The following is a 53,340-nucleotide window of genomic DNA, read 5'->3' as shown; positions in this document are numbered from 1 at the left end:
TGAGATGAACCCAGTACCTCAGTTGAAAATGCAGAAATCACCGGTCTTCTGTGTCGCTCGCGCTGGGAGTTGGAGATTGGAGCTGTTCCTATTCGGCCATCTTGCTCCGCCCTCCCCAGGGACCACATTTTGAGAACCGTACTGCTATAGATCAGTTTGTGAAAAATTGACATCTTTTCAATCCATAAGCATACTGTATCCTTTTAGGTACCTAGGTCGTCTTTAATTTCTCTTGGTAATGTTTTGTAGTTTTCTGGGTAGAGGTGTTACACATTTCTCATTACATGTATTTCTAGGTACTTCATGTTTTTTGATGCTATTATGATTTTATTTTCCAATTGTGACTTAATATATGGAAATACTTTCATATATTTATCTTTATCTAAATACAGTTGACCCTTGAACAATGCGAGAGTTAGGGGCGCTAACCCCCTATGCAGTAAACAAAAAAATCTGTGCATAACTTTTGACTCCCCAGAAGCTTAACTACTAATAGCCTATTGTTGACCAGAAGTCTTACTGATAACATAAACAGTCAATTAACATATATTTTATGTTATATGTATTATATACTGTATTCTTACAATAACGTAAGGAAAAAGCAATGTTATTAAGAAAAAAATAAGGAAGATAAAATATATTTACTGTCTATTAAGTGCAAGTGGACTATCATAAAGGTCTATCCTTATTCAGTAGGCTAAGGAAGAGAAGGGGTTGGTCTTGCTGTCTCAGGTGGCAGAGGTGAAAGAAAATACATAGATAAGCAGGCTTGCACAGTTCAAACCTGTATTCGAGAGTCAACTGTACTTTGCTATATTCATCCATTAATTCTAATAGTACATCAGTAAATTAACTTGGATTTTCTGTGTATACAATCTTGTCATTTGTGAAAAAGGAGAGTTTTATCTCCTTCTAATCCTGTATCTTATATGGATGTATGTATGTATTTGCATTCACTGGGACCTCTTTCACAATTGTGAATAAAAGAAGTAATAGCAGACCTCTTTGTCTTATTCCCAATCTGAGTACTTCTCTATAAATATAAACATTCTTTGTCATTGAAGAAATGAAAATAACATTACACATCCATCAAAATTAATAAAATTGTTTCAAAAACCTTACTAAGTATTGGCAATATTGTGGAACAGTTGGAACTTTCATCCCTTGATGATGTAAGTATAAATTGGTACAACCACTTTGGAAAAATACTTGGCATGATCTACTAACATGAAGCATATGCATATTCTGTAACCCAACAATTCCATTCCTAGGTACACTTCTCTGAACTTGATTTTTTTTTTTTTTTGACATTTTAATTTCTTTTGAATTTAAGTCGTTTTTTGCAAACTAGGAAACAGAATCAACCTAAGGCATCTAGTCCTCGAGGGATCCAGGCTGAGTCTTACGATCTTCAGCAGAATGACATCATAATACAAGGTGCTAGAAATAGGGTGTAAATTTTAATAGTAACCACTTCCCTACATTTTTTATTAGGAAACAGCCAAAAGTCCAATTCTTAAAGGGATGATATACAAAACATCTTAATCTACAAAGGCCAGAATGACCCAGTTATATGCTGAACAACCTATTGGTGAAACAAATCAGAGCTGGCCAAGAATTGGTAAACAGAGAAGGTGTTTACATTTTGGACACTTGCTCTGTGGCTTAAAAAATTCCTGGTTGCTGTCAGTAAGAAAGAAAGTAAAAAATATTGCAGATGGACCCACACTGATACTTGATTTTACCAAGGTCTTCCACTGGAACATGAAGGTAGAGATAAGTGTAAAGTATAAGATAATTATCCCTTATCTCACTATGTTGCCCAGGCTGGTCTCAGACTCCTGGCCTCAAACAGTCCTCCTGCCTTGGCCTCCCAAAGTGTTGGAATTATAGGTGTCAGTCACTGAGACTGGCTGGGAGGGCTTTCCTTAGACTGAAGGTCAATGTAGCCATCATCTGTGCTGTAGAGCCTTGAGTATTTCTCTTTACTATTGGGGATTCTGGTAGCCAGGTTGCTACTGGATGCCATCATAACATGCTGACACAGCTACGGTTGGAGCACATACCATGCTGCCTGTGCACCAAGGGCTTGGCCATGGTTGGCCTGAGGCCCCATGACACAGGCCACCTAACAGCCACTCAGCCTACCCCAGCATGGACCAGTCCTCTCTGAGTTCTTTTGACTTGGAATATTAATGTGTTATATACGTTAAAAAATTAAATATACAGATATGAGGAAAAAAACATAAAATGGAATACAAACAGAAAATAAACCTAACTGTATTTTGAATGAATAATATAACCATATTTTCCAAAACTCACTAAAGAACTTTTATACTTAGTACTTTTAACTATATAATCCTAGATCTAAATACTTAAAAAACACACACACAAAGACTGTAAACAAATCTTTAACTTTTAGTAGTTTGGGTCCCCCCCCCCCCCTCAGGGGTATAGACAAAGAATTCTGAAATTACATTCTATGTATTGTTGAACTAAACAAACGAGTAAATATATCAATGTTGCTGGGAGTCAAGTTTCTCATTTTAGAAAAGGGAGATATAAATATGGGATGAGGGAGGCTGAAAACCATTCTTGGAATTGAATTAGAATTGGAGGCATTGTAATGATCTCATGGTTTTTAATAGATGTAGATACATGTAGTACATGCGAGTGTGTATGTTCTAGCCCTGTGCACTGAAAGGACCTACAGCAGTAACATCCCTTCGCTATACTGAGCACTTCACTTACTGATCTTGGTTTCTAAATACCATTTCATACTAAAAGAACCACAGCTCCCTAGAGAAATGGCTAATTCTAAGACCAAGGCAGGGAAAGTACAAAATGAACCTGGATCATCTAGTTTCTCACCATTAATTACAATGTTAGCTGTAGGGGTTTTTTTTAGATGTTCTTTATCAAGTTGAGGAAGTTCTCCTCTATTTCTTGTTCACTGATAATTTTTATCATGAATGGGTGTTGGATTTCATCAGCTGCTTCTTTTGCATCTGTTGCTATGATCACATGATTTTTCTTTTTTAGCTTGTTAATGTGATGAATTACATTAGTTGATTTTTGAGTGTTGAACCAGACTTGCATAACCTGAAATAAATCGCACTTGGTTGTGTTGTATAATTCTTTTTGTATATTTTTAGTTCAATTTGCTAATATTTTGTTGAGGAATTTTTTGCATTTATGTTCATAGCAGGTATTGGTCTATACTTTTCCTTTCTTGTAATATCTCTTTTGAGTATTAGGTTAATGCTGGCCTCATGGACTTAGTATTCTCTCTGCTTCTATTTTCTGGAAGAAATTGTAAAGAATTGGTATCATTTATTTCTTAAATATTTAGTAGAATGTACCGTTAAAGCCATCTGGGCCTGGTGCTTTCTGTTTTAGAAGGTTAACAATTATTGATTCGGTTCCTTTAATAGACACAGGCTTTTTCAGATTATATGTTTCTCCTTATATTAATTTTGGTAGATTTTTCAGGAACATATCTAGGTTATCAAATTTGTGAGCACAGAGTTGTTCATAATAGTCATAAATTATCCTTTTAATGTCTATAGAATCAGTGTGAGAATTATCTTTCATTTAGTAATTAGTGTTTTCTCACTTCCTTTTGTGATTAGTCTGGCTAGAGGCTTATCACTTTTATTGATCTCTTCCAAAAAATTAGCATTTGGTTGTGTTGATTTTCCCTGTTCCCTTTTTTAAGTTTCATTGACTTCTCTTCTAATTTTTTATCTTGTTTTCTGCTTACCTTGGATTTAATTTGCTCTTTTGTTTTAGTTTCTTAAGGTGGACACTTAAATGATTGATTTCAGATTTTTTGCTAATATATTCATTCAGTGCTGTACATTTCCCCCAATCACTGCTTTTGCTGTATCTCACAAATTTTGATAGGTTGTATTTTCATTTGTTTTACAAAGCTAAACATAGGCTTACCATATGATCCCTCACTTACACTCATATGTATTTACCCAAATGAGTTAACAATTTATGTTCACCCAAAAACCTGCACACAAATGGTTACAGCAGCCTTATTAATAATTACCAAAAATGTCCTTCCACAGGTGAAGGGATAAACTGTGGTACATTCCATGTCATGGAAATTATTCAGTGGTAAGAAGAAATGAGATACTAAGTCACAAAAAGACATGGAGAAACCTTAAATACATACTACTAATTGAAAGAAGCTAGTCTTAAAAGTCTATTAAGAATAACAGTAATGGAGATTTAGAGCCAAGATGGCCAACTAGATGCAGCCAGGAGGAACATCTGCCACGGAGAGACTGGACATCAGGAAGACTGGCACACTCCAAGCAGATCTTCAGAGAGAAGGCATTGAAATTGGACAGATGGAGGACACAGAAGCTGGGCTGAAGGGAGCTGGGAAGCCTGGGTGGGGCTACCAAGTAATGCGACTCATTCACGACCCCCAGCAACTCCTGTGGAAAGGGTGAGTTGAACAGGCAAGGAGTAGCCGCTCTTATCACGGACCTCTGGAATCCTGGCAACAGGAGATTCTATGACTCCCATGGACACTTGAGCTGGCAGGGTGAACTGCTATCACATGTAGGAGGGGTAGGACTCCACCCTGGGTGGTGCCCAGATGGTTTGGTATGAGAACATCTGTAGTGGAGCATGGCCAGGGATGCCCATCCCTCAAGGCACACCATGCTCCTCTAGGAGACTTTAGCCTTGAGATGACTGTCAGACCTGGACAGAGTAGGGTATTCTTGCCTGTGAGATGGTGCCAGACCAATCTCAGTGTCCCCCTGACAGCTAACCTCTCTCAAGGCCCCAGCTTGGCCACACTCACTTGCAGTGCACCCTCGATGCCCAACCAGGGTAATTCCTGGGGCATAGCTCCTTCACCAGCAGACCACTCCTGACCATCATAGGGTCCAGCAGAGTGGCCCCCGCCAACACATACCAGCCTACCTGCAACTTCCCCCCACCACAACCTCCCCTCCGCAGCTTTACCAGCATGCATTTGTCCACAGCCACATTCCCACTGCTTTGCCAAGGTTTGCGAGTGAGTGGACCTCACTTCTCCCCACCAGTGTGTGTGAGTACTCCACCATGCTACTGCTGCATGAGTACACGCTGCTGCCCCCACTGGCATGCGGGCACCCAGTCATTCCACCATTGCTGCTGCAAACATGCACACGGACACTAGCAACTTGCCCCCCCCCCACCACCCCCATGCTGCCACCAGTGCTGGTGCAAATGCATGTGCACAGAGTCCAGCATTCCTGCCCCCCACCAGCACCCCACACCTACCGCACCACCACTGCTGCCAGCTCAAGAGCATGGAGCAGTGCCACAAGTCCACTCCCACTAGTACCTTGCCTCAGCAGATGTGTGTGCATCCCACCACGTGGCTCTGAGTGGCTGCTGGCACCTGCAAGCGAGCATGGATCCAACTGCCACCACCCCAGTGAATTGTTTTGTCTGACACCACTTATCAGAATGTTATTGCCAGTGGACCAAGAAAACCTCAGCCCTTTTGGCACTGCAGGTTCCTAACCTAGAGGGGCCAGAGAACAAAGCCAGGGGCTCGGTACCAGCACACCCCAGAGTTAGAGCATGCAGCCCAGGAGTGCTGAGCTGAGCCTTGGCCCACTAAAATTTTCCAGAAACAGAGCCATTCAACTGAACCCACTTTATGCCACAATCAAACCCAGAAATGCATCAAAGAAGATAAAAGCAAAAAAAAAAAAAAAAAAAATCCCATTCAAAGGATAGCAGCTCCAGAAACTGAAGGAACGTCAACCCACTCAGATGAGAAAGAAACAGCACAAGAACTCTAGCAACTCAAAAAGGCAGTGTCTTCTCACCTCCAAATGACCACACTAGTTCCCCAGCAATGGTTCGTATGGCTGAAATGACAGAAGTAGAATTCAGAATGTGGACAGTAACAAAGATCATTGAGATTCAGGAGAAAGTAGAAGCCCAATATAAGGAATCTGAAGAATACAATAAAATAATACAGGAGATAAAAGATGAAATGACTGTTTTAAGAACCAAATTGATGTGACAGAGCTGAAAAATTCACTTCACAAATTTTACCCCATCTTTACAAAAAAAATGTTTTAAAGTTAGCTGGGTGTAGTAGTGCATGCTTATAGTCCCAGGTACTTGGGAGGCTTTAGTGGGAGGATCGCTTAAGCCCAGGAGTTCAAAACTGCAGTGAGCTATCATTGTGCCACCACACTGTAGCCTGAACAACAGAGTTAGACACTGTCTCAAAAAAAAAAAAAAGAAATCAGAGTACAGTTGCAAACATTAACAGCAGAATTGACCAAGCTAAAGAATTTCAGAGCTCAAAGACTGATTCTCCTAAATAGCTCAGTCAGACAAAAATAAAAAATAAAGAAGAATGAACAAAGGCTACAAGAAATATGGGATTATGTAAAGAGACCAAATCTACAACTCATTGACATCTTGGAAAGAGAGGGAGAAAAAGCAAGCAATTTGGAAAACACATTTGAGGATATCATCCATAAAAATTTCCCCAGTCTCACTAGAGAAGCCAACATTCAAATTCAGGACATTCAGAGAACCCCTGCAATATACAAGATGACCATCCCCAAGACACACAGTCCTCAGATTCTCCAAAGTCAAAATGAATGAAAAAATGTTAAAGGCAGCTCCAGAGAAAGAGCAGATCACCTCCAGTGGGAACCCTATCAGGCTAACAGCAGACCTTTGGGCGGAAACCCTACGAGACAGAAGAGATTGGGAGCCTATATTCAGCATTCTTAACAAAAAGATATTCCAACCAAAAATTTCATATACAGCCAAACAAAGCTTCATAATTGAAGGAGAAATAAGATACTTTTCTGATAAGTAAATGCTAAGGGAATTCGTTACCACCAAACCTGCCTTACGAGAGATCCTTAAGGGAGTGCTAAATATGGAAAGGAAAGACTGTTACCGGCCACCACAAAAACACACTTAAGCACATAAACCATTGACACTGTAAAGCAAGCACAAAATCAAGTCTGCATAATAACCAACTTAACAACATGATGAGAGGAATGTAAAAAGGCTAAATGCCTAATTAAAAGGCACAGAGTAGCAAGTTGGGTAAGAAGAAAGACCAAACTATATGCTGTCTTCAAGAGACCTATCTCACATACAATAACATCCATAGGCTCAAAGTAAAGCAACAGAGAAAGCTCTAGCAAGAACAATAGAAAAGAAAAAAGAGCAGCGATTGTTATTACAATTTCAGACAAAGCAGACTTTTAAACCAACAATAATCAAGACAAGAGCATTACATAATGGTATAGAGTTCAGTTCAACAAGAAGACTTAACTATCCCAATTATATATGTACCTAATACAGGAGCACCTAGATTTATAAAGGAACTTCTTAGAGATCTACAAAGAGACTTAGATAACCACACAATAATAGTGGGAGACTTCAACACCCCACTGACAATATTAGATAATTGAGGAAGAAACTAACAAAGACACATGGGACCTGAACTTATCATTTGACCAAATGGACCTAACAGGTATCTACAGAACTCTTCACCCCAAAACAACAGAATACACATTCTTCTGAACTTTACAGGACACATCCTTAAAGATTGACCACACAACCATAAAACAATTCTCAGCAAACTTTAAAAAAATGATTCATACCAACCACCATTGCACAATAAAAATAGAAATCCATACTGAGAAAACCACTCAAAAGCATACAATTATAAGGAAATTAAAACAGTGTGCTCCTGAATGACTTTTGGGTACGCAGTGAAATTAAAGCAGAAATCAAGAAATGTATTGAAACTAATGAGAACAAAGATACAACATACCAAAATCTCGGACCCAGCTAAAGCACTGTGAAAGGAAATTTTATAGATCTAAACGCCTACATCAAAATGTTAGAAAGATCTCAAATAAACATAATATCACACCTAGAAAATCTATAGAAACAAGCACAAACTGACCCCAAAACTAACACAAGACAACCAAAATCAGAGTTGAACTGAAGGAGTTCCATCCCAAGATGGAACCAGGAAGAAATGGAGACCCTGAACAGACCAATAATGAGCTCTAAAATTAATTCAGTAAGAAACAACTTACCAACCCCCCCGCAAAAAAAAGCCCAGAACCAAGTGGATTCACAGCTGAATTCTACCAGATGTACAAAGAGCTGGCACCATTTCTACTGAAACTATTCCAAAAAATTGAAGAGGAGGGACTCTTCCCTAACTCATTCTGTGAGGCCAGCATCATCTTGATATCTTTTGTGTGTGGCAGACACACACACACACACGTGCACACACACACACGAAGAAAACTTCAGGCCAATATCCTTGATAAACATTGATGTAAAAATCCTCAGGAAAATACTGGCAAACTGAATCTAAAAGCACATGAACAAGCTAATCCACCATGATCAAGTAAGCATTATCCCTAGCATGCAAGGTTGGTTCTTCCTACACATATCAATAAATGTGATTCATCACATAACAGAACTAAACACAAAAACCACATGATTATCTCAATAGATGCAGAAAAGGCTTTTGATAAAATTCAGCTTCCCTGCATGTTAAAAACCCTCAACAACTAGGCATTGAAGGAACATACCTCAAAATAATAGAAATCATCTGTGACAAACCCACAGCCAACGTCATACTGAATAAGCAAAAGCTACAAGTCTTCCTCTTGAGAACCAGCACAAGACAAGGATGCACACTCTCACCATTCCTATTCAACATAGTACTGGAAGTCCTAGCCAGAGCAGTTAGGCAAGAGAAAGAAATAGAAAGGCATCAAAATAGGAAGGGAGGAAGTCAAATGTTTGCAGATGCTATTATTCTATACCTAGAAAACCCCATACCCTCTGCCCAAAAGCTCCTAGATATGAAGAACAATTTCAGCAAAGTTTCTGAATACAAAATCAGTATACAAAAATCAGTAGCTTTTCTATACACCAACATCTAAGCTGAGAGCAAAATCAAGAACGCAGCTCCATTCACAATAGCCACAAAAAGTATAAAATACCTATGAGTATTGCTAACGAGTGAGGTAAAAGAGCATTAACAATGAGAATTACAAAACACTGCTCAAAGAAATTAGAGATGAACAAACAAATGGAAAAACATTCCATGCTCAAGGATAGGAAGAATAAGTATCGTTAAAGTGGCCATACTGCCCAAAGCAATTTACAGTTTCAGTGCTATTCCAATCAAACTACCATGGCATTCTTCACAGAATTTGGAAAGAAAACTGTTTTAAAATTCATATGAAACCAAAAAAGAGTTTGATTAGCCAAGGCAATCCTAAAAAAAGAGAACAGAACTGGAGGCATCACATTACCTGGCTTCAAACTATACTGCAAGCCACAGCAACCAAAACAACATGGTACTGGTTCAGAAACAGACATAGACCAATGAAACAGAATAGAGAGCCTAGAACTAATGACACACGCCTACAACCATCTGATCTTTGACAGAGTCCACAAAAGCAATAGGGAAAAGATTCCCTGTTCAATAAATAGTGCCGGCATAACTTGCTAGCTATATGTAAAAGATTGAAAGTGGACCCATTTCTTTCACCATATACAAAAATCAACTCAAGACAAAGTAGAGACTTTAATGTAAAAACTGAAAGTATAAAAAGCCTGGAAGATAACCTAGGAAATATTCTGGACATAGGCCCTAGCAAGGATTTCATGATAAAGATGCCAAAAGCAATTGCGACAAAAGCAATAATTGATTAATGTGACCTAATTAAACTGAAGAGCTTCTGCACAGCAAAAGAAACTATCAACACAGTAAGTAAACAACCTGCAGAATAGGAGAAAATATTTGCAAACTATGCATCCAACAGAGGTCTAATATCCAGAACTGAAATAAATTAATAAGCAAAAGCAAACAACTTCATTAAAAAGTAGGCAAAGGACATGAGCAGACACTTCAAAAGAAGACAAACATGAGTCCAACCAGCATATGAAGAAATGCTCAGCATTAGAGAATTGCAAACCAAACCCACAATGACATAACATCTCACACCAGTCAGAATGGCTGTTACAGATATTGAGATTATGAACAATGAGACTATCTAAAATATCTTTGATACCAAATAAATTTTTAGAAGTAGAGAAATCAATAGATTAAACAGCAGATTGGAGACTGCTGGAAAAAGAATTAGTAAACTGGAAGGTAGAAGTGAAGAAATTTCTCAGAGTAGAACTCAAAGGGAAAAAGAGATAAACTATAAAAATAATAAAGATATATAGAGGATGGAATAAGAAAGACTAAACTTCATTGTATTTTGAGTCTAAAAATTATGGCACAGAAAGAATGGGGGTATATTTAATACCTGGGAGTTTTCCATAACTGATGTAAGATGTGAATCCACGAATAGCAGGGGAAACACAGTATATACTAAGCAAGATAAAAGAAATGCAGACACAGTCGTGAAATTGGAACATTGTAATAAAGATACCTTATAAGTAATCAAAGGGAAAAGACAAGTCATTCATAAAGGAAAATTACTGGCTCCACAGCAATCCGGGAGCCAAAAACCTGAAGTGATATTTTCAAAATACTAAAAGAAAAGAATATAAACATTGATTGATGTAGCCAGAGAAACTGACTTTCAAGAATGAGGGTGACTTTAAGATATTTATAATGAACAAAAACTGCCTTTACCACCAACAGACATATACTTAAACTTTAAAAGATATATTTTAGAGAGAAGAGGTATCTGAGATATAAGAAAGAATGATGAAAAAGAAATTCATAAATACAGTTGACCCTTAAACATCATGGGTTTGAACTGCGTGAGTTCACTCATACACAGATTTTATTCTGCCTCTGCCATGTCTGAGACAGCAAGACCAACTCCTCCTCTTCAGCCTCCTCCTTAGCCTACTCAGTGTGAAAATAATGAGGATAAAGACCTTTATGATGATCTGCTTCTACTTAACAAATAGTAAATATATTTTCTCTTGTGATTTTCTTAATGACATTGTATTTTCTCTATTTTATCATAAGAATTCAGTGTGTAATACCTAATACATATAAAATATGTGTTAATAGACCATATTATTGATGAGGTTCTGATCAACAGTAGCTATTGATAGTTAAGTTTTGGGGGAGTCAAAAGTTACACATGGATTTTTCTACTGCATTGGGGATCAGCATTCCTAACTCTCATGTTGCTCAAGGGTCAACTGTATTTAAAATGCCTGCATAAAATTGATGTCTAATGTGTGTGATTAAGAAGAAAAAGCCAAAAGATGGGGAGAATAACAGCACATAAGTAGGGGAAGCTTATTGGAATTAAAAGTATTCTAAGATGCTCTAAAGAAAGAGTAGGATATTAACTTAGGCTTGTTAACTATTACTAATAAGAAGTTGAAAGTAACCTCTAAAACAGTGCAAATGGAACAAATAACTTTCTTAACTGGAGAGTAGGGAAATGGGAAAAAGAAGCATTAAAAAGTGAGTTAAACAGAAAACAAAAAGTAAGATTGCAGAAACAAGTCCAAATACAGGAATAAGTAATTGAACAATAAATATAAATGCACTAAACTCACTGGTTAGAAAAGACTATCACTTTGAATTTTTAAAAATTGTATTCCATGCTAAGCACACAAGATACCTAAAAAGATTGAAAGTAAGGGTATATAGAATATATACCAGACACCTTCTAACCCAAAGGAAGTTGAAATTATTGTTACTAACTTCAGAAGATACAGCCTTTAGGAAAGTAAATACTACAGATGATCAGATGAGAGAGAAATCCCTGGAGTTGGGAAGGTTATACAGAAGAGGTTGATTTTTTATTTGCAGCTTGGAAGGATTCAACCTAAGTATGCAAAGAGTTGAGCAGCTAGTCAGTGAGTATGTATTGTCTTGGCATTGGAGATACACTGTTAAACAAAAATGCATGTCATATAAAGCTCTAAGTAGCTTATATTCTAATTTCTATTGGGGGCAGGTTACAGATAGAAAATAAATGTGGAAACAAATGTGAAGAAATGTAATTTCAGATACTGACAAGTGCTTCGAGAAGATAGGGCAATGTAATAAGGAGTGATTAGTGGTTGCTTTTAGCTAGGAAGCTCAGGGAGGGCCTCTGCAAGGCAACAACTGAGGTCTTGATGGAAATAATTCAAACCATGAGAAAATCTGTGAGAGCAGCACACTAACAGAAGTGGCAGCTAATAAAAAGGCCCTGAGAAGGGAACATCACTGGCAAATTCAGAAATAAGGCTTATGAGACTAAAGCTTGGTGATTAGGGAGAAAGGAGAAGACTAGGTTGGTAAGAAATGAGACTGCATATGGCCATGTGAGTTTAGTTATATTGTAATGGAAAGTCATTGAGTGTTTTAAGCAGGGATCGTTTATAGTTAAGAAAGATCTCTCTAGATACTTAGCAGAAAATGGTCTGTAGTGTGTCAAGAGAAAGGAGTTAGGAAGGCATTGTAGTAGTTGAAGCAAAAGTTGATATTTGGATTAGCAATTTTGGCCATGAAAATAGAAATGTTCAGACTCATGTATTATGGAGTAGAGCTAGTAAAACTTCCAGTACATTGGATGTGGCACTCAAAGGCAAGAAAGACAGGAAACTGAGTGGATGCTGTTGCCATTTAATTAGATGGATAAGGCATTTGCAAAGGAGAGGTCAAAGTGTTTAAAGAAGAAAAGTAGTCTACCTTGTCAAATGTTACATTTTGTCTCAGAGAATTGACCATTATCTTTCATAAGCTATAGATAATTGATGACTTTAATAAGAGTCTAATAAGACTTTAATAAGCCTATTTGGAATGAGTTGACAGACAATGAGAAGAGATAGTACAGATGATTCTTGAGAACTTTCACTATGAAGGGAAGCAGAGAAATGAGGTGGTAGCTAGAAGATGGCCCAAACGAGATGTTTTAAATAAAGGCAATACATCAGTCAGGGTCCTGGTAGTAAACAGACAACACACTCAGATTGGTAAATTGGATTATTTACAAAGTTGTTGGCAGAGTAAGTGAGACCATAAGGAGAGCACAGTGCCCAGGGGAGAATCTAGAGATGAACTGTGGGTTAGAGGGCTGGTTTACAGGAGATGGGACTTTCACTCTAGGGACACAGCCGACCCATGACAACCATCCCATGGTGACCCTGCAGGTGGGGACCTGAGGGAACAAGTACCCCAACTTCACTCTGTCTTCTTTTCTGCTAGTGCTTTCTATTAACTGAACCCAGTCAGAAGGCAAAGGAGTCTAGTTGATATAGTCCTTCAGAATTGGCCTCTGAGGGCATAGAGCAAAGTGGAGAAGAATGGCAAATCAGTGCCAGTGATGTTAGTCTGTGTTGTTATACTGATAGGAATGTTTTAGTAGAGAGGGAGAAATGGATGATACAGGGGAGAGAAGAAAAAACTTTAATAACCATGTCCTTGACAAGGTTATGAGAGGGGATGGGATGTAGGACTCAAATGAAGGGGTTGGCCTTGGTCAAGTGTAGTTGCAGGCAAATTGGCAGAATTTACATTGGGACAGTGAATCTGTTATCTGGGTGCATCTGTTTTTTCACTGAAGTGTGTAGCAAGGTTATAGCTGGGAATTATGCTGCGAAGGAGGTGTTACAGATTTGAGGAATAAGGAGGTTTGAAATACAGTTGTCTTGAAGTGTAGAGAAGTAAGTGAACTATAGAAATGTTGTGGGACTGTCCGTGGTATTGAGTGTCCTTTTGAGATTTGTGGTCATAAACTTGAAGTATATCCAGTCAGCACATTTGTTTGATTTTTCTCCTGCAGCTTTTGTTGCTCAGGGGCAAACACTAAGTGGTTGAGCAGGGGTACTTTCTGGGTGTGCAGGGTTACTGTAAGCAGAGGAAGAGAAAGGAATGCTATATTAAATATATACATATATGTATATATGACGTAAGAGCTAGGCTGAATGAGTGCTGATAGACATGTCTTAGAAGTAATGGTTGTGGTTTTAAATAAAAGCATAATACATGCTTATTGACATTTGCCTCTTTCATATAACATGACACAAATTTTACTGATTATTTGAAGTTTCATGTTAATGAAGCTTCTATTCTGCTGTAAAGTATTATCTAGATGTATTTTATTTTCATTTATTCTTGGGATGTTTGATAGTAAATAAGATTTTTAGTATTTGGATTATTAAACTAGAATGGTAATATTGTATTAGTAAACGTGTTACTCTTGGATTCATGTTCATTAGTCTATCCTGTCAGGTCAAGGAAAGTGAAATTGTTTTCCAGTTATATAAAAATTCTGTTGGTCATCAGCCACCACCATATATGTTTGTGCATGTTACACTAGATGCATGGTACACTACACATACCAGGGATATTCTCATTGTAATCTTACGTCATTGATGTTCTCTAGAGTTCTTAAATGTAAAATCAGTACTACTGTAAGTGTCAGTCCTGAGTCATCAAGTCTGATTTTAACTATTGAAGCAGGTCTGTAAATATATTTAACATATAAACGTCACCTAAATAGGCAATCCTGATTACCTTACTGTTTTCTTTTGCCTACAGCCTCAAGACATTCAGAAGACAGTACTAAAGGGAATCATTAACAGCCTGTTACGAGAATGGAAAGGGTAAACTAATATTTTAAATGTTTAGCTAATCAGTATAGAAGTCTAACTTACACATTGTATGTCTTTAACATATGTGTATCTATTTTACTCTCAGAAAAGATTTTAGTTGAGTTATAATAACATAGATGAAAAAATAATTATAAGCCATTTACAACAAAGCTGTATAACTTGAGATTTGTGACCTCTCAGTAGGATCTACAGATGGGCATAAAAAGATCTGTGAATACTTTTAAATTGTATGTAAAGTTTTTTCTGTTCAGATATATATGCTTTACAAAAACGGAATGGGTACTTACATTGGTAACCTAACTGAAATAATTAGCATTAAATTTAGCCTTGGGCTTCCTGGTAGCCAGAGTGAAATTTTTCTTATTTCTAATATAGGGACACCTAAGGCCAGCTACTAAAATGTTTTTTTCTGTCAGAACTAAATATTAGATTCTTATACAAGGAATCATGGGCAATTTAGTTGATGATGTTTTGAACCATGAATATGCATAATATAAAAATGTAGTTTTAAAAATACATATTTAAATTTATATTAAAAGTATATTATTTAAATAAATTCTATTAAAGCCAAAGGAATGCCAAGTCTAGTTTAAAAGTAATACCTAAGTAGAATTCTTAAATGTAATGTTACATATACCCTATATATATTTTAATAATATTTTAATTGTTCTGATTTTGAAAGAAATTCATGCTTATTATAGAACATTTAGAGAAGGCAGAGAAGCATAAGGAAGAAAGTATTGGCCAGGTGCAGTGGCTCACGCCTGTAATCCCAGCACTTCGGGAGGCCAAGGCGGGCGGATCATAAGGTCAGGAGATCGAGACCATCCTGGCTAACACAGTGAAACCCCGTCTCTACTAAAAATGCAAAAAAACTAGCCGGGCACGGTGGTGGGCACCTGTAGTCTCAGCTACTCAGGAGGCTGAGGCAGGAGAATGGCGTGAACCCAGGAGGCGGAGCTTGCAGTGAGCCGAGATCGCGCCATTGCACTCCAGCCTGGGCGACAGAGTCTCAAAAAAAAAAAAAAAGGTATCAGTCTGGCCAACATGGTGAAACCCCATTTCTACTAAAAATACAAAAATTAGCCAGACATGGTTGCACAGTCCTGTAATCCCAGCTTACTCAGAAGGCTGAGGCCGGAGAATCGTTTGAATCCTGGAGGCAGAGGTTGCAGTAAGCCAAAATCATGCCACTGCACTCCAGCCTGTTGAGCTGTTGAGAATTTCTGTCTACTGCCTTCACTTTTTATATAGCACATTCCTATTATTGGTTTTTTATATATATCAAAGATGGTAACTGGATTTGCTTAGACACTACTATTTTAATGTATGTCTTTTTATTTTCTATTTGTAAATTCATAAATTTCAGAATCCATAGTGACACACTGTCTCAAAAAAAAAGAAGAAAGTAAAAAATGTTAACATTTTACAGTGTTTTTTTAGTCGTCTTTTAAAAACAATTAAAATCGTACTGTATAGTTTCATGTGACTTTAAACTTAATGGTCTTTTTCTTAGTTTATTACTCTAGTAATTTGTTTGCATTTTCCTTCTTAAACCACACTTTTAATGTCTGACTAATAACTTAGGAATGTACTGTAATTTACCTAACCATTCTCCAAGAATGGTTGTTTATGTGAATAATTCCACAGTGAACATTTTGTACAAAAATATTCTTTTCTGAGCACTTATATAAAAATTTTTTTGGAAATATAATTACTGTATCAGAGTATAAACATTTTAAGACACTTAATACATTTTGTCAGATTTCTTTACAAAGCATTTATGATAATGTACACTTCTAACAGCAGAGGGCCTGAGACTTCAGTGGTATCTCCTTATAACAAAACTTGGCCTAATTTAATAAATGAAAAGTGGATCTCATTTTTATATACTTTTCCTTAATACTAATAAGCTTAACATTTTATTATTTGTTTGCTATTTTTATTTATCCTTTTGTAAGTTTTCCACATACTTTTGCCATTTTTTATTGCAGATTTGCCTGTTTTTCTGTTAGAAACTCTTGCTTATTATAAGAAAATTGACCTTTTTGTATTATATTTTCCTATATCTCACGTTTCAGAAAATCAATTACTAGCCTCACAAAGAAGAAACCCCTGTTACATCTCAGTTAAGTGTCTGAGGACTGAAGGGTTAAGGCCAAACTGGGAGTTAGCTGCTTCCTGAATATTATAGTAAAAATATCATTTTTAAAAAATCTAAGAAATCAGACCTACTCATACAATTTATTGTGCATGCCTGATAATTTATGCACGCATAAATGACCTTGCCAAGATTATGAAGCTCTAGGTAGGACAGGAAAGGACTTGGAGGAATAGATGATATATACAAATAGATCTTGAGCAGGCAAGAAAGAAACACTCGTCAGCATGGAGAATAACAAAAGCTTTAATATCTGGGTTTTGTTTTTCAACCCAGGACCCAGTTAGGAATCATGAATTGCATCTGGTTGTCATAGAGGTGTACCATTTTCAATTCAAGAAGTTACTTCCAGATATCTGTGAGAATGTACCAAATAGATCTTGAGCCGGCAAGAAACACTCATTAGCCTTGAGAATAACAAAAGCTCTTGGTCAAATCTGATACTATGAGAATTCATATTAAGATGGAAAAAATTACTTACTTTTCATGATTCTTTCCGTTAGAAGCATACTGAATGCATTTAAAGTATGATTTGATTTACAGACATTTCTACATCACTTGAGGAATGAACCTAGAAACACAAGCTCATTTTCTTTCTTTAATACATAAATGTTCTTAAGATTATCCTTTATTAAAACAAAACATAAGTATTCTAAATTCTAAAATTGATGATTTTTTTATTACACTCCTAACTACTTCCAGAATTAATCATATTTACCTCACAAAATGTTATAGCCTAGTTAGCTCAGTCTTTAGTTATCTTCGGAACCAGCCTAGAAGAGGCACAGAAGCACCTGTATTTTCAGCATATTATGGACTGTCTCAATAATAATGCATATTAATTTTATCCTAGTTTTTGGCTTTTCTCAACTCAGTCTTCATGGAAACATTTATTGGTCTTTTTCATTAGATGCTATGAGATTAAACTTTCATCCATAATAAATTATTCTTGTTTCTTTTTCAGTCCACGAACAAAAGATGATCTTAGAGCATATTTTATACTTTTACAGGTAAGAGAGCTAGAACTTAGTTGAAGTTGTCTAAGTCAGATCTCAATCTCTACATGTGTATGTGAAATGATATTAAATATTAAATATCATTTTGGGCAACATTATTGATTCTTTTTAGAATTATAGTTACCTGTAACCAGAAGATTTTTTAAAAAGTAAGATTAGTAAGATTAAAAGATTAGTAGGATTTTAAAAAGTAAGAAAAATAAGATTAAAGCCATAACAAATAAGTAATGCGAAGCTAAATTACATGTGAGATTAAAATTTTGATATAGTTCCTGCCAGAGTATTCAGGAACAAACAGAATGGAAGCATTTCTTTCTCCTCCATTCAGACCTCTTTCTTGTAACTAGTTTTAACAGGCTTCAGGATTTTCTTTTATTTTCCCATCTAGTAGGTTTTTCAGTTTGCTATGTATTTTTCAATAATTTCAATTAGAATTCTTATGGAAAGATAAAAGGTTTTCTTTTAATTTGTTATAAAGCAAAGGTAATGAACTTTTTTCTCTCAATAGATACAGATTAATAAATTCAAAAAGAAATTAAGATCCAGACAAATGAAAAGCAATTTTTACTTTTTATTATTTTTTGAGGAAGAAATACATTATTACCATAGCTAGCATACTATGAATACATTGCATTATTCTTTACAATTTATAAAATTTGTCCATGTATATTATCTCATTTAAAAGTAAGGAAAACGATATTAAATAAGTATAGTGTTTAGTACAATATTATAATATCAATATGTCTAATGAAAGAACATGTACAGGGTAGGGATAGAGAAAGTGAGGAAAGATAAAGTCACCACAAACATGGAATTAATAAATGCAGAACCATTGCTTCAAGGGGAAATACAGGGTTAGGTTCACGTGAGCCTCTGATCACATTTTTGTCAGCCAATCAATATATAACTTTGCTTTATGAGTGTTTTTTTAAAGACATACTTCATTTAATAGAAGTCATTGATTCATTATCATTGAACTCATGGCTAGCAGTACTGTAACTCATGCCTGAATGAAGCTTTTCTAACATACATATATTTTCTCTATAGGGCACATCACAACCTTCTTGTTAGGAACACTAGACAGCATTTTAGCACTACACTTGGCCGTTTTGAAATAGCAAATCACCAACAAAAAGCACCAAAATGTGAAAAACGAAGCTAAATGGATTGCATAAAGGACACTTGCAAAGAGAGAGTATTGAGCTAAAACAAGGCAGGACATCACTTTGACCTCAACTGGGAATGTGCACGTCAGGAGACTTAACATTTTTCACATGTCCCCAAATGACCATGAAAACACAAGTATTGATTTGGGGATTAACAATTAAATTTTAGCAAGTAGGCAAATTTGGAAATACAGAATCTGTGAATAATGAAGACTGACTGAATATTGAAAGTCTTTAAAATGTTTGTTACTAACTTTTAGGGTAGAGATAGAGAAAGTGAGCAAAGAGGAAAAAGTGGGAAAGATGGGGGAAATGACCAAGAGGTAGTTAAGAAGAGAAATGTAAGGAGGGAAAATAGACAGGTAAGAGGAGAAAGAGCCAAAACTCAAGAGTAAATTTATGTAGAGATAGTAAAAGCTAGAAAGAAGACACGAAACTCAGATTTTAGGTGAGTATATGGGTCAGCTATAAGCTCTGCTCATATTTTGTTTTTCTCAAGAGCCATTATCAGATGAAGTTATCAACTGAGGTCAGTCCCAGATTTTGAGTTGTTCTGTCCGTAAGTCAGTTTTGAAAAACACATGGTACTCTCTTATTTTTCACAATTTCAGGAAGTTTTTTCCAATAATATTTATTTTTTCCGTGATGTGCTGAAATGCACATTGTGCTGGAATTTTAGATTTTGGAAACATAACTAAAGGTTTTTCTTAGTTTACAAGTATTCCTTCAGTGTCCCTTTATCATTTAAAAGTTGTCAGAAGCTGTATATGGTTCTCCCTTTGTTCTTTGGGATATATGAGGCTAACTCATTTTACAATGGCAAAAGTTTCACAACCAGCTTTAACTTCATTTTATTAGCTTTTAATCAAGGAAAACCCAGGTTTTTTGCTTTTAATTGGATGATAGTGATTGGTACCATTTATGAAGGCACTTTTGTGAAGGTGCTTTATATACATTTTCCTTTTCAATACTCAAAACAACCCTTAAGATAGAGAATATCATTCCCATTTTACAGATGAGGACATTGAGAATCAAAGTGTAAGGAACGTGCCTAAGGGCATATAGCTAGTAAGTGGTAGAATTAGCCGTCAGGCTCAGATCTGTCTTAACTCCAAAGCCTATGCTCTTTTCACTGTATAGCCGCAGCGTAAATGAAAGTCTCTGTTAATTAAATAACAAATAGGTTATTGTTACTTTATAATCTCAAATTCTGTTTCCTGAATTTACCACTTACTTATTAAGCTTAGTGTCTTTCCTTTGTGTGTTAACAGAATTTTAACACCATTATCTTTAATATCTTTTTCAGAATCCTCAGTTTAATAATACATCTACGTATGTCATCTATGCTCACTTGCTACGACAGATAGCTACCTTAGTGGAAGCTGACCATCATTTCCTAGTTCACTGGTTTAAAAAGTAAATCATTCTATGATATTAAGAACTTTTATAGTCTCACAGTTTTAAGTTTGGTATTAGTAATTTTACAATACAATATATTTAAATATTTTCAGGTCTTTAGAAATGGTGCTTATGTTCACAATGCTTCAAAAGCCAATTATAAAAATCTACTTTAGTACTACATAAAGGATAATTAAAAATCTGTTTTTAATGTAAGTAACCAATTTGTTTGCATAAGCTGTTGAGAATTTCTGTCTACTGCCTTCACTTTTTATATAGCACATTCCTATTATTGGTTTTTTATATATCTCAAAGATAGTGACTGGATTTGCTCGGACACTACTATTTTAATGTATGTCTTTTTATTTGCTATCTGTAAAGTCATAAATCTCACCATTATTTAAATGGCACTTTCTCCTTACCTAAAAATGTCATTGTAAAATATAGGTTAGCTATCAATATCAATTTGTAAAAGCATACTTTTTTCACAGAAGTATACCCACATGAACAGCGACTTCTCCATGATTGATAAAAGTAGAAAGGCAAAATATTTCCCAGAGAAATTTTAAATACAGTAAATTATCATTACTCATAGTAGTTATATTCTATAAAGTCACCACAAACATGGAATTAATAAATACAGAACCATTGCTTCAAGGAGAAATACAGGGTCAGGTTCCTGTGAGCCTCTGATCACATTTTTGTCAGCCAATCAATATATAACTTTGCTTTATGTGTGTTTTTTTAAAGACATACTTCATTTAATAGAAGTCATTGATTCATTATCATTGAATTCATGGCTAGCAGTACTATAACTCATGCCTGAATGAAGCTTTTCTAACATACATATAATTTCTCTGTAGGGCATATCACAACCTTCTTGTTAGGAACACTAGACAGCATTTTAGCACTACACTTGGCCATTTTGAAATAGCAGATCACCAACAAAATGTGAAAAACATGAAGCTAAATGGATTGCATAAAGGACACTTGCAAAGAGAGAGTATTGAGCTAAAACAAGGCAGAACATCACTTTGACCTCAGCTGGGAATGTGCATGTCAGGAGAGTTAACATTTTTCACATGTCCCCAAATGACCATGAAAACACAATTAAATTTTAGCAAGTAGGCAAATTTGGAAATATAGAATCTGTGAATAATGAAGACTGACTGAATATTGAAAGTCTTTAAAATGTTTGTTACTATCTTTGTAGTAATTTTGGTGTTTATTTCTCATTTAACTAAGACAGTATTCAAGGTAAGATTTTGTATCTTTTCAAATGTTTGGCAATTTAAGAAATAGAATTTGGGGGAATAGTCTAAAATTTTGTGGCTTAGGATGTAGTTTAATATCTAACAGATAATTTTGAAAATAGAAAATGTAAATTTTGATTGCCATTATTTTGTAATCTTTACCAGATTGTCCCAGAAGAGGTTCAAACAATTGGTAGAGAGATTGCTGCAATTTATTTCTTTACGCCTGTTTCCTGCAAAGCCTGAAGAATTTCCACCTCTAACAAAGTGTTCCTGGTGGATTCCATCAGCTGCTAAAGTGTTGGCTTTACTTAGTAGGTTTTTATTATTCTAGCATTTTTTACTTTTCTTTTGTTACATATTAGGGATATTTCTTAAGGATTTCAAAGGACTGTAGAGGCATTCTTAAATTTTAAACCACTTCTTTGAAGGAAAGAGTTGTAATTTATTTTCTACTTTGATAGTAGATTTCGTAATTTGTAAGCATGAAAAAAGCTTTATGCCTTTTAGTGGGCAGTGTTCTGTATTATGGCAATTAAGTGCATATGAGCTAGGACCCCTAGGAGAGAACACACAGAAATAATGGCTGCATATTCCCTTTAATACTATCATAATCCTCACCACAAGTTTTTTTTTTTTAAGCAAGAAACTATTGGCTGCATTTTAGCCACAATTTTTAAATTACCCTTTTCATTTGGAGCTGCATTTATTTAAAATAGAAGTTTCTAGGTCAAGGCTATCTTGTAGACATTAAAATGATGTTTTTATTATTAGAATGAATCTTGTGCATGTTGGAAAAAGTCTTTATGTTAGAATTTATCTTTTCAGATACTGCAAACAATTTAGTTCACCTTCCCCTTATTCCTTATACTGATTTCTATAATTCTACATTGGATCACATTGATCTTATGGAAGAATATCATACTTGGCAAAACTTTGGAAATTCTCACAGGTATGAACAAAAGTTCCTTTGATTATCCACCAAAATTAAATACTATTCAAAAGAATGACTAGATTTTAAGTTTATATAAAGTTTACACATACCTTTATATATAAATGTATAAATATAGTTCAGATAGCCTTGAAATATCATTATATTTATTAAAGTATTTTCTTTTTCTGCTACCTTTTGAATTTATATACATGTTAATGTGGTTTTGGTTTGGTTAATAGCATCTTTTCAAGAAGGGAGAGGTTCTATCTTAGTATGCAGTCTCTTATCTCTTACTATTCTATGCACAGGGGTCAACAAAACTTTTTCTGTAAAGAACTAGATGGTGAATATTTTCAACACTATAAGTTACACAGATTCTATTTTGCTATTTTAGCACAAAAGTAGCCTTAGGATGTAAATGAATAGATATGTCTGTGTCCCAAATGACTTTATTTACGAAAACAGGTTGTAGGCCATATTTGTCTCGGGCCCATGGTTTGCAGATGCCTGATCTAATATATTGATCACACACAGACACACACACACATTCATTTCTCCTTTCTTCTGTAAGAAAAAGTGGTTGTCCGTTAGGTGCAATATAAAAAGAGTAGATGTTATAGAGAAAGGGCCTCACCAGAGCTTATTTATTATAATAATTAAATAAATTTGTAAAACAGTCACCAAATTATTTAATACACTACACTTTATATCCACACTTCTAGTTTGGATTAAACTAGCAAGATTATTCCAAACATAATTTATCTTTAGGTCATGAGATGTTCAGGAGATTGCATTTAATTGTAGAGGAATCTGAGTAAAGAGATATGGTGTGGATATAAGTAACCTCAAAACCCCAGATTAGTTTGTAAATTGGTTAAACGTTCCAGGGACCCTCTTTATCAGAATTGACCTGAAACATAGAATGGCCTTCTGGACACATCTCAGTTCACATCTGAACACTCAGAACTGAATAAGATAAGAATTTAAGTTCTGGGGACCCTAGTCCCAGATGGATATTTTATTGGCAAAGTTTATTTTACAAAGATGCTTTTTCCTTCCATTTTAATATAATTGTAACATGTTGTAGATACAACCACAAAACAATACCAAGAATTATTATGCGTATTTCAGTGACAACATCTTTTAATGTAGACCTTCCTCTAACCACTGTGCCACAACACTGGTGTACCAAGAATGAGTTACATTAGGGTTTTAATCCTAAGATCCCATCAATCCTTGGGTAGCCAGCCTGAACCTAGAGGGGAACAGGAGCCCTATGGGAAGTGACCTCTGGCCATGAGCAGCCTCATCTGTTCATTTCAGTGTGTCATTCACAAAGTACCATTTCTCTTGTGCATGACAAGGGAAAGGTTGAGAACCCCTGTCCTAAAGTACGTAATAAAACTAATATATATCTTACTGAGTTCATTGCATTTTCTTTTTATTTCCAATTTTTTGTTAGCATTGATAATTCAAAATAATTATACACCAGTACTGAAGAACTCTTAACTTTTATTAACAATTTCGTCCCATGGTAAAAGCCATCTCACTTTCAGTTTACACTAAGGCTACATCCATTTTCCTCATAATGCCTTTTTTTCTCAGTGGTCACAGTTGTACCGCCTGACTTTGTTCAGGTGGATTCCAGCTATAACTGATGGATTCATTGTAGTCACTTTGAATGGCAGAATAACTCCTGAAGTGTCATCGCTGCCATACTCATTCTTTCTAAATGCATTTATCTCTGTGTAGTTTGTGGCTTTTGTGCGTAGCATAGAATGTTCTAGCCCAGGAGGGGTTATTTTCATAACCTTTGATTATAATGTGTAATTACAAATACATACCATTTCCTGTTACCACACCACTAAATATAATGCTCAATGCAACAAACATTTCTGATTTCTTTTTATTGATCTTAAATATATTACTTTACTTTTTACATATTGTAGTTATTGTTAGATGTTTTCATTTCTGGAACTCACACATCAGAACTCTCCATATAATGATGGATTCTTATATTAATATTGAGCACCTGGGTTTTCTGTACTACTTCACCAGCACTTCTCCCTCCTGGTTCTAGTGTTGGTCATGTTGTTCACAGGTGATGATATACAATGAAATTATTTGTATAGACAATGTAAGTGGTTAGCACACATTTGAGAACCTTTGATGTAGCTTCTGCAGAGAATAAAGGCATTGCACATCTAGCAATGATACATTCTTCACATGGCTGTGAGAATTAAAAGAAATGATACACATACAATCATTTTGTATATGGTAAAACACAATACAAAAGTAATGTTTTATGTTGCTACAAGGGGTACCTTAGATTCCCTTAGTATAATTTTGCTAAAAATACACCATTTTGCTTTTTCTTTTTTTCACTTGTTGAGCAGGTTTTCCTTCTGTCAGTACCCATTCGTTATTTCTATAGCTGCAAAAAAAATCATTATTCAAAGAGACTCAGAGCAACAGATGATAAACATCGCAAGGGTAAGTCAGCTATAAAAACATATTTATGCTGACTATAATCAATATAGTAAATAATTTAATAAATAATTTAAATGTCTTGTGAATTGTTCTAGCATAATCAGGAATGTTAAAAGCAAAATTCGTGTTATACTCACCCAAAAAGTGCTTAAAAACCATTTACAATTTGGGAGACAAGATAACTCTCATCTCTTCTGATCAGCTTCTCATTGTATTATAAATATAGTAGGAAGAGTAAATGCTTCTCACAGATTCAAATTACTGAGAGCTTGTTGGACCTCATTTTGCAGATACCATACCACCAACCTTAGATAACCAGCAGAGCATTGAGAACTGCGATGAGGCAGAGTGTCATTAGGCAAACCACTCAAACTACTGAAACATTTTCTAGGTTTTTTGAAAATCAGAAACAACCAAAAAATTAGAAAATGTAACAAAAAGTATGTCTTGGAGAACTGAGAAATATGCCCAAAGAAGGTGAAAGATGTTTTATTGGTTCTTAGGAAACCAAAATACATGGAGACCCAAAGAGGCTGGGGATAGCAATCAGACTGAGTTTAGGCAAATTGTAGAGCAGTATGAAGTTATCTCTCAGTCTGTCCTTACCACTCCCTATCCCTTGTGTTTCATCTCAGCACAGTAATGTACTTTATCTAATAAATATCAGATTCAGTGAGGTTTTCTTGCTAGAGCTGTAAACTGTATGTTTAAGTGCTTATGTATTTCAAACATCTGCTTGTGTTACATAATTGCTCACAATTTTAAAAGAGCGATGCTTGGCTGTGGTCTTCTTAATTGAAAAAGAAATATAGGGTAAAAAGAAATGATTTCCATCTTGTTCAAGAGTATATAAAAAGAATCCTAAAGCATAAATTGTAATACTTCAAAATGCTGTAAAAAATAAGAATGTTTATTCTTCAGTAATTCAGTTCCCAGAAGGTGAGTATTTCTTTCTATCACAGAGAAGGACAAAAGATTTGAGTAACTGGTGACATCCCAAAGTCATCTTATACTGAATATGGGAATATTAGAAGAAATTTTATTGCCTATGCCCATCAAGGGAATTCCAAAGCCACACTACCCCCCTGAAGAATGAGTTTAAACAGGTATATTCAGCACCAGAATTCTTACTTGATCTTGGGTAGATATTGGCTCAATTATTAGCTATATAGCTACTCATTCTGACATTTTCTGTTAGTTGTACTCGTACAATGTCATGTGCCTTTTTAATATTTTTTCACCTTGGTCTATAATTTTTTTATATTTGTAAGAAAAAATCTACAGTGCTTTTATACATAACAGAATGAGCTAGTTTGGATTAAACTAGCAAGACTAAACAGTTTTTTCTGTGTCACTCACAGGATATCAAATACCTTTTTGTGGAATTTTTCTTCTACTTTAAAGAAGGAGAATGGCAGGTGTAGACTGTGACAGGCTAAGTTTTCTACAGAGCATGCAAAAGAATGAGTAGACGCTTGACATTGAGAGCTGAGTGGCATTATCAGTTTTCTATGGGTGTTTCCCAACATTTTAACATGTAAATTGCCATATCACTTGGAATTAATGACTGGTGACTATTTTGACACAAGGACAATCTTACAAAGTGTAAGATTGAGCTTATATGGTACAATCTAAATATACAAAAGTGGTTTCCTAACCTAAAATAAGTTCCTCAGTCACACTGTCAAGAATTGTATCATTGTTGGGTTATTTTTTCATTTGGAGCATTTTCTAGTAAATATGAATTCCTGATGAGAGGAATAGCTACTAACTTTGTTTGCTGTTAGCATCCTAGCATAAATGTGTTTATTATTTATAATAAATAAATAATGTGACAGCTGCCCAGCAGCTAGACTGGAAACAGAAGATAGGAAAAGGTAGGAAAAAACGGTCTGTAACACAGGACACTATTCTAGGAATGCAGACTTCTTTGATAAGTGGGGACACAGAGAAATAAAAGGCTGTTAATAGCATTTAGCATTGTATATGGGAGAAATGGAGAAGGCTCCAAATTAGTGTTTTATTATAGTAATATTCAACATCATAAGTAGCCTTAAATTGTAGATTTGTGATACTAAAATTTTATCAAAGCAAATTGCTGCATGTATTTAAAATGTCTGAAATGTTTATCTTTAATCTGCACAATAGTTTTCGTTATTACCAAAAAAGATACAGTCTAATAAAGACTATTTAGATAAATATATAAGCATGTGAATTGTATATGATAAATGACATATATTTCTTATAGATATTTTTAAATATATTGTTTTTCACCTATTCCATGCTTATATTTTGAAAAACGGTGACAAAAGAATTTTGAGTCACTCATATCCCTATCGCCCAAGCAAAGCCATTAACATTTTAGTAAATTTTCTTTTGATACTTGTTCTGTATTATCTTTAAAAGACAACAGAGTTGAAATAGTATTGTAAACACAATTTTATTTCCTACTTTCTTCAGGTGTACCTTCCTTGTACTATTTACATAGTTTTTATGACCAGTTTTTTCATTAGTTGGATATGTATTTAAGATATTTCTAAAGTTTTGTTTTTATAGATAGTGCTGTGATGAACATGGAACTGTATAAAATATGTTCCAAGTTAGAATTCTCAGTGGAAGAATTATTGGGATAAAGCATATGAATATTGTTATGATCTTTGATACATGTTGACAAGTCACTTTTGTAAAGTAGACTAATTGTACCTTTAGAGAAAATTCAATATCTAAAAAACCCTAAGTCCAGGTTTATCATCAGAAATATATACCTTGTTTTGAATGTTCCATTTTATATTTGTATTTATTAAACAGAAAACTTTGCTATTTAAGAGATGAGACATATGGAAACTGTGATGCAACATTTTTTATTATAGAAGGTGAATTATTTTTGGTCCTCCACTTTGGATCCCCTTTGGTTATCATTGTTACAATATGAAATAATAATAAGCCATTTTCACAAATAAAAATGTGTATAATTGATTTTTATAAAATTGTTTATATAAGAAATGGCATAGATAATAATTGTTATTTTTACTAAAATCTTTAAATGTTTTAAACTTAATTATAATCTAAGTAAAAGCAAAAATGTTTACTTTCTTATTTAATTAGCAAAGTCTGGTGGATAAAGTATCTCGAAGACAGAGACCCGATATGAATATGTTATTTCTAAATATGAAAGTAAGACGGACACATCTGGTTAGCGATTCACTTGATGAGGTATAATTTATTCCAAAATGATATTAATTAAAGCTTAAAATTCTATATGATTTATTATAAAAATCTTAGTAAACTTTTTTATTTCTGTATTCCAATAAGTGTGCTTTCTTAAATTCTTTTGAAGATCTTGTTGCATACCAAGCTTCCTTAAATTTTGACACCATAGTTAAAATCAGATCTGTATTCATAATTGTCTTATATTCATGTTTGTATGTTTATTAATAGTTTGTTAATTCCCTAGAAAAGGATTTGATGTAGAACACTTAAATGAGTAATTCATGTTTCTTCGTATATAACCTAGATTCCAGACCCACCTTTGTTACTGGTTATGTGTGTAACAAGTCATTTAACTTCTCCAGGTCTCAGACTACACATCTATAAAATTAGAAGTCTGACCTACAGGGTATATTGGGCCTATACAGGCTCTAACATACTTTGATTGCATTTTCATGTATTATAATAAAAAATGCTTCAGCTCGATCTTAATATGGTTATTAGAAGATAATGACTGATTCAGCTATGTTATTTATTTATTTATTTACTTATTTATTTTTGCAACACATTTTATTTTGTCACCCAGGCTGGAGTGTGGTACAATCAAAGCTCACTGCCACCTCAAACTCCTAGTCTCAGGGTCTCAAGCCATCCTCCTACCTCGGCCTTCCAAGTAGTTGGGATTACCAGCTCAAGCTACCACACCCAGCCCTAGCCATGTGATTTTTTAAAGTTTAGCATTGAAGGGAGTTTTTTTAAAAAAGAAATGAATTATCTTATAGTGTGCTAAATTAAAAATTTGAAGGCAGTAGATACCAGGAGGCAGTACTTTGGGCAAAGTACCTGACTTCTCTAATTCTGTTTCCTGATCTATAAAACATAGTAAACACCTACCTCACACAGTGTCTGGCAGATTTAATGGATAAATGGATGGATGGAGATTTGTAGCATTGCAAATAAGTTAACGACTGCCTAACACATTTCCCGGAATTAAAAATGTTAATTCTCTTTTCACTGTTCTTTGTTCTCCTCTACTGTATAATATCTTCAAATAGCTAACCCGGAAAAGAGCAGACTTGAAAAAGAAGTTAAAAGTTACATTTGTAGGGGAAGCTGGTTTGGATATGGGTGGTTTGACTAAAGAATGGTTCCTTCTTCTAATTCGCCAAATTTTTCATCCAGATTATGGTAAGTAACCTAATTTTCATAAACCATGTTTCTTCATAATTGTTAGAGTCAAGTAGTCAACCTTATTTTTAAACTATTCTATGATTTTACAGACTTTTTGTCAATCATAAATGTTGAATAATTAAGGACTGTTATTTACATTTTAAAAACTTGTTTGACTGAATTGATGATCAGTTGATTCTCTTACTGGGAACCCTACACAAAATGTATCAAGATTAAAAGTAAACATTTATGAGGAGACATCCATATCTTTTCTGAATAAGTCAAATGCATGAAATTTTAATTTGTCATTGAAATAAAAAACATTTGAAATTAAAACACAAAACTATAGTTTGCTGTATAGTAACATTCAAAGCCTCTTTAATTAATGGGTCATTTTAATAAAAATTCATGAATTAATTTTTTAAGAAAAAATAAGCCTTTGAAATTTTTTATTTTACAGAAACTACCTGTATAATCCTTACTATCTGTTAAACTTTTCAAAGGAGAGTTTTCAGTGTTTTCCTTATTCTTTAGTTTTCTTTTCTATATGTGTATGTGATGGGAAATAGGGATGACAGTGATAAATTGAAGTCTCCAGATATCCTCAAAGTTAATTTTGATCATAATTTATAATCTATGAAACTATACTTTTTATAAAGTTATCTGATTAATTTAGTTTGTATCTTTTTACCCTGTTTCTACCATTGGTTCAGGAAAATAAAATGTTCTCTGTATATATTTAATATATATATTTATATTTGCTGAGATTTGCAAATATATAGTCCCATAAATAATCTGAAATTTTTAACTTGAAAGATGATTTGTAACAGAATTATTGTTGAATTGGTTACCTTCTAATAGATGAGATGTCATGTACATGTTTACCAGTTTGATTTTTTTAAGTCAATCATGTTAATAATAAAATTATTTGTGTGTTTTTTTAGGCATGTTTACATATCACAAGGATTCACACTGCCATTGGTTTAGCAGCTTTAAATGTGATAACTATTCTGAATTCCGATTGGTTGGAATTGTATCCTTTAAACTTTCCACTAGGAGGTGCTAATAGATTAGAGATTTTTAAAGATTTTATCTGTATTTTAGAAAACTGTTTTCTTTAGCCATTTTATCAAATTAAATATTATTGTCAAATGTACTGTTAGATTTTCAGTAATCTTCATTATATGTAATATATGTCAGTAGACTTAATTGAAAGAAATGAGTTTGATATTTTTCTGAAAACCTTATCTCAAAATAAAAATGGTTCTTTCCTATTTCACATATAATTGAAGTTATCACTAATTTAAGGCTTTTTAAAGAAAAAAATCAAAGTATTTCCCATTTATAATGAAGTATTTTTTTCTGTTCTTTCACTTTGTGCTCATTTCCCTCAGTTTACTGAATTGAAATTGGGGGAATTAGATCTAACTCTTTAATATGTCTCCAAATCCTGAAACATAAAGGGAGCATCCATAAAAATTGAATGGAATGGGAATATTTAAAGCATATAGTATTATTTTGTAGTATTTTTAAAGTTTTATAAGTCCATTTGGAATCCTATGATTCCTATCAGGTATATTGTAGTATATTGTAGTATATTGTAGAGGGCATTTCTGCATTGGGTAGGAGATTGGACAAGATGCCTTCTACATTAGCTTTTTAGATTCCAAGAATTATAATTGTTTGTGGAGGAAAGGAGGGAAGAGTAAATAAATAAGCAAGCACTGGAGATAAGAAGGTTTACAAGCGGGGGGAAATTCTTCATCTGTTCTCAGAGTCAAATGACCATATGGCAGTAAGTACTAAGGAGTTCTGAGAAGGAAAATATACAATGTATTTCTACCAGAGAGGATAGAGATTTAAAAATGGAACAATTACATTTGATTAACATATGGCTGGTGAGAGTGTTGGGACATTATAAGCTGAGAGTGTGGTGAGAATAAAAAAGGCTAAATTGTGCTGGGCTTGGTAGAGAGCAGCAGCAAGCACACTGAAAGTTATGGAAAATACCATCAGAAAATGAATGAAGAGCCATCTTTGAACGTCTGTCTTTGTTACATCTGTTGGAATAAATTATGAGGCATATATATGGAAATTGAGAGACGAGATTAATTAAAGAAAGGGTAGTAGGGAATAAACTGCACATTGAGATAGTAAACTCAACTTGAAAAATTGTATATATTGTTATGTCTGAAGGTCCAAAGTGCTAAATTCCATAGAGAATAACACTTAACAATTCTGAGACTCCTGTTTATATTCTAGTATCTGCAGTAATCATTTGTTGAATGTTTCATCTTCATTGAAGGGCCTAATCATTGATGCTTGTCACTATACTATGAGCTATTTAAATTTTCATACATAAATGTTTGTCATGCTTTATATTCATATATCACAATTTAGATTTGGATGATATTTTGACTCTAATATTTACAATAAAGTATTATAGCTTAGTTATATTTTTAAGTGATACTATACATAAAATCATAAAATTGCTCATTTTTTTGCAATAGATACTAGTTTCTATTTAGTCATTACCCAAAAGAGCATATTAAGCATGTTTAGCTATTCTATATTTCAAGCTAAACAATTGAATCTAAAAATTATAATTGCTACTCTCATTATTATGTATGTTTATCACACACAGATATAAAACCTATAGAAAGCTAAATTGATGCTGTAAAAAGTGTAATACTATATAGGAGAAATGTGAGATGAGAGTGGATTGTGATCAGGTAAGGGGTTGGGAACTGAAATTTGAGATATAACAAGTATGAACATTGAGAAAATATAGTTGATTTCATATATGTCTCCAGTTTTAAAATTTCAGGACCAAAGATGTATTGTTCTAGTAGTTCTGACAGTATTGTGTTTCTAATACAATTATTTTGAAGTATAAGGCCTTATTATCAGCCTTCATTACACTTTAGCAAATTGAAATTTTGGTGGTCTTCCAATTTTTAAAAGTTATTTTCAGTAATTTACCCAGCTTATATGTTTAGATTTCCTTATGAGCCTATAAAATGAATTACTTCCTTAATAACTTTATATAATTGACTGTTGAAATATTATGAAATTTGATCTAAAACCTCTCTTTCCATAAATGGATAAGTTACATTCCACCATATAACTAGTAAATAATCCTGAGCAAAATTTATAACATCTGTAGCTTTTTAACTTTGACACTGAGAAACTCCAAGTAACATAAGTCTTTCAAGTTTTACTGTTGGAAATTACCTATCCTATTAGCTTATCAATAGCATATTTATATCCATATGTTTATTCAGTTTAGCTCTTTTCTTCACACATAGTCTGTTTTTAATTTTAAAATAACTAAAATGGCTATCTCCAAAACCAGTATTCTACAGTGAGTTCTACTGAATAAACTGTTGCTGCAGCTTATAAAATTGCCAACATCTTTGTTTAAATTTAGAAAATGTTTTCTGTTAAATAATTACAGGCATGTCTTAAGTTACTGTCTGTTGTGATCTTAGATAAACTTTTCTAGGGAAATCATTGAATACTGTCAACTAAACCACTCCTTTTTACATGACTTTTTGTAATCAAGGAATTATATTGTGTAAAATAAAGGGGAAATAAATGAAAGAGGGGAAAGGAAATATGTGATACTAATTAGAAAGTCAGTGCTAAATCTGAAAGAAGTATGCAAAAAATAGACTGATGCATAATTCAGAACTCATTTGTTGTCATGGATTTTATGTTAATGCTTAACATTTAGTATGCATAGCTTATGGGACTAGCTGTTTATAACAGCATCACCTTGGATATTCGTTTCCCTCCCTGCTGTTACAAGAAATTATTGAGCCCTCCCATCATTCCTAGTGATCAAAATATACCAGTAGGCATCTGCAGTGTTACCGTTGACGACTTATGTCAAATTATGCCTGTAAGTATAAAGTTATTAATATCTCGTCCTTTAATGCTAAATCATCTTTTTTCCACCTGCACAGTCTCTCTCCTCCTAATGCTATTCTTACTTTTAAATATGGTTTCCTTCAACCTTTATAACTCATGTCCTTTTTTCAACTAGCTTTTTCTTTCCTTAGAGAGACATGTCACCCACTTTGCAGTGCTCCTAAGCTTTTACAACAGTAATTCAAATCCAGGCTCTGCCACTTACTAGCAGTTATTTAACCGTTAAATAACCTGCAGTTATTTAACCTTTCAGTTTAGTTTCTTTATGTGAACAATGGGATCGTTTTTATTAATAATTTTTAAATGATGACAATTATATCAAATCTATGCCAGCCTAGATTTATATGAAAATTTGTGGTTTTAAAGGAGTAGAAAATGTATTATGTAAAATATAGAAAATCATTCTAATCATGCTGTTATTTACCTTTTTCTAATAATTTAAAATAAAACTTTAATTTTTTCATAAAAATTAAATTGAAAATTTTGAAATATTGGGTCAGTTTTTCTATTTTTAAATATTTATGGATAACTTCAGTTACAATATAATGTAAGAAAATCTTTCTTTTTTTTTTGAGACAGAGTGTCACTCTGTCACCCAGGCTGGAGTGCAGTGGAATGATCTCAGCTCACTGCAACCTCCGCCTCCCAGGTCCAAGCAATTCTCCTGCCTCAGTCTCCCAAGTAGCTGGGATTACAGGTGCGAGCCACCACACATGACTTTTTTTTTTTTTTTTTTTTTTTTTTTTTTTTAGCAGAGACGGGGTTTTGCCATGTTGGCCAGACTGGTCTTGAACTCATGGCCTCCAGTGATCCGCCTACCTCAGCCTCCCAAAGTGCTGGGATTACAGTCTTGAGCCACTGCACCCAGCCAGAAAATGTTTCTTTTTTTTTGCCCCCCCAAGACAGAGTCTTGCTCTGTTGTCCAGGCTGGAGTGCAGTGGAATGATCTCAGCTCACTGCAACCTCCGCCTCCCAGGTCCAAGCAATTCTCCTGCCTCAGTCTCCCAAGTAGCTGGGATTACAGGTGCGAGCCACCACACATGACTTTTTTTTTTTTTTTTTTTTTTTTGTCTTTTTAGTAGAGACAGGGTTTCACCATGTTGGCCAGGCTGGTCTTGAACTTCTGATCTTGTCATCTGCCCACATCGGCATCCCAAAGTGCCAGGATTACAGGCATGAGCCACTGTGCCCGGCCAACCAGAAAATGTTTCGTTCAGTGTACTTAACTTTTTCTTGGGAGGGGAGGGCACTGTACATGCATGAACTGTATATTCATGCATGCACATGAATGAATTGTATATTCATGCATGCACATGAATGAATTGTATATTCATGCATGCACATGAATGAATTGTATGTTTTATGTTTAAAATATGAATCCTAAAACAGCAGATTTTCATAGGAATATAAATTGAAAGTGAGAAATACTACAAATTCATAAACAGTAATGTAGCAGATAGCAGTGAATTATGACGGACACTACATTAGAGGTATGCTTAGCTTGCTGCTTAAGAATAGACCCCAGAGTTATGCCCCTGTAGTTTGAACTGGATATTTTCCCCATCTGTGACCCATAATGATAAGCTTCTGGATGGTAGAAATCATTAAGCATTTTGTGCCCTGGAAAATACATGTCAAATATGATCTTTATATACATATGCATGAGCTATAGGAAAGCCACTTAATTATCCTAGCTAATGGTATTTGATTGAAAAAGTCATTAACAGATTTCTTTTTATAGGAGTTGGCCCATGGATTAAGTGAACTCTTATCACACGAAGGCAATGTTGAAGAAGATTTCTATTCAACATTTCAGGTACTATTAAGGGCAAATAGTTATCTGTTAATCATATATTTCATATATGAACAGCACAATTTGTTATTAAATACCCACTGTTAGAAAAGATGAACAAGGATTAACCAATACATACAATCCTCTATCTTAAAGGACCTTAACCTGATAAAGTAGACATGTGTAGATGAGCAGTCAATGAAAATGCTTAATTCACTAAGGGTTCAGGATACTCTCTAGGCAATTACATATCCCCTTGAGTTGGTTACTTTCTCAGAGCTTTTTAATTTCTAAAAATAAGCCTATCCTGTAACTTCAACATAGAAGTTAGGAGTAGAAACTAATGAGTCAGACCAAAACTCTCTCATTTCCACTCCTTTTACAATATTTGGGAAATGGAAATTACAGTGATCTGCAGAGCTCCAGGGACCCGCATATTATCTAGATGGCCACACAGTTTTGTGGACTTCATTAAAGTATTTAACTGTATTAGGCAGGGTTAAGTTAAGGCACTATTTTTTTAACCCCATAATTATTTTATGATCCCTCGTTCTTAATACAAATATTACAAGAGCTTAGCCTTTTATAGTTTATGTGTTTAGAAGGAAGGGGGAAAAACTGTTCTTTTTAAATTTTACAAACCTGTTCACCAAAGTATGTTATTATATCATCCATATTAATATGTGTGATGGCATCTCCCATCAGGTTTTTCAAGAAGAATTTGGAATAATCAAGTCCTATAATTTAAAGCCCGGTGGTGATAAAATTTCAGTTACCAATCAAAATAGGAAAGGTAAGTTAATACCATTTTTAATTAAAATGAATTAGTATTTGCCATTTACTTTTACGATTTAAGAGATGTAAAATTGCTTTTCAGAATATGTACAGCTTTATACTGACTTCCTTCTGAACAAATCCATCTATAAGCAGTTTGCTGCATTTTATTATGGATTTCATAGTGTGTGTGCTTCAAATGCCCTAATGGTGAGTTTACAACTTTAAATCAAGCTTTCAGTTAGGTTTGGTAATACTATCATGTTAACAAATAATAAATACTTTAGTAGATAAGCTTTTACAGTAGAAAACATTTTCTACTTTTTAAAAGTAGAACTAAAAACAAAAATAATTCTCTCATTTCAGCCTTCATTCTTTAGAGGGGAAAAACACCCCAGTCAGTTCATTTTCTTTCCCCTTCTACTAAGTCTTTTAGAACTTTACAAACTTTCTCCAAGTAGAGTGGATGAAGGGATCCATGGACTCAGGATCTTAATACTGAAGGACAAAGTACACAATGCAGTTAACGTGTAGCTCCAGGGCAAAAGCTACAACTTCTTAATGATTAAGGAACATATGTATAGCTGCTTCCTGCTACCTCAGGGCTCCCTGAGCAACTCTGGTTGCCTTTTACCCTTAGCAAGTAGTTTACCTCCAGAGTTATGTTGGACTCAGTTTGGTCTGACTTGTCTTAGCCATGTGAATATGGGTCAGCTACTATTTAGAATACCATGTCAGAAGTATCATAGGATACCTTTCAGTCACCCCAGCTACCCAGCACACACTTCAACATGCCATTTGTATCTCCCTTAGTTTTCTTATGAGGGATTGGAGTAAGGTCTTTCATTTGAATTATTTTTCATGGGGGAGAGAAACAGACTATAGAAGTTGTTTTGGGGCAAAAGCAAGTGGCTTACATTATTGCCAGCTTGTTTTAGAGAAACCTTTGTAATATGTTTCTTGTCAAAAATACCTTTGAAAGAGAAACACTTTATTGAGCTCTAGTTAAGTTTTGTTTATGACACTCTGGTAATTGTGGGAGTGGACAGGGGGAAAATAAGAATTAATTAGCATAGCATGGTCTCTATTTTTAGAGCTTTAATCTCTATAGGTGGTAGACTAACCCACCTGAAAGTTGAAAAAAACAAGAGACACAAGACAGACTATAACCAAGTACGCAAACTCTACAGTGCACACAGGAGGTGTTATGGGATATTGGAAGGAGATATTAGGATATGGAATATTAGGCGGATCAGTAGATGTTGGAGCTTCATGCTGGGTTTTGGAGAAGAGTAATAGATATGGGATATTAGGCGGATCAGTAGATGTTGAAGCTTCATGCTGGGTTGGAGAAGAGTAATTTGGATTTGTGCAAAGTCATTTGCTTGTTTTTCTGGCAAACTGCTAATTACTATTTTACAATATCTATAAACTTCAGAAGCAAAAAATATCTTGCCTTGGTAGGAAAAATATACCCAGAGAAGATTTTTCTTCAACAAAAATGGTTTGATTTACTATGAGAAATCATGACTTTTGTGATTTGACCCAGTGAAAATAGTTCCAATTTCATTTAAAACCATCACTCTTTAATTATTGTTTTTGATAAATAATTATTGGCAGCTGCTTCGTCCAGAAGAGGTTGAAATTTTGGTCTGTGGAAGTCCTGACCTGGATATGCATGCTCTGCAGAGAAGTACTCAGTATGATGGCTATGCAAAAACGGACTTAACTATAAAGTGAGCTCTTTATACTTCTGATAGTGGGGATGTGGAGAGGGAACAGCAGACAGTGTGATTCATTTATTTGCATAACTTAAAATCTGTGAATCAATTAAGTTAGTCCAAATATTAGAGAGCCCACAGTCTTATTTTACCTCTGGAAAGTCTATGAGAATTTTAATATAAAATCACTCCCTTTGGTAGAAAATTCTATAAACAAGTTTCTACAAAAGTGTAGAGATTTTACTTTTAAAAAAATGACTTTGCGCCTAGAATTTCATGGATGCTGTCCTTATAAATAACAGTTTAATAGCACTATGTTGAAAAATAAAATTTGAAAGTTATACAGGAGAAAAATGATTCCTGTACTATCCACTGCTGAACTTACATACTTTTATAAAAATATTATTTTATAATGTTAGTCAAAAGTCTAATACATATATAGAAGCTCACCATTCCTTAATTTTACAGAAATTCAGGATATTATATATTCTTAAGGAAAGCCCTTTCCTCAAAGCTTCCTTTATATTACTTTATTGTAGGATTTTTGTCAAGACATTTGATGTTAATTTCCTTTGGTATTCTCTAGATACTTTTGGGATGTCGTGCTTGGATTTCCTCTTGATCTTCAAAAGAAGTTGCTACATTTTACTACAGGGAGTGACAGAGTACCTGTAGGAGGAATGGCTGATTTGAACTTTAAAATCTCAAAGAATGAAACTTCTACTAATTGGTAAATTTCTGGATCTAATTTTATTTTAAATCTAAAGGTTGCTGCTAATACTGCTAATAATAATACATTTGGAATCAGGAGATTTACTCCGTTTGAAGTTATTTTCATAGAAAAATCTTCATGGCCTTGAACTGTAAGAGATTTTGATTAAAAGTTCTGTTACTAGTTTTTGAGACATACTAACTAATAATTCATTTCTAACAACTTTTTACTTTTCTAGGTGATATAAGTGCTTTGTAGTCTCTTTTAGAACCTAGTTACTTTGTAGTAGTATATTGTCTAATGTTCATTTTTATTTAAATGTGAAATGTGTTTTTTATTTTTAGGAAAATCACTAAGTTGGGATATCTAGTTTGCATAGTTTTCTTTCTTTTCTAGGGGGTTGGAGGATACTATAAGTAGTACCAGAAGTACCTCTAATACTAATCTTCTTCTTTTTTTTAATCTCATGCTTTTTGTATATGAAGTGATGGTGATGATGGATTTAAATTATTTTTTAGCAGTGTTAATGCATTAATGCTTATCAACTTACTCCTGTTTCCAAATAACTTATAATTTGTAAAGCTAACTTGAATAGACATACTTTGGTTATAATCATTTTTTTCTCTTGTCCCATACATTGAACATTCCCTGAGTGCTCTTAGTTCTTCCTTTCATTTTAAAGCTGGAATCTGTTCTTTGCGTTTCCACTGCCCCCACCCTGGTAAAGTTACTTTTTATCTCATTACTAGCTTATTTTATCCTATTAAACTCGTGTGCTTTAACACTATTTAGATCATGATATTTCCCTGGGAAATAACTTTGTTGCCCATTTAAGTTCTAGAATCTAGAGACTGTAAAATAAAGCTCTAGTCTTCTACCCAGGCTACCTACCAGTTTTCATTTCTTCCCATGCTTTAGTCAACAGCCTGTTCTGCTGATTCGTTAGATACATTTTATGCCTTTCTCCATGCTTTCAAGTTGTTCCCTTTACATGTGACATGTGCCAGCTTCAACTATTAAAGACACAGTTTAATGTTGACTTCCTCTGTAAAGCCAAAAGTCATTATGATTCAGTGAGTTTTTCAAATATCTTGTAGAAGTTATGTGCTAGTTATCATATTGCACTTCATATCTGAGTCATTTCGTTCTTCAAGGCAGAGGTTATGCCTTATACATATTTGTTTTTTGTTTGTTTGTTTCTTTATTTATTATTATTATACTTTAAGTTCTAGGGTACATGTGCATAATGTGCAGGTTTGTTACATATGTATACTTGTGCCCTATTGGTGTGCTGCACCCATCAACTCGTCAGCACCCATCAACTCGTCATTTACATCAGGTATAACTCCCAATGCAATCCTTCCCCCCTCCTGCCTCCCCATGATAGGCCCCGGTGTGTGATGTTCCCCTTCCCGAGTCCAAGTGATCTCATTGTTCCCTTCCCACCTATGAGTGAGAACATGCGGTGTTTGGTTTCCTGTTCTTGCGATAGTTTGCTGAGAATGATGGTTTCCAGCTGCATCCATGTCCCTACAAAGGACACGAACTCATCCTTTTTTATGGCTACATAGTATTCCATCTGTCTCTTATACACATCTAGATGTGTATAAGAGACAGCCCTAGTGAGATGAACCCAGTACCTCAGTTGAAAATGCAGAAATCACCTGTCTTCTGTGTTGCTCGCGCTGGGAGCTGGAGACTGGAGCTGTTCCTATTCGGCCGTCTTGCTCTACCCCCCCGCCTTATACATATTTATATTCTCCACATAGTCACACATGGCAAGTGCCCAATGGCTATTTCTTGAATAGTATTTATGTCATCATCAATATCATATTTAAAATACAAAATAAACATTTACATATATAATTAAGAAATTTCTAAACAAAATTTACAATTAGAGTCCTAAAATGAAAAAATTCAAGAGAAATTTTTTAGATTATAGATTTATTTGCTTAACAGAAGTTAATTTTTCAGAATATTTTATATTAAAATCACTTCCAATTTTAAAAGAGTAATCTGAGCAATCTTTTTTAATACAAAGGTGACATTACTTGTAAACTTTCCCAATAATTATTATTATTTCAAGAATATGTGAGCTAACATGGCTTCAACATGAATCTAGAACAACTCTAGTTTCCCAGTGTAATCTCACATGTATTAAATAAAGCTGACCATCAAAGACATACAACATTTCAATTTGACACAATAATGGTATGCCTCAAAAGACAAGGACAACACTTCAGCCGAAAGAGGAGTTTTCATTGATCTTATAAGGTCCACCATTGAAGATTCACTAGATTTTTGTTAAATAAGAATGGTAATTCCATTAAAAAGTGGGCAAAGGACATGGACAGACACTTTTCAGAGGAAGACAACATGCAGCCAATAAGCATATGAAAACATGCTCAACATTACTAATCATAAGACAAATGCAAATCAAAACCACAATGAGATACCATCTCACAGCGGTCAGAATGGCTATTGTTACGTTAAAAAGTCAAAAAATAGTAGATGCTGACAAGGTTGCAGAGAAAAGGGAATGCTTATACACTGCTGGTGGGAATGTAAATTATTTTAGCCATTGTGGAAAGCAGTTTGGAGGTTTCTTAAATAACTTAAAACAGAACTATCATTCAACCCAGCAATGCCATTATTGGGTATGTGCCCAAAGGAATATCAATTATTCTGTCATAAAGACACATGCATGCATATGTTCATTGTTCATTGCAGCACTATTCACAATAGCAAAGACTGGATAAAGAAAATGTGGTGCATACGTACCATGGAATACTATGCAGCCATTAAAAAAAAAAAAAAAAACAAGATCATGTCCTTTGCAACAACATAGATGAAGCTAGAGGCTCCATCCTAGGCAAACTAACACAGGAACTGAAAACCAGTGCCTCTTAGAATGAAGTCCATGGAGTAAATAATCTTCAGTCATTAATTGTATTCTGAATGCTTTTTTCCTCTAAAAGGGCATGAACCCTTGGCAATATTTTGTGGTTATCCTGATTATTTAGTACAGAGTGTAATGTAGAATGGCCAAGATTGCAAAGCAAATTTCAAATTACATCCTTTCCCATCTCTGGTTGTCCTTAAGCAGCTTCCTTTGCAAATCATCCAAAGAGTCAGGCTTAAAAGATATACATAATTTGGTCCTGCACCTTATCAAATACATGTTATTGAAGCCCCTGATGGATTAAGAAAATCCTGGACACATTTTTTCTTCAATGAACATTTTCATAAGATATTCTTCCAGTAGAATCTTGACATTGTTTTCTTTCAGTTTTAAGAGACCTTGTATCTAGGTAGATGAGTATTAAATAAACTTGGAAAGCTCAGCCTTAACAGAATGAAGAGAAAACCAATGTTTTAAACAACTCGCGAAATGTTATTGAATGGATACATGAGACACTGGCATAAAAATAAGTTGTTGTGTAGCTTAGGACCTTGTAAACAGCAGAGCACTTTAGAAAAAATTATATTTAAAAACTGAGTTGGCATTTTCATTTTTTTCTTTGCTTTGTTATTTGGTGATATTTTTAATTCATACAAATGTATGTCTGATGCATAAAAAATTGAGAATGTTAAATCTTATATATTAACAACACTGGTGTTTTAAGTCAGACTGATCTGGGTTTGAATAGTGGGCCTACATCTTTACCAGCTCTGTATCCCTGAACAGCTTACTCATATATTTACATGTCTATTTTTCCTCACCAGTAAAATGAGAACCACTTTTAGGTTGCTTTAAGGCTGAAATTAAAGGAAACAGTGCATGTAAATGCACTCAGCACAGTGATTATCATAGACCAAACACTGAGTAAATGCTGATTCTAATAGTTTTAAGTCTTTTAATACAGGGGGCTCTCAAAATTTAGTTTTAAATCTTACAAACTTCTTTAAAAATGTTTTTCTTTTCTGTAGTGTATTCACATTTTTATTCACTGATTTCTCTGACAGCTGTTCTGATGTTGTGAAGTTCATAAGACTGAAGGAAAGAGTCTTAAGATAGCTATAAGAATCCTAAATGATGATAACAACATTATCAGATAGTGGGTTGGGGAGATGACCAAAAGGATTCAGAAGATAATTTTTACATGTGCATCAAGGGGCATCTAGCGTCCTCAAAATGCTATTTTTTAAATTACTTTTTAATACTAAAACCAGAATATATATCATTCATTATATTATCTACTCCTCAGCTGCCAGATATTTTGTGTATACCACTCTTTTAATCTTTTTAACCATCAGTCCTCAACCTTTTTGGCATCAGGGATTGGTTTTGTGGAAGACAGTTTTCCCACAGAACCAGGGGGGAGTGGGGAGAGTGGGAGGTGATGGTGGCTTTGGATGAAACTGTTCCACTTCGGGTCATCAGGCATTAGCTTCTCATAAGGAGCATGCAACCTAGATTCTTTGCATGTGCAGTTCACAATAGGGTTCTTGCTCCTATGATAATCTAATACTGCCACTGATCTGATAAGAGGCAGAGCTCAGGCAGTAAATGCTCGCCTGCCACTCACTTCCTGCTGTGCGGCCCAGTTCCTAACAGGCCACCGACAACCATACCCATCTCTTGCCCTGGGGTTGAGAACTCCTGGTTATTAAACAACCTGATTAGGTTATTAAATGGCCTAATTGGATGGTTTCCCCTGTCATGTTAATGAGGAAACTGTGATTTGGAGATATTATGCAACTCAAACAAGACCCTACAGCTAGTGAGTGGGGAAAGCAGAATTCAAATTCATATCTGTCTGACTCCAACAAAATGCTTCTTAAATGAGTTTCATGAAAGTGGTAACATTGGTTGTCTTGTCTGTAACCTAGCCTTAGTGTCTAGAGTGGTGTCTGACATATAATGAAGTACTCAGTAAATATCTGTTCAGTGAAGGAATGGATGAGTCATCTCTTAACAGAGTGAAATAGATTTGAATGTGTGTGTCCTGGTATTTTTAAAAGTTGCATAGCAGTCATTTTGTGTGTGTGTTAAGACTTAGTTTTTTTTTAAATTTTTTTCCCTAGGTTACCTGTGGCCCATACCTGCTTCAATCAACTTTGCCTTCCCCCCTACAAAAGCAAAAAAGACCTGAAACAGAAATTAATCATTGGAATTTCAAATTCAGAAGGTTTTGGACTTGAGTAACCTAGAAGACTTGAAATATAATCTTTTATATGTAGCATTCACTTCCCTCTTACTGTGCCTTTAGCCTTTTCATGTTTCTGTCTCAAAACACTCACAAAGCTTATCAACTTTAAAATATTAAGTTTTTAAAAAATCAAATATGAAGTATGTTCAGCAAAGGCATAATTTTCTAAAAACACAGAAATTGCTTGAGTGAGGAAAAATCCACATGGCAGAGAGAGGTATGGTCCAGTTCCTCTTTTTTATAGCACTTTATCATTCTCCACAAGTAGTTTGTCACAGGCATTCCACTGGGAAAGCAAAGTACAGTGAAGAATGAATTTATGGTATAATTGAACCCAGTGGCAGATTGTACACTGCTAGCCCTGCTAGCACACAGTAGCAAAGCAAACAGCTACATTATCTTTAACATAAGGCATGTAGCCATATTTTCATATAGCGGTATACAACACAGTATCATTGCAAATGCAGTTTACAGGGTTTTTTGATATACTGGCTTGGGACCTTTAAGATTCTTCTCAGCTGTTGCTGAAAAGCATGTAAATAACTACATAATAGCCTGAGAATAATGGGATTTTGATAGTGCCATTTATTGTTAAAGATTTATTTTTACAAAGTAAATTCAGGGTTTTAGATGTGTACACAGCTTTTACAAATCAAAGATGATTGTACAAGAGTATTTTCAGACTAATTGGATTCAAGGTTATATTCTTTTAAGTGTTGTTAGTCTGCATGCACATTGGCAGTAAACTAGTTACTTGTGTACTCTGTAATATTTGTATAATGATCATTTCTTCTTAAGGCTCAAGATATTAGAAAAGAAATCAGACCTAAATAATCATTGATGAAGTATGTCAGTTACAAGCACAAAAGAATATAACTGCTTTTATAAATTTTTTGAATGATGTACAAGACTTGTATCTACATTTTTTGATCACCAGTTGTACCAAAACACTAATTTTTGAAAAAGGTAGGTTAAAGTATTTGACAAAAGTGAATACAATAATAACATTTGTGTCAAAATGATATAGCTTGATATACAAATAAAATTCAACGTTTTGGCCAAAATGTTTGTTTTTCACTGGATTCTGAATATAGTAAATTCGAAGTACCCTTTTTTTTAAGAGTTTCTAATAAAGTAGTATGTAAAAAGAAACCGCATTTTAAGTCAGACGGTAAATGTTTTTTGTTTTTTATTTACAGCAAATGAAGCAGTTTTATTAGCATGTAACAAATATTGCCAAACCAAGACTTCTCTACCATACTTTGACAGCTTTCCTTCAGAAAACTCTGAAGTTATATTTGCAATAATAATGAAACCAGCAGTTAGTACCAGCATATGGTTCATGTGCAAATAATTCTTTCCCCAAAATCTTTCTGGGCGAGGCTATTTTCTTGCTATGCTTCCTGCACCCAACCAGCAGAATTCTTCCAGGGTGGAGGAACTAATCAGCTTATTCTCCAACAGTTCTGAATCCAACCCACAAATCTTTGAGAAAGAGGGGTTACTTTGTTTACTGTTCTCTTTGAGATGGAAGTGATTCTGCTTTTCCATTTGGGTATATTATTTCAAGGGTATTTCTTCTTAAAAATCTTGGAAAGCCTAAGTAAGAGAGTTAAAGGCATCCTGGTTTTGTTTCATTTTGCTCTGTTTTAAATCCATATGCAAATAAAACTGCTTCTCTCTTACACTGCTTGAACTAGAAAATCAGCTTTTTAATGTAGGTTACCACTTATAAGCACAAAAGAAACATGTATAAGAAACCAGATTTAAGTGTTTTAAATAAAATATAAACAGTTTTTATTTGGTAGAGATGACTCATGGAAAAATTGTGTTGGCTTGGTCTGCATGTTTAATGATGTGCTTGTATATCGATTGCTGTGTCACTTTTAAATAAGAAGTCCACACAAGCAAGCCAAATTTTTAAATGACGAAGTCCATAAATAACTAGAGAATTTTTGTTATCTGTTGTTAAGTTGAAATTTATAATGATGTATCACTAAATTGCACATTGCCTTTATTTATTTATGCTCTGTTTTTGGTTTACAGTGTAATAATACCTCATTTAAAAAATAAAAACCACTACTGTTACCTTTTGTTAATTTAAAAAGCTAGAAAACTCACGTAGTTACTTTTTTACATATATAATCTGTTGATGAATTCTTGATTTTTGTATCTGCCACAGTAAATTAAAGCATTACATAGTATTTATCAGTATTTTTTAAATGTCCTGTCCTTTTTTAAAATCTTTGCCTAGTCATATTATTGTCTGTATGATTAGAAGATTTTACGTCCTTCCTTTTTTGTACAAATCTGTATTGTGTTAAATTAATTTCTGGATGCAATTTTTCAAATATTAAAATTATACACTCAGTCAGGCTTCAGTTTATTTTTTGAACACTGGGCAATTAATTAAAGCCATATGTTTAAAATATTTTATAAATGCAAGCTATTCTTTGCATTATACTGTCTCTTAATCTAGTGCTTAGGAAAATTGCTAACACATAACTTCAAAAAATGTATGTTGTTGACACTAAGTATTACCAACCTCTTTAGCATATTTTCAACGTGAAATGTATATCCAATATTTGAAAGATCACACAGCTATTCCACCAAATGAATGTATAATACCATTGGAATACACCCAGAAGTGAACCAAGTGTAACATTTCATTGGCCGTAGATAGATAACTTCAGCTCTTAAGTATTCATCTCCAAAACCATTCATTTGGCCTTTTCCCCCTTGTTCACATATTTCATGCTTAAGGAAGGAAGAGTGGAGATTATAAGAATGTAAGAGAGAATGTTATGGGTGATTAATGAAATAAAATAGGTAACTGGATGGAAAAAAGACCGGGATGGATTTTCACAGGAGGGGACACAAGATCAATTCACCCAGCTGACCACAAATGCTTTAGTCTAGTGCCTAGGTTTTGGAGCCAGACTGCCTGGGTTCACCATTTACTAGCTGGGCGAGTTAACTTCCTCATTCCTCAAATGTACAATGGAAATAATTTGTAAAATGGAAATAACCTACCTACCTCGTAGAGTTGTAGGGAAGATTAATGTGTAAAGCACTTATGCAGTGCCTGGCACATGATAAGCAATAAAAAGTGATGCAAGACAAATTATGGTACTGATGTAGAAACATCTTACAACCACTGCTTCTGACGCCTTCTGGAGTCTTTTGACTCAAATGTTGGGTTCAACCACAGATTAAAGAACACAAAGTGCTTTTGAAGCCTTAAAATTGTGTTAGGAGAATCTTTCTTATTCTAGAAACAGTACTTTAGGATTTATCCTTATAGATGTCTCATGATGCAAGGGTTTTAAATACTATTTTATAGCTGTGTAACAAGATACAATTTTATGTTTAATGAAGTAGTTCAAATAAACAAAAATTTCAGAATTAACATAATGAAATACCGTGATCCCACACTCAGACCTAAAAAAAAAAAAAAGATAATGTGTTCATATTACCAGTTTTTTTTAAAGAAGTTTGCAGGTGGGATTGAAGCCCCTTTCGTGCCCATCTCTAATCCCACTCTACTCCCTCTCTGTTCTCTATTAACCTGTAGTTCATGTGAATCTTTCCCATGCTGTCTTTACATTTGTATGACATGTGTACCTATGTGTAAACACTATGTAATATTGTTACAGTTGCATACATCTCATGCTATACATATCTTTCCAAAACTTTATTCACTTATTGTCTTTTATAGATTTATTTACATTGAGATATAATGCATTTTTAACTGCAGAATAGAATCATGAAATGAAGGTACCAGTTTGTGGATCCATCCTCCCACACACTAACGTTGAGTTGTTTTCCAGTGTGAACCAGGCTCCCTAGACTATAGCCCAGATACAGAATTGCCAGATCACAGGGTGTATATCTCTGGCTTTACCAGGTATTGTCCACTTGCTCTCCAGAGTGGTGGTTCCAGCATTAATTTCCATCAGCCTTATAAAGAGTTGTCATTTGTCCACATTCTCCCCAACACTTGGTTTTAGCAGACCTTTCTTGCCTTATCTAACTAGTGTGATTTAATTTATATTTCCATAATTGTTAATGGCATTGAACACCTTTGTGTATACTTACAGGCTATTCAGATTTCTTCTGTGAATGGCCAGTTCAGTATTCTTAGCCTGTTTTTTTTTCTATTTTCTTCCTCATTGGTGTTTAGGAGTTTTTTCCTTATTCTGGATATTGATCTTTTGTTAACGGGAGCTACATTGTTTCAGTTGAATTCCAGATCTGCCAGTGACTAAGTGACTTGGAACAAATTACTTCAAATTACTTAATGTTTCTTTGTCTCAGTTTACTCGTCTAGAAAATAATGCTTAGCTCACGGGGTTGTTAAATTAAAGTTTACATACAGGTATATTTGTATATATGTACATATGTATGTATATGTGTATATTATAAGTTTATATGTGTATCAGATACATGCATATGTATAGACTTACATACTTATACATAAACTTACAGAACATATATATGAAGGGCTTACATTTATGCCTGACCCGTAAGTGTTCTCTAAATGTTTGATATTATTACTATTGTTATTACCTGTATTCTCATTCTTATTGTGCTTATATTACAAATATTTTCTAATATGTGGCCTAACTTTTAACTTTACTTACCTCATCTTCTATACTATGAATGTTTAATGTTAACGTAATCCATAAAATAAGGTGTCTTTATTATTATGTAGATAATGTTTAGATTTAACCACACATTTACAATTTCTTCAAACAGCATTCCCTCTTCTGTGGTCCTTCACCAACCTCTGGAATCAAATTTCCTCCTCGTAAAGAACATCTGTTAGAAATTATTTTAATGAGGGTTGGTTGGTAGCAAATTATTTTAAATAACTGTCACCTTTATTCATGAAAGACTTATTAAGCATGCATTTGTAGGTTGATAATTGTTTTATAGTTTTTAATGTATTAATCCATTACCTTTGATTTTGTTGTTGACATAAAGTTAGCTATTAGTATAATTGTATGCCTTGGTAATCTCTCTTTTTTCTCTGGCTACTTTTAAGATTTTTTTTTCCCCCAAAAAATGGTAGAACATCAAAGACAACATGTGTATGTGTGTATTTTTTCTCCCCCTTGAGCTTCATTATGGTTCTTGAATCTATAGATTTGTATCTTTCATCAATTATGGAAAAATTCTTAAGCTGTTTCCTCTTTGGCTATTGATTTTTCCTGTTCTCTCTAATTTTTCCTGTTGAACATATATTGGACCATCTTATTCAACCATTCCATCTCTTTCTCTGTACCTAATGTGTTGTTTAACCAACCCACTGAGATTAAAAACTCAGTTTTAATCAGTGGCTGCACTTTTTAATTTCTAGAAACTTCTTTGAATTCTTTTCAAATTCACATGCTCTTTTTCCATACCATTTCTTCATATGGTTTTCTTTAATAATTTTGGCATACTTGTTTAATGTTCTCTTTTAAATTGTTCTACTCTAGTCCTTAAAGCACTCATTTTTCTATTTGCTCATCCATTGTCTCACAGTGGTTTATTTCCTTATGTGATCTGTAATTTTTGATTTTGCATTTCTACTTCAAGGATGATCTTTTCCACTGGACATCCTGTGTGTCCTGAATACTGTAAATAGCCTAGCAAAGCAGTTTTATGTTGTTCTCAACCAAGAACTTACAGGTCTGCCGCAGATTTTTATGTTAACTTCTTCAATTAGAGTTCCTTCAACACTTGTGTAAATTTGGACCCCACACTCACAGTGGCACAGTTGGGATTTATGAGTAGAGTTCTTCTATCTTCTTTTCATAGACAAAGCAACCCTTTTAAGGTCTAGGATTTATGCAAGAGAATTCGTTTTGGCTCCTCATCTTGAGGAGGCCTAAAGCATGTCTGTTGAGCTCACATGGACATTAACATCCATTAGAGAGGTCATCCTCATGAGTCACCCTAGTATCAGCACCTGCTTCCTACTTCTGGCTTTTCATTTCTTCCTTATTTCCTATATCTAATTATTTCCCTTCCTTTCAAGCTTGGATATATATTTTTTATAGACATATATAAAAGTTTATAGTAGTAGATGGCCTATTCCATTTCAGCTTGGTCTATAGAAGCATGCCCATTACACTACTGTTTGTGAATTTGTTCAACACTTGTTTATTGAGTGCCCATTATATTTCAGCAGAAGGCTAATCTTCAACTTCATACTCACTTATTCTTTATAAACATAAGCAGCAAATATAATTCTCAATATCTTATGAAACCTTAAATGTGTATCATAGCAAGAAAATTTCTTAAGGGTTTTCATGACAATTATGCAACTCAATGTTTTCATGCCCTTTAGAGATTATGACTGTGAACACATGGGCATACATACAATAGAAGCATTAGTCTCCACTGAGTTAAGCTGGTAGGTTTTTTGTTGTTGTTGTTTTGTGTTTTGTTTTGTTTTTGTTTTTTTGAGACGGTGTCTCACTCTGTTGCCCAGGCTGGAGTGCAGTGGCTCGAACTCGGCTCACTGCAAGCTCTGCCCCTCGGGTTCATGCCATTCTCCTGCCTCAGCCTCCTGAGTAACTGGGAATACAGGCACCCGCCACCACACCCAGCCAATTTTTTTGTATTTTTAGTAGAGACAGGGTTTCATCATGTTAGCCAGGATGGTCTCGATCTCCTAACCTTGTGATCCACCCACCTCGGCCTCCCAAAGTGCTGGGATTACAGGCGTGAGCCACCGTGCCCGGCCGCTGGTAGGTTTTTCTGTAACCAGACTTAACTTTTTCTGTGTGTACTTGCACACACACAAATTACAATGAAGAAAATGCAGAATTATTTCAGGAGTTTCTCAAGCACAATCTTGTGCTGTGTTTCCAACCATATAGGCCATCTCCACTTATAAGACTTTCAGTATGCCTGCCTTGTCTATTTCTGTCACTGGCAATCTTATTCTTCTGATTTCCTTGACTTGTAAACATTAGCCTCATTTTGACTTTACTTTCTCTTTAACGTCCATGTCAGCAAGCTTCATCTTTACATTGTCCTTCTGCTCAATTTCTACAGCCTCCTCCGTGGGTTAGATAGACACTCAACCCTTCATAATGAACTTACTTCCTTGCCTGTAGACTTACTCTTTTCCCACTTTTCCTAAGGTACCTACAGTTAATCTTTGTAAAATTCTGTTTTTATTCTGTTGCTCCTTATTACAAATCAAAGATGTATCTGGTGCTTATTTGACCATCTTCTAACTGCAAAGCATAGCATAAGTTCCACTTTTATTTTGCATAATTTATTTTTGTTCCCTAATACCAACTTCCAAAAGGATAGGTCCTTTACTGTCTCCTTAACACACCCTGTTCAGTCCCATCTCTGCCTGCTCAGCCTAGTGCCTTCTGTGGTCTTCTTTCTGTTCCTTTCTTCTGCCTGTCTATCCCAACTTAGCTGAGTCTCCTGCCCTCCACAACCTCCCAAAACAAGAATTTTCTCTCCCCTACCAAACCTTATCCTGAACCATCACCAACCCCCAAAAGAAACAAAAAATCTAGCTGAAAAGCAAATCTTTCTTATACACCTCACACAAATCTTCATTTCTCAGATGTCAGTATTTTCACACTGTGGTTAAATGTGTGCATTATCAGCAGCTCAAGAGCAGAGGTATTTCCTGTGTCCCTGCCTAGCACCTGGTACAGTGCTGGGACAGTAAACTCAGGTAAAATCCTGCCTGACTCGTTGACTTGACTAGGCAGGTGAAACACCCACCAAATCAGCGTAGTGAACCAGAGACCTGCGTGGGTAAGTAGTTTCATCTTGAATTCATAGCCTGTTTCCCTGACTCACACAAACCTGCTCACACCCAGACTGTCAACCTCCGGGAAACGCCTCTGAACCCCCACCCAGGCCCTGTGTGCCCATTAGTCTTGGGCTGCCTTTCCACTCCAAACTACACAGAGCCTCAGCCTGCCCATCTCCAGTTACTAAGTTGCTAACTCACCGAAGGAAACATGAGTGACAGTGGCCACTGTACATTAACTGAGAAGGAAAAAAACAAAAAACAAAACAAGTTACAGGGTAGCTTTACGGTACAATCCAAATTTTGAGCGTGTGTATGTGCGTGAGAGCGTGCATGTATGAATGTGTGTATACATATGTGTATGTTCTAAAAGATATTGCACTTTGTTAACAGTTGTTATCACTGAGATTATGCATGCTTTTACTTTAATTTTTATCCAGTACCTTGGCCATCTATAGGATATTAATTAAAGGAACAGAGATAAATATTTATGGATCACTTATGGTGTATGTGGCATTTTATGCACACAATTTTACATTTCATTTAATCTTTACAACAGCAGCATAAAATTTATGTTATTTTCTCCATATTACAGACAAGGAAGTTGAAACTCAGGCCTAGAAGCCTGCCCAAGGTCACACAGCTGTCAAGGAGCCAAGGCAGAAGTTGAAGTCACATTTGTCTGACTCAAAACATCATGATTTTCCATTTCACATGCTCCCCCAGCTAGTGAGGCTTTCCAGAAACTCCCAAGCTTGAACCATTTCACTGGAAGTGGAGAAAACATTTTCTTGCTGATTAGAAGTCAGTCAATCTGGATTCTAATCCTAAATATGACACTTAATGGTTGTGTAACCTTGCATAATTTGCTTCCCTTTGCTTCCCTTTCTGCCTTCCACAAACAAATTATGTATATTCTTGGAATTTTAAAATATACAAAATAATTTCTTCTAGGTCAAGAGAGAAATTATGTCTATAGTAATGACTACTTACAAAACCATGACAGTGAGTGCCTATATATCTGACTACCTGGGATATAGGCAAAGCACTTTTTGTGGGGAAATTTATAGCTTGAAATGTTTTTATTACCAAAAGATACAGTTAATGGATCAACAAATAAATTTAAAATTCAAGGGAAGGGGTAGCAAATAAAAATAAAGAGAAAAAAAGATAAAAGCTTCAATAAATAATTAAATGAGGAAACATAAAAGCAGTATAAGTGAGACATAAGCCCAAGAGCAGTTTTCTTGAAAAGACTGAAAAATCAATATATTTCCAGCAAATATTAATCACGAAAAAGGGAAAACACACAAAAGTGGAATCAAATGCAGTTGCAAACAGCAGGGGGAAGCCATAGAGTCCAGGATTCTCCTGCTCTTCAGGGGCTGCAATTTTGTCACTTCCTAGAAGAAAACAAGTTTGGTAGGGCAGAATTTCAGAGGCTGATTTTACAATGCCTTCTAGAAAAGGACTAAGGATTTCCCTTTAGAAAGAAACTAAATTGGATATATTCAACACACTTAGGGACTATTTCCAATTCTACTTTGTCCCTCACCCTAACCTCTCCTCTGAACTCTAGTTCCAGATTTCAGCAGCCTCTGGGCAGCTCCACCAGCTCCTCCAAAATGCAGCCACTCAGATCTCATATTTTCCCATTCTATTCTCCTCCTCCTCCCACTCCTGTTCCCCTTTTCTCTTCCTCGTCTACTCTTTCTCTGGCTCTACAAATGACACCATCTACATGCTCACCCCAGGTTAACCCAAGGCATTGTTGTTTAACAACTCCTTCTCTTTTGTCCTTGTCCCTCTTGTACCCAAGCAGTTGCTAAGTCCCATCAATTCTGTATCCACAGTGTACCTGTACATAAAGTGCCACATACACCTGTTTACAGGCCTCCACCACCTAATCACTGCAGTAGCTCTAATCTGGTCTCTCTGTCACAGGTCTCTTCCACTTCAAATTCATCTACATACAACCCACCACCACATTGCTCAGAAACTCTCAGTGCTCTGACAAAGGTCTCATATCCAGAGTCTACAAGGAACTCCAACAAATTTACAAGA

The 53,340-nt window shown here is 34.8% G+C and overlaps 1 protein-coding gene across 3 annotated transcripts; it reads left to right on the top strand.

Annotated features, from left to right (window-relative positions):
• The first annotated feature begins 14,545 nt into the window (after nt 1–14,545).
• LOC105537146 (probable E3 ubiquitin-protein ligase HECTD2) lies at nt 14,546–45,939 on the top strand. 3 transcript variants are annotated; one of them, XM_011976651.1, is made up of 17 exons: nt 14,552–14,610; nt 17,745–17,790; nt 20,269–20,378; nt 21,606–21,617; nt 21,779–21,927; nt 22,442–22,565; nt 24,944–25,040; nt 28,143–28,250; nt 29,300–29,432; nt 30,359–30,447; nt 33,160–33,318; nt 35,089–35,163; nt 35,845–35,932; nt 36,017–36,123; nt 37,534–37,649; nt 38,221–38,364; nt 43,375–45,939. In XM_011976651.1, the coding sequence occupies exons 6-17, from the start codon at nt 22,522–22,524 to the stop codon at nt 43,493–43,495; spliced, it is 1,281 nt and encodes a 426-aa protein (XP_011832041.1). In that variant the 5' UTR covers nt 14,552–14,610; nt 17,745–17,790; nt 20,269–20,378; nt 21,606–21,617; nt 21,779–21,927; nt 22,442–22,521; the 3' UTR covers nt 43,496–45,939. The 3 variants fall into 3 exon arrangements, with proteins under 3 accessions (XP_011832043.1, XP_011832041.1, XP_011832042.1); XM_011976652.1 differs by lacking the exon at nt 21,606–21,617 and having other exon boundaries at nt 43,375–45,874; XM_011976653.1 differs by lacking the exons at nt 21,606–21,617; nt 24,944–25,040 and having other exon boundaries at nt 14,546–14,610; nt 43,375–45,869.
• The last annotated feature ends 7,401 nt before the right edge of the window (nt 45,940–53,340 follow it).

The sequence above is a fragment of the Mandrillus leucophaeus genome, unplaced genomic scaffold (assembly GCF_000951045.1).
Source record: "Mandrillus leucophaeus isolate KB7577 unplaced genomic scaffold, Mleu.le_1.0 Scaffold1690, whole genome shotgun sequence".
Lineage (NCBI taxonomy): Eukaryota > Metazoa > Chordata > Mammalia > Primates > Cercopithecidae > Mandrillus > Mandrillus leucophaeus.
Note: the sequence above shows the minus strand (reverse complement) of the source record. Positions and strands in the feature narration are given on the sequence as shown.

Excerpts from the sequence above, each read along its gene's own strand:
- LOC105537146 (XM_011976651.1), top strand. The coding sequence starts at position 22,522 with ATGGAAGAATATCATACTTGGCAAAACTTTGGAAATTCTCACAG. Across the intron at positions 35,164-35,844 it reads ATTTCTATTCAACATTTCAG|GTTTTTCAAGAAGAATTTGG; the intron begins GTACTATTAAGG and ends ATCTCCCATCAG. Across the intron at positions 36,124-37,533 it reads GTGCTTCAAATGCCCTAATG|CTGCTTCGTCCAGAAGAGGT; the intron begins GTGAGTTTACAA and ends AATTATTGGCAG.